At 43.6% G+C, this 72089-nt stretch overlaps 1 protein-coding gene across 1 annotated transcript; it reads left to right on the top strand.

Annotated features, from left to right (window-relative positions):
* The first annotated feature begins 28784 nt into the window (after positions 1-28784).
* On the top strand, positions 28785-31034 carry SOX17 (SRY-box transcription factor 17). The gene is made up of 2 exons (XM_068984054.1): positions 28785-29262; positions 29828-31034. Exons 1-2 carry the CDS (start codon positions 28956-28958, stop codon positions 30754-30756), a joined length of 1236 nt encoding a protein of 411 aa, XP_068840155.1. The 5' UTR covers positions 28785-28955; the 3' UTR covers positions 30757-31034.
* The last annotated feature ends 41055 nt before the right edge of the window (positions 31035-72089 follow it).

A 72089-nucleotide genomic window follows, 5' to 3' on the forward strand; every position in this document is an offset into this window, starting at 1 on the left:
TATTTAAAAGATATGTTTGGGGACTTTCCTGGTGGTCCAGTGGTTAGGACTCCACGCCTCCACTGCACGGAGCATGGATTTGATCCCTGACTGGGGAACTAAGATCTCGCATGCCATGTGGCAAGGCCAAAGAAAAAGAGAAAGGAAAAAAAAAGAGACATGTTTGAATGTTCACTAGATGGACCTGTGAATTATATTATTCTCCTTTTCAACTTCACTGAAGATCTTTCCAAAACAGTAAGACATTTTTTGGTGTATTGTTAAAAGTAAAACATAGTCTACACACAGAACTTTGGGGACTAGAATCCTTTTCCTCCTCCTCTACTTGCTCATGCCCCTCGTGAGCTCAGATTCCTAAATACCCCCTTTTCCCATCAGGATTTACTTTGTTGACTTGCTCAGTGGCAATCAAGTTGGTTTTCCTTTCAAAAACAGATCCAAAATCTTACACTATCATAATATCAAAATCAGAATGTACTTAAGGCCTAACTTCCTAGGCTGTGGACAAGAGACGGAGAACAGGTCCATCTTCCCGGGTATTTGAGATGAACAAGTCCACACACATGAATTCCTTAGAGCAGAGTTGGGCAGGACAGGACATCAGCACAAGTTTCGTGCTCACAGATCACATTAAAGGGCATTTATGAAGGGTGACATTGTCTACAGACTAATCTGAAAAAGCAGAGATGGTCCCAAGTTCCCAAGCCTTTGGGTTACCCTTTACTAGAGTTCTAGCAGTTTGGGACACAGCTCAGCAAGAGGTAGACCCTACTCCAGGATTTCCTGCTTATATCTGACTGTGTTCAGCAATCCCATGGAGGTCTCCCCCAACCTGGGTAGCCTTAGGACAAATCAGCAGAGAGGGAACACCCCCTGCTCACAGCGGGCCTCCTAGGCAACTGCCCCAACATCATCATTCCCTTGCAGGGGTCACACAGGCCCTCTGATGGGCTCCTTTCCCTGGGGGAGCATCAGGACAGTATCCCCCTACCCTCCTTGTCTCTCCACCTCCCTCTGACCTAGCTAGCCTCTGGCACCCACCACACTCCAGTGGCTTTATTTAGTGACCCCAGCCCTATCATCTCTTAGTGTTGGTGACCTCATTGGTTTCTGAGTGACCCTCCCTATCACCGCCAGTGCTGAAGTCTTACAGTTGATGCCTCTTGGACCTTTAGGCATTCCTCAGATTCACTCTGATTGTTCAGACAAGGTCTATTTTCACTCATCTCTTATCAAGCAGGCTGAATAGTGCAGTTTGGCAGGGTTGGGCTGGGGATTACCTCTGACTGCTTATTTTAGAGAAAGTGGATCACAAAGCAATGGAGACATCTGTCTTAGGGGGGTAAAAGCAGAGATTCCAGATTCCATCGCGCTCATGTGTACTCGGTTGAGTCAGACTCTTTGCAACCCCATGGACTCAAGTCCGCCAGGTTTCCTCTGTCCATGGGATTCTCCAGGCAAGAATACTGGAGTGGGTTGCCATGCCCTTCTCTAGGGGACCTTCCTGACCCAGGGATGGAACCTGCATCTCTTGTGTTTCCTGTATGGGCAGGTGAATTCTTTACCACTTGAGCTACCTGGGAAGCCTCCATACTACACTAGATCTTCGTCAAAAAGCCTAGAGGCAATATCAGATTTGATGTTCTCCAGTTTCTGACTCTTCGGAGAAGGAAATGGTAACCCACTCCAGTACTCTTGCCTGGAGAACCCCATGGACGGAGGAGCCTGGCAGGCTACAGTCCATGGGGTCGCTAAGAGTCGGACACGACTGAGCGACTTCACTTTCACTTTTCACTTTCATGCGTTGGAGAAGGAAATGGCAACCCACTCCAGTATTCTTGCCTGGAGAATCCCAGGGACAGAGGAGCCTGTTGGGCTGCTGTCTATGGGGTTGCACAGAGTCGGACACGACTGACGCGACTTAGCAGCAGCAGCAGCAGCAGTTCCTGACTCTTAGGGCCTTTTGAGAGACAAGAAAAGACTGGAGAGTCTACTGAGAACCTGCAGGACTGAATTTCCTTGTTGATAATTTTCATCAGCTCAAACATGCCACTGCTCTTCTGACACAATTTGCATTTTTAGAATGTGCCTTTACTTTTCTGTCTTGTGGTGTAGTTTTTTTTTTTAATATATAGGAGTGATTGTTTTAATATATGTCTTTAACCAGGTTATTTTATTTTGCTGAGATAAGTAATATTCAAAAAGAGGGAATCAGTTAGCATTATCTTAAAATACATATGAAATCTATTTCTATGTCTCAAGTGTCCCCAGCATTGATAACCCAACCAGCCCTCGGCAGTGGAGTGAGCTGAAGGAAGGAAGGAAGGAAGGCAGAAAGAAAGAAAGGAATGAAACCAAACTGCACCTTCAGAGAGCCTCTAGTGACATGTTAACCAGCCCCTGCGCCCAGACTCCTACCTCCTACCCCCAGGAGTGGCTTTGATGTGCAGCTATTCATTCTCTGGTTCCAGAATTTACCCTTGTGACCTGCGTTCCCTACCAAGGGTAGCTGTAGCTTTGACAAAACAGAATGGTGTGAAAATGTACCTTGTTTGATTAGATGCTTCCTTTGCAATCTGCCAAGGCTAGCATTGAGGTCAGTGTAAGTGCATCCAAGTACCCACACGGGGGCCACCATCACACCGACCACAGCCACGGGATGTGGCACCATTATGACCTGCTTTATTTATTGATCTTTTTTCAATTTTTATTTTTATAAGATTTTCATTACACAGGGAAGTAAAATGAGTATAAATCAAATAACACTGATATTAATTTGAATAAACTTCTTCTACCTATAGCAGCATAATCTTCCACTGCCCATTTTTCAATCAAATTTTATTTCATATTGGACTACGTTTGTTTGACAATGTTGTGTGAGTTTCAGGTGTACGGTTAAGTGGTTCCATTAAACGTATACATGTATCACTTCTTTTTCAAATTCTTTACCCATTTAGGTCATTACAGAGTACTGAGCAAAGTTCCCTGTGCTGTACAGTAGGTCCTTTTTGGTTATCTATTTTAGACATACGGGTATGTATATGGCAATTTCAAACTCCTAATTTATCCTCCACACCCACCTTTCCCCTTTCATAATCAAAATTTTGTTTTCTGTGTCTGTGAGTCTGTTTCTGTTTTGTAAATAAATTCATTTATATCATTTTTTAAAAAAAATTTCACATGTAAGTAATGTCATACAGTATCTATCTTTCTCTGACTTACTTCACTTAGTATCATAATCTCTAGGTCCATCCATGTTGCTGCAAATGGCATTATTTCATTCTTTTCATGGCTGAGTAATATTCCATTGCATATATGTACCACATCTTCTTTGTCCATTTCTCCACTGATGGACATTTAAATAGCTCTGCTATAAATATTGGGTGACTTGCTTTAAAGACAGGAGGCTCAAAATAAATAAAGACAGGGGAGGCTCAGAGAGATTTGCCCAACCTCACACACATAAATGGGCCAATATTTGAAATTAGACTATTAAACATCATATTTCATACATGACATTTTTTTCTGTCATTGGCTCCTTTCCCCCGAGTTTGTAATGAGCTATTTATTGCAATTGGAACCCACAGGAACTGAGCTGCTTCTTACACAGTCTTGGTGCAGGAATTATGGATGGAGAGATGGAAGCAGCCTCCCATTCTTCCTCCATTGCAGGTGCTGGCAGAGCCCACCTTGATCGGAGTAACACACCTTGGGGATCACAGAAACTGGTCCTCCATGTCCGTCAACCCTGCTTCCTCTGGTCCTCCACCTCCCACCTCTCCTGACAGTTCAGCTCTTCCTCAGATTTTCTCACTTATCCACATCTCTCTTCACCCAGCCCTTTTGATAAAATTAGCCAGATCTGACTCCTGCTGTGGGCACTCAAGAGAACCTGCATCTTTGGAATTCTTATAACATTCATGGCATCATGTGTGACACCAGCTGGTTTAATCCTCATGGCAAATCATTCCCTGATTTATAAATTACCCTCCCAAGGCATCAAATGGTGACTCTCTCAAAACCATGTAATGATTGAGTGGTAGCACGTATTCAAATCAATCATTCTTTATCCAAAATTCTGAAATGCAAGCAGCTCGAAAAACTCCTTACAAAACCTGGTTGCAGTTGATGTGTGCTTTCTTATAGTTGTTGCATTATTCAAAGTAAAATTCAAGTGGATGTGACCAAAAACCCATGCTTTGCCCCACTTGAAAGGGCTTTGAGGCTTCATTGTTTGTGATGGGCCCATTGACTGAGCCCAATGGCCAAACATCTTTTCATGAACATCAGTAGCTTCCAGGGACTGGGGGTGGCTGGGGCAATACAGTCTCTCTTACAAAACTTGCAAACCTTGGGCTAAGTCCTGTCAAATGCATAAACATTTAACAAGTAAATTTAAAAAGTCATTCTTTCTGATCTTTTAGGCCGAAAGAAGTCCTTAAGTCCTTCCTCTCTCTCCTGAAGGTGTATGTGTTCAGTTACTCCGTCGTGTCCAACTCTTTGTGACCCCATGAACTGTAGCCTGCCAGGTTCCTCTGTCCATGAGATTTCCCAGGCAAGAATAGTGGCGTGGGTTGCCATTTCCTCTTTCAGGGGATCTTCCCTACCGAGAAATTGAACCTGTATCTCTTGCATCTCCTGCACTGGCAGAAGGATTCTTTAGCACTGGATATTGGAGCAGCTAAAATCTGTAAACATGTCCCTGTGGAATCATTTTGAATGAAAGTGGTGTTCACTTATTGTCAGCTTGAATGTGACTATGAGGAAAAGAGTCCATTTTCTCCCAGTGGTTTTATATTCCCTATAGGGATGGTTTCTTTTCCAGTGGAAGACTTTATAGTTATTTATATTATAGACTATGGACAAATGAGGGAAATACTGACTAAATGTCTAGCGCCACCTATTGGTAGTCAAGTATACATAGACTTGGTGAATGACATTTCTGTTAAAAGGTAGAGGTGATTTTGACTCCTTTTTTCCCCAATGTGTATGTCCATATGCAAACTTGATGATACCCAATATATTTAAACATTGATGATAATAATAATCATTGAATATTTTAAAGTTATGGTTTGAATGATTCAGTTTCACAATTCCTTTAAAGCATCACATGAAGTGATGGTCTACTTTTAAATAGTAAAACAAAAAAGTAGGATTCTGAAATATAAGGAAGGAGCAATGACATGATAATTTTACATTAAAAAATGCTTGTCTTGAAATACAGATCCTGGGAGGGGGCTTCATGTTTGGGAACTCATGTACACCCGTGGTGGATTCGTGTCGATGTATGGCAAAACCAATACAGTATTGTAAACTAAAAAAAAGTAAAAAAAAAAAAAGAAAGAAATACAGATCCTTACCCACAACACAAAGCATCTTGATTATACTATTATTCTATTTCTTTTAAACCAGTCTTTGCCTTTCCCCCCACCACCGACATTTAAGTATTTGAAATAACAGTCATTTAAATTCAATTACTCATCTGTGCTAAGAATAAATGGGCCACAAATAGTGCCAAGACAACAGGATTTCCACATACAAAAGAATAAATGAAATTGAAATACTTCACACCATAAACAACAATAATCAACTCAAAATGGATTGAACACTTAAAAAATGTGGTCTATACACACAATAAAATATTATTCAACCTAAAAAGGGAGGAAATTCTAACAGATGCTACAACACACATAGACTTTGAGAACATTATGCAAAGTGATATAAGCAAGTCACAAAAGACAACTATTTTTAGGAGGTAGTCAAATTCATAGAACAGAAAGTAGAATGAGGGTGGTCAGAGGCTTGAGGGGATTTGGCTGTTGTTTGATTGCTATAGAATTTAGGCTTTGAAAGATGAGAAGAGTTCTGGATATTAGTTGCACGATTCTTACACTATTGAATTGTACACTTAACAGTTTTTAAATTATGCTATCTGTTTTTCATCAATTAAAAAATAAATGAAATCCTAAGAAATGGATCAAACATAAATTAAGGGCTAAAATTATAAAATTCATAAAATATAGGCATAAATGTTCATGATCTTGGATTAGGAAATAGTTTCTTAGATACAACACGAAAAAACACAAGAAACTGATAGATAGACAAAAATGGACTTCATCAAAATCAACAAATTTTGTGCTTCTAAGGACTCTATCAATAGTGAAATGACAAGCTGGGAGAAACATTTGCAAATCATACCTCTGATAAGGAACTGATGGTGGTGGTGGTGGTTTAGTTGCTAAGTTGTGTCTGACTCTTGCGATCTCATGGACTATAGCCAGGCTTCTCTGTCCATGAGGTTTCCCAGATAAGAATACTGGAGTGGGTTAACATTTCCTTCTCCAAATCCTTTTGGAGAAGTGAAGTGAAAGTCATTCAGTCATGTCCGACTCTTTGCGAGTCCATGGAATTCTCTAGGCCAGAATACTAGAGTGGGTAGTCTTTCCCTTCTCCAGGGAAGGAACTGGTATCTGAATATAAAAAGAATTTTTACAACTCAACAATAAAAAGACTGTCAACCTCAAAATGAGCTTAAGAGTCTGATTAGGACTCTTACTCCAAGGAAGATACATGAATCACCAATAAGCACATGATAAGATGCTCAATATCATTAGCCATTAGGGAAATTCAAGAGAGACCACATGGAGAGACTGGTTCATACCCATTAGGATGGCCATAATAAAAAAGACTGATACTATCAAGAACTGGTAAACATGTGGAGAAACTAGAAACCTCACACATTGCTGGTAGGATTTTTAAGATGGTTTTTGGAAAACAGTGCAGTAGTTCTTCAGATGGTTAAACATAATGTTACTGTGTGGTCTAGCAGTTCTGCCCCAAGAGAACGGAAAACATGAATCTGCACAAAAGCTTGTATACAAATGTTGAGAGTAGCATTATTCGTAACAGCTCCAAAGCAGAAACAACCCAAATGTCTATCAATGGATAGATGAAACATGGCGTATCTGGTCAATGGAATATTATTCAGCCAGAGAGAGGGATGAGATCCTGACACCTGCCTGACACCCACAGGGATGAGCCTGGAGAGCATCCAGCCATGGAAGTGAAGCCAGTCACAAAAGACCACACAGGCTGTTATTCCATGTCTGTGAAATGTCCAAAATAGGCAAAACTACAGAGACAGAAAATCCATTATCAATTTCCTGGGGTCCTTGAGGTTGTAGGCGGTGAGGAGGAGGAGTGACTGCAAAAAGTTTCTTTTCAGGGTGATGAACCTTTTAAAATTGTAGTTAAGGTTGCAGATATCAGTGAATATAGAGCCACTGAATCAAACACTTTTAAAGGGTGAATTACAGGATACATGAAACTTACCTCAAAAAGAGTTGCTATTTAAAAAAGAGCGAGTGGATGGGTCAATACTGGATTCTGCATTACTAAACATTGATTAAACTAGCTTAGAATGAGTAAGACTAGAAAGAGCAATTCTGAACATCTCTGAATGGTATTAAGGCATAGAAAACAAACAGTTGAGATTTAAGGAATGTGAGGCTTTTCAGTGATTCATAGTTTGAACTTTATTTTGTTATAGGGAATAATTCACACTAAAATTGAAAATAGGGACATTGTTCTTATCATTCTTTATCTCCCAGACTGTTCTTCACAACTAGCAATGGGAATGTGAAGCTTAAATCTAGAAATTGTCCCCCAGCTAAGACTAAAGCCCCTCTTCCTGGGATTGTCTTTTATATATGTTAAATTCCTAAATGCACAAGCTGTTATTTCCATTCAGAATGTTAAAAATACCCCTATGTAAATTCGTTTAAAAAGTTCGGATTTTCACAGCCTTAGAAGCTTAAAGAATCCCGAGGGCAAGTCTTCCCAAGCCTCTTAAAGGAGCCATCTGGGTGAGAATTTCCTCAACTGCTTGGTAAAAATGCAGATTCAAGAGTTACTTCCAAACTTCCACATCCCCAGGTGATTTTTATGCAGACTAGAATATGTAGCTTTAGTAATACTCTACTCCCCTAATGCATCAGAGATCTGGGACTTTTGAAATCTTGTTGCCATTTGGAGAAGTGCAGAATCCTAGAATGTGAAAACTGAGCAGCACCGTAGAGTCATCTGGTGCAACCCTCTCACTATGTGGAAGAAGACACTTGATGGTTAACCCCAAACCACACTGCTAGATAGATAGGGGTATGACAGAGACCAGGCAGACTGTGTTCTGACGTCAGAGCAATGTCCTGGATTGCCTGGGATGGAACTAAACTGCCTGGGCGCCAAGGAAGTCCATGCTCTGTCCATCCACTACTAGGAACCCTGAATCTTAGTTCTAAACATACATAGGGAACTCCAGAACAAAGAGGATGGAAATGGCATGAGAAAAAGGGAAGGATCCTCTGCAGAGACAATATTTTTAAATTTTCACTACCACAGCTTTTTTTTTTTTTTTAAAGCTTTCTTTCTCTCTCCCTCTTTTTTTTTTTTTTTAATCTTTTTGATGTGGACCATTTTTAAAGTCTATTTCTTACAACACTGCTTTGTTTTATGTTTTGGTTTTTTGGCCACGAGGCATGTGGAGTCTCGGCTCCCTGACCAGGGATTGAACCTGCACCCCCTGAATTGCAAGGCAAAGTCTTAACCACTGAACTGCCAGGGAAGCCCCTCTATCACAGCTTTTTTACATTCAAACAGCTTAATATTTAGTTTTTATAAAGCACTTCGTGCTGTCTCTTAAATATTGTGTGTGTATGTAAGTGAGAAACTCTGGGAGACAGTGAAGGACAGGGAAGCCTGGCATGCCGCAGTCAATGGGGTTGCAAAGAGTTGGACATGACTGAGTGACGGAACAACAAGTAAGAAAGCTTACTTCTGTGTTGCTGGAGTTGACTATTTCCCCTTTTCTAGTTGCACGCTAGCGGCTCCCTATGTAGAATTTTCTACAAGTTAAAGTTCTTCAACAAAACATTTTCCCAAGATGGCTCTCTCTCTCTCTCCCCCGCTCCTCCTTCTTTCCTTCCTTCTTCTGCCCTGGAAATTGGCCAGCAAGATTATTTATGGCTCCTGGTTCACATCACACCTTAATAATAAACAGGAGCAATTTCTCTTTGTTTTCCAATTTCAACAGCATGGTAGTTAAAAATTGGCTCCCATCAGAAAACTCTTTCTCCAGGTCTAATGTGCTGTGCTGTGTGTATACATGATTAACCAGTACAATACGTACAGCAAAGAAACCAGGTGAGAGATTTATTGATTCTGGCTGAAACAAATTGAAAGGTAACCTTGAACACTGTGTGAGTCCATAATGAGTTCTGCAAATCAGCCTGGGAGCCACTGTGGCCCATCCATTGAGTTGAAGCAAAGAAACTGTGTTTGATCTAACTTAAAGTGATCAGAGTGAAAAAAAGTAGGTCAAAATGATGACATTCTAAAAGTCAAAGATTTTTTTTTTGACTAAGAGAAATGCATTTATTTTAAATGGGATTAATGAATTTGGTAAAAGACGGTATTTTGTTAGCTATTTTGAAGGTCCTTCTACCAACAAATATTCCCAGTTGATCAGTGGGATGAATGACTGTCCCCAAATTCAGAGCCAATTCCAGGTAACTTTCAACGACTTGGCCCTTCTAGAAAATGTCCCTCCCTCTGATGAGTCAAAATTCAAACTGGGACTGTAAACTAGAATATAGAATTATTTAGTGCCATTCACATTATAGAACAAAATTCTGTTCTACTGACGATCATCCCATTAGGTTAAATGTTACCTGACTCTATTCAGAGGCTACATCTTCTGAAATTAAGTATAAACTTTTAAAAATCTGAATAGTCAGAACAGTATAGAGAGCAATAATTATTAAACCTTCCTCCACCAATTAACTTTCTGAAATCAGAAATGAAATGACTGTGTGTCTGTATAAGCATGTGATAGCAGATTTCTAACTCAATTTTCAAACTTAGATTTTTCACTGTTGATTTTTTTTTTGTTGGTTTGTTCTGTTTAAGAACCATAGGAAGAATATGCCTTTCCATGATCTTAAGTTTTATTCATAATGCTTTTCTGTTTATGTTAGGAATTAATAAGTTGTATAGAAAATAAAGAACTACATTTTTATGAGAAGAGGGAAAACTAGTTTGAAGTGGGTAAAGATAAAATGCCCACTTGGTTATTGAGAAATCTTGATTCTTTTTAAGGCTGCAATCCCTCTTTTCTTCCTGGCCAAAAATAGAAATGACTAAGTTCCCCAAAGTGTGCCATAAATAAAAGAATCAAAAGTGAGTTAAAGTTTTCATTGTGATTACAATATACTACTTGTTTGGATAGGAAAAAACCCCACAGATTTAAAAACTGAATAGTAAGTTCTTGGTTTGTTTACCAATAGAAGAACTCTTGCTTTCTCTTCTAACAAAAACAGATAGCTTACCACAATGAATCGTAGAAAAATATTTCTCTGAGGACAAATAAGATGTTTAGAAAGCAGCTGGTAAAGACTTTTGGTGTGGAAGAAGGATGCCGACCTTCCCCACACCTGGGACGTCCCTCCTCACAATGAAACCGCAGTGTTCTTGCACCCAGGAGGAACCTTCTAGAAATTGCCATATTAGGGTACGTTGCCAAGGACACTCAGGCTTTAATCTGAAAACTCTAGTTATAAAGAGCTTGATTTGTAGAGAAATAATTATTCTTTTTTTTCATTTTGAGTCCTCAGGCATTTAAGGAAATGCTTTCAGCCAGAATATGGTCATGAATCTTTTAAATCCATTTGTAAAATTATTTTGCTTCTTATGTAAAAAGTTGAAATATTGACTAGTGATAAAAATTTCTTCCTACACAAATGTTTTTCAAGCTCATTTAGCCCCGACCTTACTAAACATTAAGCACAATTTTTCTGAAATATTTCTTCAAGTCCCAAAATGAACAAGTGAGATTGAGAAAAATCACTAAGCAGCATGTATTAGGGAAGTGAAAGAAGGTTGTATGTTAAAATTATCTTCCATTCCTACAATTACAAATGTCATTTTAAAATCTTAATTTTATGTTGGAGGATAGTTGGTTTACAACGTTGTGTTAGGTGACTCAGTTATACATATACATATATCCATTCTTTTCTAGATTCTTTTCCCATGTAGGTTTTTACAGAGTATTGAGTAGAGTTCCCTGTGCTATACAGAAGGTCCTTGTTGATTATTTTATATAGAGAGAAGTCTGACATTGACAGATTGATTAACTGAAGGCAAACTTATCTTTTTTCTCTTTTAAATATTCATCAGTATTCCTACCACAAAACTTAATTGTCACTTAACCTTAGTAAGACTGAGAGAGAGAAGGTGAAAATTCACTTTATCCATTCCAGGCAGGAAGCTGGGAGGAGGGTAGACATTTAGGATTCTGAATGAGATTTGCAGAATGCTTTAAGAAAGCTCCAAAGTAACTATGAATTCAAGTCTAAAGTAAGACATAAAATAGTAGATAAAGTTTAAAAGCAAACTTGTCAGATGATAATATCATCCTATGACTAATCACAAATCAATTAGTTTATGTGCTAGAGTCTTTTTCTATTAACTACCCTGGAAGAGACAGTAATCTACTTAGTGCCAAGTGAAAATGTGCCTGGTAGGGGAGGGGAGAGGGGGGAATTCTGTATCAATCGATGTCATCTAACGTGATGCATTGTCCAACCAGTGTTCAATTTCAAATAAAACATAATATTGGAGTCTTCTCCAGATAGTCTCTAATTTATAATTTTTCAAATAAGAGTTTCACGAAAATATAATATTCTAAAATTTGCCCATTTAAAGTGTATAATCCAGTGGGTTTTAGTAAATTCAGTTGTGCAGTGATCACCACAATCAAGTTTATAATATTTTCATCACCCCTCAAAGAAACCCCGGGCCTTTTAGTTATCACTCCCTGCCTCCGGCTCCTTTGAGCCCTGTACCCCCAGCACCCCTAAGCAACTGATAATCTCTTTTCTGTCTGTGGATTTGCCTATTCCGGGTATGTCATATAAATGGAATCACCTAGTATGTGATCTCTTGTGACTGGTTTCTTCTCTCAGTGTAATGTATTTTCAAGGTTTAATGTCTAATCAAAAAGCCAACTTTCATTTGGGAAGAATGTCAAACTAAGAGAAGAGTTACTAAAGATAAAAACTGTACACAAAAGGGGGAAGGTGGTGGGGGAGAAATGGATTGGGAGTTTAGGGTTATCAGATGCAAACTATTATGTATGGAAAGGATAAACAACAAGGTACCAGTGTATAGCACAGGGAACTATATTCAATATCCTGTGATAAACTGTAGTGAAAAAGAATACGAAAAAGAACATTATGTGAAACTGAATCACTTTGCTGTAGAGTATAAATTAGCATAACATTGTATATCAACTATACTTCAATAAAACATATTTTTAAAAATTTGTACAAACTGCATATATCATTTTTCTAAGATATATTGCTAATCAGATGTCTAAAGGCTTTCAATGTCTTTGTTACTGCGGCAAAAAAATGTTTAAAATTATATTTATTTAATGAATGCTTATAAGGAACTTGGATTGCCTTTTTGAATCTTCTTAAAATGACTTAAAACCCAAGGGCTAACTCAGTGGTAGACACATATTTAAAACAGGCCAACTGATTTTTTTATGTGCCCAGCAGTACATGAGATTGTAAGACTCTAGAAACTGAAATGAACTGAAAAGAATACACAAAAAACAGGATTTCAGGAGGCCAAGAAGATACCAAGTTCTTTCCCATCTTTCTTATTAAATCAGACTCATAATCAATAAGCATTTATTAAGTACTTTACCTTGTGTCCAAAAGTGATAGAAAGTGATATACAGAGAAATAGGACAAGTAGTCAATTGTAACAAAAATAACCGACTGCAATATATTATAGCCTAAACTCTGTAAGCAAAATAATGAAAAATAGCTATAATTAATGTGCATAAATAAGGCACAAACAATTCTTTCTGGGAGGAAGCCACTCCAAAAATCTCAGAAGGGGTTATACCTCCAGAAAGCTTTGAGAGGTTTTTTTCCTATTGGTCAAACATCTTAAAGATGTTCTAGGTTATGTCTTTTTTATGGAAAAACTGATAAAATTAAGAGGTTTCTTTCCTCTGAAATGTTATTTTTTTATGAATAATCAGGGAGCTAGGACCCCAAGGAAGCTTTTTTAGTTTGTGTTTTAGAAAAAATAGTACTTGGGTACCCTAAATTTAAACTGGAATACATTATAACTTTCTTCTATGTTGCAACAATTTTATTGCACATCATTAACAATTTACTACTTCTAATATGTTAAAGCAGTGTTTTCCAGCCCTGGAAATGGCCCCACTAGGATGCTTGTAATACAAATCTGTGACTCTCTCCAGGTGGAACAGAATCTCTGCTGTCAGAAGTCTGGGAAACTTTGGAGCATGTTCCCCCAGGAGTTCATGATGATAAGCTAAATTTAGAATTCTGTTACCATATTTGTTATCAAAGCTTAGTTTATGGACATAGAAAGTGTCACTGCAAAAATATTGAATGAAAAGCATGTTGCCCTCAGTCTTCAAGACAGGCTGAAGTGCTATAGTAATCTAAGGGGACTGGAAGCCTTTAGGCAGTGGAAGAATCATCAGTGGCTAATAGGAAGATGGTAGAATGGTGTTTTTGCCTGTGTGAAGCCATGTTAGCATAGTGGAATTGTAGAAAAAGCATAAATTGTGGAATCAAGTGATCCAGTCCTTCCTAGATTTGTGACTCTGGGTGAGTCAATTCATCTCTCTGAATGTCATCATCTTTCAGTAAAAAATTTAAAAAAAAATTAAAAGAAGTTTATAATAGCCAGGACACGGAAGCAACGTACATGTCCATCAATGGAGGAATGGATAAAGAAGGTAATGGTACATATATATGATGGAATATTACTCAGCCATAAAAAAGAATGACATAATGCCATTTGCAACAACATGGTTGGACACAGAGATTGTTATACTGAATGAAGAAGTCAGAGAAAGATAAATATTATATGATATCACTTCTATGTGGAATCTAAAAAAAAAATGGTACAAATGAACCTATTTACAAAACAGAAAAACACAATAGTAAAGAAACTTACAGTTACTGAGGGGGAAAGGAAGGGGAGGGGTAAATTGGGAGATTGGGATTGACATATACACACTATTATATATAAAATAGATAACTAATAAGAACCTACTGTATAGAACAGGGAACTCTATTCAATACTCTGTAATGACCTTATGGGAAAGGAATCTAAAAAAGAGTGAATACGTGTATATGTATAACTGATTCATTTTGCTATACACCTGAAATTAACACAATATTGTAAATGAACTATACTCCAATAAAAATTAATTTAAAAAAGAAAGAAGTAAGAACATCTAACTAGTAGGGTTATTTTAAAGATTAAATTGAAGTATGTATATAAAATACTTTTGAAGTAATGTATAAACATTAATTACATTTTGTAAAACAGTGAATCAGTTTTCCATATTCATGTCCTTTAAGAAACAATATCAACTTTTTTTTAAAGGAACCAACATACCACTGTAAATTTATTATGCAAATCCATTATATCTGAAAATAAATCCACAAAAGAAAAAATTTTTCTTTTTGGTGTACTACTCCAGGTTGTGGCAGTTTTTATATTGTCACAATTTTAGGTCTTCTCCTTACAGAAAGTTCTTGCTCTAAAAGACTTGAAGATATTTGCAAATGCCTGGTTTAGAGAATACCTACAGATATATGAAATAGTAAAGTAAGAGAGTTTGAAGATCATTTGAATTCAAGAAAGCTATTTATGAAAATATTTAAAACTGAGGGAATACGACTAGACAGTTTGAGTACCTTTGAGAGTCCAGTTAATTGTAATTTAGAATGGAAAGAATCTTAGAAACAGTGTCTGCCTGGATAACACAAATTCACATCAATTAATGATTTAAAATCCTCTCTCTGAACAAAGGCCTTAGTATGGTGATAATATACAAATGGTAGCAAACAAGTCAATATTTTATTATATGTAAATAAGTTCCACAGATGGAAACTTGCAGTCACAGCCCTTTGTTGATGGTGATGGGGACAAAAGGAAGATGGAAAAGGAAGGGATTTGTGGCAGCCAGAATTTCAAGGGAACTCATCAAGTTAGAAGGCGGAATGAGTTGGGGGATGGGATGAGCAGAACTTGGCCAAAAAGCCTGATCCCATTAAAAGACAAAGGGTCCCCACAAGTCAGGGAGTTAGCCCTGGCTACCTAGAGGAGCAGCACACTGTTGCTCCGGTGTTGTCACAGCCACAAACACTTTAGGTGATGGACTGCATTCTCTAGCTTTGGCTTCGGGGTCCAGATCCCCTAGACTGATTATGTGAAACTTCAGTTTCCCCACCGCTAAAACAAACACAAATGTATATATATATATATATATGTATATATATATATATATATATATATATACACACACATACATTTTTCCTTTCATACACACTTCTGTTTTTATTACACATACATAATTGTTTACAAGACATACAATAATTGTATATAATAAATTGTGTGCAATATAGTGTTTATATTTTATATAATCATTTCTATATTTTATATAAAATATAGAAATTATATTGAATCACCAATATTATATCCCATATATTAGATACATGCTGCCTAGGAGTAGTTACAGCTAACAATATAGCTTTAACTATTTGGCAGCAGAAGAAAGAATTCACTTCGATGACATAGAAGCAGATCACTGAAGGGTTAGTGAACCTGAGCGATCCGTCTGCCCGCTCTCTCCTCTTCGCCCCCACCTCGCTGGCCAGGCGCCCCCTCCCGCCCCAACATGAGCCCCCCAGCAGCGAAGCTGAATGCGTTCAGAGAGCCCCCACCCCTACCCCACTCAGAGCCACTGCCCAGACCCAGCTGTCAAGGTAAACAACCCCAGTGTTTAACAGTGAATAATGTCAATAAACCACTTATTGTTGAGTTGATGCTTATCTGTGACAGTTCTCATCTAATATCACTCATAATATCCATTAGTATATCCTTTTTAAAAATTAAATAAGGAAATAGGGATCTAAAACTGCAACGTGAGGAGAGGACTGCAGGTTTAAGGCCAGCCTTCCGTCGAGGGCAAGGGGCTGAGGTCTGACCCCCCCGGGTCTGGGGTGGGATTCCGGGATGCGGTTGCGGTGGGAACAGCCCTCGAACCAGGGGGCTGAGGTCTGCGGCGGGATACGGAAAGCAGCTCGGAGCTTTGGGAGCAATTGAGAGCAGGTTGATGTCTGTGGATCCTCCTAATAAAAAGTGTGAGCTCGTGTGAATATTTTGCTTGACTTCGTTATTTTATTTTTCTAGGTTTTTTTCTTTTTCTTTTCCTTTTTTTTTTTTTTTTGGATTTTAAAAGTGTCAGTGGGTGACAGATTTGGAATAAAGGGGAAACCTGATCCTTCTGTGCGGCTACTTTCAGAAGGTCCGTTCCGGACCACCCTTCATTCTCATCAGCTTTTCAAGCCCGGAGGAGTCATTTTCCCTCCAGAAATAGTGACCCGGGCGAGGAGGGAGCGGGTGGGGCTGGGCTCGGGTCTTCAGATCTCCAGGCTGTTTGCGGTGGGCGGTGGGATCTCGCTAAGTCCACCCGCAGGTGGTTGGGCCGACATGCCTTCCTCCAGCTCCTGGCTCCAGGTGAGCGCTGCGGTCCCACCTCCTCGGCAAACACCTTCAAAGAGCCCGCTGCAGATACCAAGATGGCCTTCTCCAAACACAGCGAGATTGTGGAGGGGGGCTAGGTGAAAATCATATTCTTGATCACAAACAAACACAATTAACTGGCAACTGGATTAAGATACCTAATCAGCCCAAATTATTTAGAGGCTCTTGTAACCATCACCCTTCTTTTGAAAGTGCTTAGTTACTCTGGGAGATAATACTCTGTTAATGAAATACGTGTCCAGAGGGGGCATTCCTCTTCTTAAAGTGACAGGATGAGGCTTTAGCTAGGAGCGATACAAGCTCTCAGGGAAAAGGGTGTTTTCAAGAAAAATGAATGACTGTGCAAAAGACCAACCAGTAGTCAAAGCCTCTGCAGCTTTGGCAGGGGGAAATCCTCTGATGAGCTGTCTTGGGCTGTGTTTCATTCATTCAACAAATCTTGTTGATGTATCCCTGGGTTCAGGGATAGGGCAGTGCACAGCACCCATAGTATCTCAGGGAGTTAGCATTTTAATGGGGAAAGAGAGACAATAAACCGATTTAAAAACGTGATGACTGCCAGGAACAGGTACTTTAGGAAATTATAAACCAAGTGGGAGAAGTGAGTCTGACAAGTTTGTGGGGGCAGTGGCAGACATTGACTATTTTAGGTAGGATGGTCTCCTGGAATTGGTGTCTTTGGAGGAGGGGGCTAACCATAGCAGAATCTGGGGGACCTTGGTTCCACACAGATGGAAGAGATTGTAGGCTTCAAGGAGGAAGGAACTTGGCATGTTTTAGAAGCAGCCAGAGGCCAGTTGGAATATAGCGAAGGAGGCAGAGAGCAGTGACAGAGGGGTAGACAGAAAGGAGAGAGCCCCTGAATGTGAGGTGTATGTGGCTGTACAATGCACTTGCATCGGAAATGTTCACTAGTAAAATGTACCCAACTCAAAGGCTAAGTGGAGGTGTTGGAAAGTATTTACTGATTTTCTTCATAAATATACTATTATAATTCGTTTGTTACATACAATAAGTATTGGCAAAATCAAATTAGCAGAGGTCCTTGAACTACTGAAGACTTAACCTGCTCTTAAGAATTAAAGCTTCAGTATGAACGACCACCCTAAAACTGAACTGGTATATTAGATATGTTTGGTGAGTCTCACTACATATAATGCCCAAACCAGTTAATACATACCCATATGATTAAATATTTGTTCAAGCATTCATGCTTCTAGTCTTTGCTTAACTAGAGCCTGCCTTTTCTAGCCCTGGGATGTTTTATCATCACACTTTCTGTAGAAAGGACACAGTAACATTTTCCTCCTTTAGCTTTGGAAAAAGAGGAAAGATGAGTCAAGGAGAGAGATCCTTGTTAGGTGTCCATGGCTGTCCATTGCAGCTGAACTTGGACTCGCTCACCTTCAGGGTTGTCCTGAGCTCTGCAAGGAGAAACAGCCATGGAAGGCGGGGGGGAGGGGCTGAGCCTCATCTGAAGGCTCAGGGGATTGGTCTTCATGTTAACATGGTTCCACAGAACTCTCTCTCTGAAGATGAAAATGACTCATGGGAATTCAGTCATGCATAGAAGCAGTGTAAATTAGATTGGCCAACCTCTGAACTTGGGGCAAGTCATGAAATCTAACTTGGTATGCATTATTTTCTTCATTTAAGATCATGGAGAGTAATGTGTGTGTGGGTGTGGCTGACAAGAGGGGAGAGGCTGCGTACTTACGAAGTATTTCCTCAAAACTGCCACAAATTCTGTGAACGCTTCTGAAAAGATATTGTTTAATTCTTACTGCCCTTTCTTATCATTTTTAGTAAAAAAGCCTATTAGGTCAAGCCAATTTCTAGTTTTTGTTCTGGCCATGACTGAAAAGAAACATTTTTTTGGATTTTGAGATCAAACTTATAGTCTCAAAACTGTGTGTGACCCCACTCCAAACAGACAAAAATAATCCCTTGTAATTTTGTTTTTAATTGAATCCTGAGGAATTTGCCACCAAGGAAAGGCAGTAAAGAAGGAACTTTTGTTATTGTAGTTTCTGGTCACATTTTATGCTTAAAATAATTGAAAAGTGGCTTCCCTGGTGGTTCAGCAGTAAAGAGCCTGCCTGCCAATGCAGGAAACTCAGGAGACTTGGGCTCAATCCCTGGGTCAGGAAGACCCCCTGGAGGAGGAAACGGCAATCCACTCCAAGGTTCTTGCCTTGGAAATCCCGTGGACAGAGGAGCCTGGCTGGCTACAGTCCACGGGGTCGCAGAGAGTCAGACATGACTGAGCACACACACACAATTTAAAGATAAATTTAAGCAAGTAATTATTATGTTTTTGCCTTGCTTTTGAACATGGAAAAAGTGGAGCGCTGCAGGAGACCTGCAGAGGTGCTGGCCTGGAAGTCAAGAGCAGGCAGGTGGGGTGGCCGGGATTACAGCAAGCAAATGGCAGGTATATTAGGGTAGTGGGAGCCAGGTTCTTTACATTCAGAAAAGGCATTTAGAAATACAGAGAGGCAGCAGGCTAGCAAGAACCCTCATATGTTGGATCAGAATTGGAGGAATCTTCAAGTAACTCAGAGTTTTAATAATTTGGGGAGGAAGATAAAAATAGCTACAGATATATGCAAGATGCACACACATATATATATACTGCTGAGAGTATCTAGAAATGATGATAGCCCAGTACTCATGAGAACCCAGATTCTCGTTTCAAACACCCTCTTTCATTAAAAGATGCTCTCAACTCACGCAGAAATGACTGAATCAGGGTTAAGTCAGGAAAATACAAGATGAACCTGGAATTTCTTTCTTTCTTTCTTTCTTTTTTTTTTACTTTTTGAACGCCTCATGTGGCTTGTGGGATCTTAGTTACCCAGATCAAGGATCAAACCCACTCCCCTTGCACTGGAAGCATGGACTGCCAGGGATGTCCCAAGCCTGGAATATTTTGTTATGCTAAAGTATAAAGAAATAGTCAAAGAATGATTAGGACAAATCAAAAGGATACAGGAGCTAGCTTAAAAGGTGACCCACATGCCAAATCGGTGACAGGCTGAGCATTCAAACAAATAATATTAATTAAGGACAATAAAGCACTGAGCGAAGAAGGAACCTATGGCCTATGCTAATATAAAGGAAAGGAAAACTTTCTTACAGCAGAAGAAACACATAAATACAGAGGAATGATGGGAATTCAAAACCACCCTTTGTCACCCATCTTAGCAGATGCTAAGGCAGGTGGGTGAAGGCTTGATGAGGATATTGGTATAACATAGGGCACAGTTCCCCCTACAGAAAATACTTATCCATTGCATTGGGGGAAAATGATGATTTGAAGCTAGAGAAACTGGGCAGACACCAGCTAGTCAGGTGGTCAAGGTTAACTCAGCAGTATGATGAGGCTTCAGACAGCCTCCCTTGTCATGCTCTGGGAGGGGCACATCACCGTCTCTGTAGTTTTCCTGCCAGGAACGCAGGAGCCCAGACCAGACAGACTGCGTGTGAGACCCTTATGGAATAAAAGACCTGCACTCTTGAAAACCATAAAGAACTATTAGAAAAGATGGAAGTCTAAAGAGACATGGTACCTAGGGGCAATGTGTGATCCTGGATAGAATGTTGGACCAAAAGAAAGAGACTTTGTTTGTAAAATGTGAATTGGGCAAGCAGCTTAGGTAGGAATGCTATTTCCAAATAACCAATTTGTTGGCTATTTGATGGCTGGTTATATGGGAGAATGTTCTCTTGAGTATTTAGACTGAGTGAGACATTATGTCTCAGCCTGCTCTCAGGTGGTTCAGAAAAAAGGCTAATCGCACACATTCAGACATACACACATAGGTATTAATATATAACATGCTATATAGATGTAGTACGTATTTAGGTAGTATCTACAATGTATCGGTATATGTCAGTATGCTCTATGATAAATATGACTACATATTTATATTGTTATATCCATTTAATTACTTTTTTAAAAAGAGAGCAAGAGAGACAGCAAATGTAGGGAAATTTTTGTTGTTGTTTTAAATCGAGATGAAGCCAAAAGAGGTAAAATGCTAAGAAATTGGAGAGTCTTCTTTATCTATTCTTGCAACTTTTCTGTAAGTTTGAGGTTATTTTAAAATAAGTGATTTAAAAAGAATGCTGTGTACCAGAATAGCTGTATGAGTAACAAGTGCATTCATATATTAGCATTTAATATATGTTATTTCCTATATAAGCCATTCCCCTGTGTCCAAGCTCTCACTGGGGTAATTTTACAGAACCTGAAGAGTAAGGGTGGGTTATGCAGTTCTTTTCAGCCCTAGGACTCCCTGTATATGTCAGGTGAGTTCCAAGGAAGTGTTACATATTAATAATAAGAAAGTGTAAAAAAAAGAACCAGGTGTCTGTTTGTCTCCAAATTTCAGTTTTAAATTAGCCACTGGGGAGAAAGAAGAAAAAAAAAAGTAACCACTGAAATAATCGATATTTACTAAAATAATGGCTGTTCAGTAAATCCAGAGCCTTAGTTCACAAAAACAGAACCTGGTTTGTCCTGGACGAAAGGTGGGACCTGTTGTGCAGTAACTTTTAAAACATTTTTGCTTTCAGAACAGCAGCATTCCATTATTACCCAAAGCAGTACAGTCTTCTTTACAATCTCTATTTCCATTTTATCTCAATTTGCTAGTTTTCTTTAATGTACAAAAAACCTTCTCTGAATGTCCATAGACCCATACATCTGCAGACACATGAGCCCTGTTTCACTGAGCACTCTTATTCTGCAAAACTGAGTGATCATTTGTTCTCTTTTTTACCTGGAACAGTGGGTAAGAGATTGGATATTTTCTCCTTTCTTATCTGAGAACACTGAAAATGAGGCAGTTTGAAGTGACTCGCAATTACCTGGCAGAAAGTTACTGAACAATAAAGACAAGAATTTGGGATCTTTTCATACTGAAAGAGCTAGGCAGGGCATGTACATTCATGGGTCTTTTTTCCTTTAAACATATGAGTCCTGGGCATAGTTCTCAAAATTAAACTTCTCTCTGTGCCTTTAGGAGAAGAATTCAACCCAGGTTAAATGCTCACTGCAAGGTGCCTTTGAATTTCAAAGATCTTTTAGTGGAGTACTGAATGTTTTACAATTCTGTGTATTTTTTTTTTCCTGGCCAGTCTTAATAGAGTTTTAGAAGACTGACATGCATAAAACACTCTTTACCACCAAAGTAAAAATGTTGACATTTCAAATGTAATTAGAAAATGCACAATAGTTAATACACCTCTAGAAAAGCTTTTGCCAGCATAACAAATAATTTTGATTAAAACATGATAATGTTAGTTATTACTCATTATCACAGATGTTACAATATTTTTTTCCTTGAAAACATTTGTTTTAGCTGCTACAATGTACATACATTCAGTATCATGGTCACCTTTTCTTATATATTCTCCCAGTATGTCTTCATGTGCACACATTCATTAATTTAAATTTTATTTTATTATGAAATACCTGTGTAACACTTACTATGTGTTAGGTCATACTCTAAGCCGTTAGTGAACAATTAGCTCATTTAATCCACATAAAATTCTCTGAGACCATTACTATAATTCTTCATTTTACAGAGTTGGTACAGAAAGATTCAGCAATATGTCCAAGGATGCACAGCTGGTGAGCTGCAGAACTAGGGTTCAATCCCAAGGAGTTTGACTCCTAAACCTGTGGTTGTAACCAATATACCATGCTGTAATGTGCCTTAGATTTACTGGTACTGGGGGAATTATTGGTTGATTAAATGAACAGATGATTCTCCCGTCTCTTAGACTGGTTTGAAAACAAGGAAATCACCTAATTGCTCCATGCTGTAATTTCCCACTTCATAAAACAGAGTTGATAATATTTGCCATCCATTTCTCTCCCAAACAACAGTATACATGAAGAGAATTTACCTAGCTGCTACATGTATGTTTTGCTCCAAAGGTTTGGTCAGCTATAGGTGTAGAGGAGGCCAGCAGCTTAGACTTTAAACATGTGACAATGCCACACAACTCGATATAGTTAACTATGTCTCTTTCAGTCTGAATGAAGTACAAGAGCAGAGCTTCAGAGAGCTCAACTTCTTTATATCTGAACTTTATCCCCGTATAACTTTGAACTGTTTTCATTTTTTCAGCTGAATTAGAATTTGTTTGTATAAAATGATACTCAAAATATATGAGATGTCATCTCGGGCTTTGATTATGTGATCTAATAAAATACCTAATTACAAATCTTCTAAATGAAAATGTTTTCTTGTTACAGCTCTGCAGCTATGATATTTAAAAAACAAAACAAAATGATCCTGCGATCGTGATCTGATTAGGAACTACACTGGAAGTTTCTGTGCTAAAGTCCTTAACCCATGCCTTCCTACGTTCTGGTTTTATTGAGTTTCTACAAATCCCATAAGGTCTATTCACTGGCACAGACAGGGCATGGAAAGAAACTCAAGACCCACCACTGTTAACAGCAAGGGCAAATAGCTGGTCTGAGAATCCTTGCTCAATCTCCTTCTCTGTTGCCCTGCCTCCCTCCAGGGCTCTCCTGACACTCAAATGAGTTAACCTACAAGAAACTGCTTTGTAAACTGTAATCTATGACTACAAAGAAATTAACACCAAAGGTTTGGGTTTTGAAAAGTCCCCAAAAGACAGAAATCTATGTATGCATATATCCACATGCAAAATTTTCCAAGTACATTCTTAGCCTGGACTTACATGCTGAGTGGGTTCAGAAAAGCCAGAGGACTGGACCTCAGAAAAGGTGAGATTTCAGGTGTTTAGTGCCTGGAGATTGAACCTCTGGCAAAGGAGAGGGTGAGAGAGGATATTGCAGGCCTGAAGTCTGATGACTGTGTGTCTACACAGATGTGTCTCAGATGCAAACAGAGGTTTACAGGGATAATTCTTAGTGCCTTGCCTCCAAAGAAGATGACTCCACAATCTAATCAAGAACAACTGTGGCAGTCTGGATGGCAGGGGATTTTGGGGGAGAACGGATACATGTGTATGTATGGCTGAGTCCCTTTGCTGTCCACCTGAAACTATCATAATATTGTTAACTGGTTGTACTCCAATACAAAATAAAAAGATTTTTTAAAAAAACAATTATTATAGTATCCCTGAGCATTTACTACAAACCAATGGACTGTGTATGCAAGAGGGATATAAACAGGCTGTTGAGGTGAGGGATAAACTGGGAGACTGGGATTGATGTATGCATACACCATATATGAAATAGATAGCTAAGGACCTATGGTATAGCATAGGGAACTCAACTCAATACTTTGCAGTGACCTATATGGGTAAAGAATCTTCTAAGAAAATGGATATATGTATAACTGATTCACTTTGCTCTACATCTGAAACTAGCACAGCATTGTAAATCAACTATATTCCAGTTAAAAAAAAAATAAAGAGGCCATTAAAGAGTGCTGATAAAGCTGTTGGCAAGGTCTAGAAATGGGCAAAGAAGAAAATTCATGTAACCGAGGTCAACCGAACACTGACTGCAGAGGAATCCAACAGGACTCAGGTTCTCTGCTGTTTAGAAACACTGGAGCTGACTCTGGCTCCATTTCCAAATCTGATAGGCTTGTGGTTGTGGTTCAAGTTGCACGGGAGGGTGGGTAATGAGTGTGTCAGGAGTGGCCTGTCCTATAGCCTATTCACTTTGATCATTCCCATGATCACAGGATGCACACCTTGCCCTAACCAACCACCTGGCAAAATCCAGCCCTGCTGACTAGGGAAGCTTGGCAAGCCAGTTTACAGGGTAAAAGGCCACCGATTGCAGGACCTCTACTAGAGAAAAAAAAAAAAAAAAAATTCAGAGCGCTTGGCCTAGAGGTGTCAGCATCACCTTTCCATGCCAGGAACAAGTAATTGAGGTAGAGAGGGCCTAGATTCTACCTGGGCTGCACGCGAATCAATCAGAGGGGAAGACTAATGGTACCGCACTGGGCATTTCTAAGATGCAGGGGCCTTGTCTGCTCCCCTCTGGGGGAAGAGGGGGGCGATGTGCAGGTGTCTGCTCCCGGGGGACGTCCTGCTGCTGCTAAGCCTGTCTGCTCAGCTGACGACACAGCTCCACCAGGAAAGCCCGGGCCTTTCCTGGGTGCAAGGAAAGTGGGACTGGGGTGTCAGCAGAAGTGGGCGCACAGGAACGGCTACTGAGATTGCAGTTAGAGCTCAGAGAGGCCAGAGATAAAGTGGGTGGTGAGCAGACTAGTGTGCGGCCGTAATCCGTCCTCGGGATGAGCTGGTGCCTTGCCTTCACCCCTGATGCCTCCCCCTGCGGAGTCTGAGGTTCTCCAAGCCGGGGAGTAAGGGGAAGCTGTCAGCACTCCCACCCGGGGACCCAAGCTGGGGCGGGAGGCGGAGGGGGGAATACAAGAAACACCCCCCGCGGACCAGTTTCTGAGCAGGGAAACGGACCGGGAACAGCGCATTTCCTGCTTCTCCTGTGCAAACCCCGGGCGCGGCCGAGCGGGAACTGGGTGACGGCCCGGGAGTCGCCGGCTGCTGGGGCGGGGTTCGGGGAGACCTCGAGGGGTCCGCGGACCAGGCGGGATGCTGGGGCGGGATGCTGGCGGAGGGCGTGGGAGCAGAACTCAAGTCTCCTGTCCTGGTGCGGAGCGAGGGTCCCCAAAGCCCTCTCGGCCCCGCGGGAGAGGCGGGCGCCCCAAAGGCAGGGTAGAGCGCCAGGTGAGAGGTAGCGGGGCTCTGACCCTCGGGGGCCTCGCGGTGGGAGCTGGCGGCCGTGATCTCCTGGGCCCTCCTTCTTCCCCACCCCTCCCATCTCACCCGCGACTCTGAACCTCGCTTCGCGGACCCGCTGGGGACCCGCCGGGGGACCGGGAATACCCGCGAGCGATACGCAGAGCCGGCGCGCGGCCCTACCTGGGCAGTGCGGAGCCCCAGGCGCGCTCCGTGCGGCGCGCCGCCTTCCGCTCGGCTCCCGGAGGCCGCCGCGGGCACGCGACTTATAAACGCGAAGACCTGATTGTTGTTCTTTGTTCCGGGGATACCATTGTCTGTCGGTTCCCGGTGCCCGCGGCGTGCCCCCCCTTTCCCTCCGCCCTCGAGCCGAGCGGGGCTGCCCGGGTGCCCACGGCCTTCCCCGGAGGCCGAAGCGTCCTTCGTCCGGCTCCCGCTTCCCGAGCATCGAAACACAAAAGCCTGCAGGAAACCAGGGCCGGTGCCTGGTCACGCAGGGGTCCGAACCCCTGCTCACCACCTACCCGGATTCTTCGCTGCGCCCGCCGGCCACGGGCCCGGCGGGGTAACGGGCATGGCTTCGCACCGCGCTAGTCGCGTCCTTGCCCAGACTTTCCAGCCTTGGGCCCAGCCTGGGGACTGGGCATGGATTAGCAGCCAGAAGTCAGAGGTCCCAGTCCCCGCGCGCTCCGGCCACGCGGGCGGGTGGACACGGCTCCTCCTCGCCAATTTGTGTGCCCCCCTCCCCCCGCGTAAATCTCTCGTGATGAGAAAAGCAAGGCTAGCAGGAAGCCACTCCGGATGTTTGCTGCTTTTCATGTGGCATTTGTGGCTGGCTCTGATAACATCCAGAACTCGACTTCCAACGCCGCGTTTAGTTAAGAGACTGAAATAGAAGAGTCCACACACACCTCGTGGACGGTCTGCGGCGCCGCCACCCCCCACCCCAACACGCTCCCCTCAAATCTATGACAAAGGCAGGATCAGAAGCCTGGATGAAACACAGGTAACCGCCTGCAGGAGGGACTCGTCTTGGAAAGGCACCACAATTCCTCTCTTGTAAATATAAGTAAATCGTTACTTTATAACTCCAAGGGAGAGTGTTACAATAAGTAGGGGGTAGGGGGGACACCAAAATCTGAAGCTACATCTCCATCCTATGCATCCTGCGCTCTCACCTAATTTCTCAATATCTTAAAAAACAAAGAAAAAAAGCAGAAGTTAGACTCCAAGAACAAGTGCAGGTAATAACAAGAAACTCCCATCAGTTTCTCGACCTTCTTGGCACCTCTTCCTGTAATCAGGTGGCCAAGAGGCACCCAAGGATGAATAAAATGTACAGGGTAAACCTGTGCATATATATTTTTTGAATTCACACCTGGATTGCATTTCCTGTACCCTATGTTATTTTTTTTTATGGAATTCATCAAATAGATTCATCTAGAGAGATAAATGTAGTCTGGAACAGGCATTATTTTTGTTTGGTTTTTCCATCGATATTTTAAGAAAACTCCTATTAGTTCACAAAACTTTTGCCCTAACAGAAAATCCTGCTTTGAGACCTTTGGAAAATATTTATTACTTTGCAACAAAGTTAGATGTGATTGCCAAGAAAACATAAAGGAACAAGGCCCTACAGGTTTAATTTGTTCTCTCTATTCCTATAGTTTCCTTACTTAGATGATAACCAGTTGCAATGCAATTATGCTTAATTTTCAAGCCCATATTTTTCTCTTACGGAAAAATAAGCTCTTAAAGGAAAAGTGCATAATCAGTTAAATGTGTTTAAGATTATCAGTTGTTTCAAAACCATCTATTAAAAATAACACTTCTCTATTATTTCCTTAAGCAGATTAACTTTTTTTCTTGTCTGAATCTCAGAGACCCAGGAACCAGAACCACTTTTTGGCCACTGAAGGTGGGGGTGGGGGGCAGCCAACGTCACAGATCCTCAAGGAATTAAGTTGGCTTAAAACAAGTGTGCAGAAGTTCTTCGGAGAAATAGCAAACTCAGAGAAACTAAAGGCCAATTGCTTTCAAAGGCTTTTTCTTTGTTTTTATGAATGCCCCCAGTAAGCAGTCTTGATAGACTACTTGTCAAGCAATGCCACACTGCAAGCTTCAGGCCTTACCTCCCAGATCCCGGATGTAAGCCCTAGTTTCCATCATCTCTTCACAGTAAACAAAACAAATCTGTTGTGGAGATTGATAAAAGTTGTCTATTTATGCAGGAGCGGCTGTGGTCACTGCTTTAGCAAACAACACAACACGTAAACAAATACACAAATACAACAGCTTGGGTTAGTGGTTAATAGCACCAAGTCTAAGGGCAGACTTCTAGAGGTGAATTCCACTCCCCAGTGCTGTGCTAGTGGGCAAGGTCCTTAACGTCGCTGGGCCTCAGCTTCCTCTCCTGTAAGACAGAATGGGCTCTACCTCACAGTTATAAGGATAAACTTGTTGGCTGATGTTTGGTGCGCTGTATGTAAATTTGACAGAAGGGTTTATTTACAAACCCACAAAAAACTCCTCTCGAATTTAAACAGAAGTTTAAATCTTAAAAGTTTTCATTCCAGTCTTGAGAAACACTGAAGAACCCACCCCCTCCCAACACCTTAAACTGATTCCAAGGGCCACAAGTATTTTGTTCCTCAAAGGTTGCTTTATTTCCTCCATTCGACAGGCGTTTAGATAAATATCGCTATCTTTACCACATTTAAGAAATCAAAACTAAATCTTCCTTTTTTTCCTGAACACATAGGAGGACATTTTGTTAAGTTTTTTAAACATTTCCTGTACACATTTTCAAGGGTGGGTTAGTCTCTTTGGATAAAGCTTTAAAAAAAAAATTCTTCAGGATTTGTAATCTTGTTTTCGAAAGTAGAATTTACCTCGGACATAGCATTTAGAATATAATACAGGTACGTCGAGTCCTTGGGGAGAGAGTATTTTCCAGTTTGGAGACGATGTCCGTGGGACTCTGGGAAGAAGGCGAGCCCCCCACTGCTGAAACCTCCTCAGGTCCAGGTTGAATGGGTGCTTCCTGCTTCGATCCGGACTGCGGTGGCCAAGTATTTCTAGGCAGCAGGGTGATCAGCACCCTAGAAGGTTGATCAGGGGGTCCCTCTTGGAGGGTGGGAGCCGCCGACGCGGCGCCAAAGCCCGGCTCTAACCCGTTTTCTCAGGGGCAGGTGTCGCCCTGGGCGCGGGGCCGGGGAGGGGGGAAGGGCGGGCGTGGGTTTGAGCTGAAACTTGGGACCTGGGCTGCGGGCTGGGCGTGGGCCTAACGTCGCCGGCCGGCCCGCCCCCGCCGCTCCATTGGCCGGGTCTGTGCAGAAAAGGCCCGCGGCCGGGGGGCGCCCGCAGTGGCACTGGGCTGGCGGGGGCGCGGGTTGCGCCAGGGTCTGCGATCGATCTCTGCCAGGGACGCGGGCGGCTGGGTCCGGCCGGAGGACGCGAGCGGCCCGCCGGGCATCTCCTTTCTCGCTCCCCACCCCCTTCCCCCGGCAGGGGGAGGCGGCGTGTTCGGCGGAGGGTTGCGGGGCGCGGTGCCGGGCTGGAGCGCCATGAGCAGCCCGGATGCGGGGTACGCCAGTGACGAGCAGAGCCAGCCCCGGAGCGCGCTGCCCGCCGTGATGGCCGGCCTGGGCCCCTGTCCCTGGGCCGAGTCGCTGAGTCCTCTCGGGGACATGAAGATGAAGGGCGAGGCGGCGGCGAGCGGCGGGGCGCCGGCCGGGCCGGCGGGCCGAGCGAAGGGCGAGTCTCGCATCCGGCGGCCGATGAACGCCTTCATGGTGTGGGCGAAGGACGAGCGCAAGCGCCTGGCGCAGCAGAACCCAGATCTGCACAACGCCGAGTTGAGCAAGATGCTGGGTGAGTCCGCGCCGGGGCCCAGGCCCGGCGAACCTTGAGGCTTAGAGGGTGCGGACCTTGCGCCCGAGGCTGCGGGTGCGCGGCCCCCACGTCCCTCCCTGGGGACCCTGTTTCTTCCTGCTGCCCGCTCTCCTAGTCTCCAAGCGGCTTAGGGCCTTGGCCCCCGGGTTCACCGTCGGCCGCGGCTCCGGGGAGGCGGCTCCCCGTGCATCCCAACGGCGGCGAGGGCACCCTGGCGCGGGGCTGGGTGGGTCGTCCGTTCCCCCGACTCCTGCCTGGCCAGTTCCTCGAACGAGCGCGAGTGGTGAGCGGGAAGCCGCTTCCAGGAGCGACAGAAAGGCGGCGGGGGGAGGGATGGGGGGAATGTCTTGGAGGGCCCGAGATCTCTTCTCTTCCCCCAGTGCCCAGCCTCCAGAGCCCCAACCTTCAACCTTTCCCTTAATCCCTTCCCCCGCCCCGGGAGTGGCACCAGCCGAGGTCGCAGGGAGGCGGTAGTGCCGGGTTGGGCCTGGGAGCCGGGGCTCAGACGCTAAACCCGCGGCCCGGTCCACCCCGCGTCCCGCAGGCAAGTCGTGGAAGGCGCTAACGCTGGCGGAGAAGCGGCCGTTCGTGGAGGAGGCCGAGCGGCTGCGCGTCCAGCACATGCAGGACCATCCCAACTACAAGTACCGGCCGCGGCGGCGCAAGCAGGTGAAGCGGCTGAAGCGGGTGGAGGGCGGCTTCCTGCATGGCCTGGCCGAGCCGCCGGCGGCCGCGCTGGGCCCCGAGGGCGGCCGCGTGGCCATGGACGGCCTGGGCCTGCCCTTCCCGGAGCAGGGCTTCCCCGCGGGCCCGCCGCTGCTGCCCCCGCACCTGGGAGGCCACTACCGCGACTGCCCGGGCCTGGGCGCGCCCCAGCTCGACGGCTACCCTCTGCCCACGCCCGACACGTCCCCGCTGGACGGCGTGGAACCCGACCCGGCCTTCTTTGCCGCGCCGCTGCCCGCGGACTGTCCGGCCCCTGGGCCCTACAGCTACGCCCCGGCCGCGGACTACGCTGGGCCCCCGGAGCCACCGGGCGCGGGGCCCCTGCACCCGCGGCTGGGCCCGGAGACTGCGGGCCCCGCGATGCCGGGCCTCCTTGCGCCCCCCAGCGCCCTGCACATGTACTACGGCCCCGTGGGCTCCCCGGCGGCGGCGGCAGCAGGAGGCGGGGGACGCGGCTTCCAGATGCCGCCGCAGCCGCCCCCGCCCGGCCCGGGGCAGCCGTCGCCCCCGCCAGAGGCGCTGCACTGCCGGGACAGCGCAGAACCGGGCGCTCCGGCCGAGCTACTCGGGGAGGTGGAGCGCACAGAGTTCGAACAGTACCTGCATTTCGTGTGCAAGCCGGAGATGGGGCTCCCCTACCCAGGACACGACGCCGGCGTGACCCTGCCCGACGGCCATGGGGCCCTGTCCTCGGTGGTGTCTGATGCCAGCTCCGCGGTGTATTACTGCAACTATCCGGACGTGTGAGCCGTCTCCGCCCGCCGGGCCTGCAGCCAAAAGCGCGCACAGTGTTACACACCTCCCCAAGGATCGAGGGACACTCAGCCTCGGGTCGCATTGTGTTGTTTTTAAGTTGCCTTGGCGTATAATTTATGGTAATTTATTTTGTCTGCCACTTGAACATTTGAGGGGGGTGGGGAATAAAACGGGGGAGGTGGTGTCTGAAGATCGGTTCAGACCCTTGTTTCTCACAGTGGCCCTTGTCAAAACCCCATTTCCAAGTGCAAGTTCACAAGTTCAAGTTCACCAGTGGGTCCGGGAACAACTCGCTCCGTTTTTCAAAGCTTTATTGATCAACGAAATTTTTATCCTGGGTGTTTTTTTTTTCAATCTTTAAAAATAAAATAAAATCTGGAATTCTAACGCCTCTGTCACAAAGGCTAGTTTTTGAGATCCCTGTTAAAGTAACTATAACACTAAACATACAGTCACAGTGAATTTCTCATTCTCTTGTAATAGTAGACCTGAATGACTTTAAGGGGAAGCCCTCAAAGAAACATTTGGGCATCCCTAGTTGATTTGCTAGGGGAAAGGAAACTCACAGAATGAGCCTAACATGCATTTCAGGTGACCCTAGTCTCTACATAGTAATGGTTAATCATAATTCTCTTAACTATTTTCAGTTTTGTTATATCACTTTCAGACTCAGGAGAGTATCCAGGTAACTTTGGTTGAATCTTGAGACCTGCATAAAAAGGCTTTTGGATATATTTTTTTCTTTTCTGCATTTCACCATGAGTCGTTAAAACTCCCTCTCAATACTGAAATCCCCAGTTATCACAGGTCTACACCTTGGAAAGCAGTGTTGCTGGGTTAAAACTAATTGGAAAGAGTCATAGGAACTAATCAAAATAAAATGTGCATTGTGACCTCAACTGTTAGTGAAGCTTAGCGCCTGTCATTTCAGTGGGATATTTTGCTATAAGTTGCATATGGGGCCTGCTGCAGTTCCTGATAACTGCAGTTCTTAGCTTGGGAGGAATCCAAGGAGGATACGTAGGCAGCATGTTTGCAAATGCATCTACAGCTGCAGTCCTGGGGCATCACTGTCCTGCCCTATCAGGGAAGAAACTGAGTCACAGGTCTTGAAGCTGATCAGCCTTGCTGTGTTTGTGGCCCTTCCCATCACACTTAGTAGATGAGACGTAAATGGATGGGTACAGATGATTCACAATGGGCATTTCCTGTACCAGGTGTTTCATCAATGCTTGTACTGATTTGAGCCTGATGAAGCCTGGGAGTTTAGGTGCAATTTTTCCCATTTTGCAAGTGACACATGGAGGCACAGATCCCTTACTTGCTCTGTACATGGTGAAAGCCTGGTGTTGCAAGTTCTGACAATATATTTGTTCACATTTGTTTTTCCTTTGTGCACAGTATATCCTTGGGCACTGGGAGAACTTGCATTCTGGTTGTGAGAATCTACCATTGTCTATACTGATAAATGCTATAAAGAAAAGGAAGGGGTAGGAAGGCAGCTTAAAGCATTTATCTTGAGGGTTGTCTGAACTGAGATGGTCGGCCGGCTGGATTCTCTGGAGAAATAGGGCATGTCTTTTTTTTTTTTTTCTTTAAGAGTTCCTAGATGTTAGGAATGTTCAAGATAAAAATTTCAGTGAGGAAAATAAGTATTTTGTTAGGCATAACAGTTTACCTTAAACATTTGATGTGCACACCTTCACTTCAGTGTTCTAGCTATCCACTTTATTTGCCTCTAGTACCCTACACTATTCTTTCTTCCTCTGATCCCAGACAGGTTCTGTTTCCTGCATTCTTGGTGGATAAAGTGAGCAGAGGTACCTGCTGAGGGTCAAGGCCGGGTCATCGGTTCAGACCCCACCAGGCATTTTTAGGGCACACGGAGAGTCAGTTCTACCTTTTGCTGCTGCCTCTCAAAAAAAATTAAGAAGATGTGGACTTCCCTGGTGGTCCAGCGGTTAAGATTCTGCTTCCACTGCAGGGGGCACAGGTATCCCTGGTAGGAGAATTCTGCATGCTGTTGTGGTATGGCCAATAATAATAATAATAATAATAATAAATAGGGAAAAGAGGAAAGGAGAAAAGAAAGTGTTCCAAAGAAGCAAAAATCCCATGAAGTCATGTTCTTAACTACTCACCAGGGAAAGGTCAAATAATGAGAGGGAAAATAAGAATTAAAACGGTTCAGCATTTCTAATGCCTTTAACTCCAAATGGAGGGAAATTAGTTCTCACAATAACTCTTAGGGGCAGAAGCTCTTGCCTATTCCTTGTCTGTCCTCAAGTGGACTCAGAGGGAGTGACCTCAGGTGCCAGCTAGTGACTGCTTTTTGTTTTACTTTGAAAAATACCTAAATGATCTAATTATACCCCACCCCACCCTCACATCTATACTTCTGAGATACTTTAGAAGTTGGTCAGGAGGTAGAAATCAGGATTGCTGTCCTGAGCTCCAGGCACCTTGGTCATGCTTATTTGAATTCGTCTAAGACTATAGTCTACGAAAGCGAGGAATGGCCTCCCCGGACGCAGGCACACACGCACATGTGGAATATTTTAGACGTAGTTTTAGGCACGACTTCTCCTAACTCCTCCAGAGGCTATAGGAATATGAAAACCTCAGATTTAGAAGCCCTGATGATCAAGCTTTGTTGGGAAGCATAGGGCCCAAGCATTGAAGCAATAAGGCAGTTATTTTCCCTTTATTTGAGAAAACAGGGACATCTCAATAACTCTCCTATTACTGAGTTTTGAATCAAGAAGCAGGAGAGCAGTACATCTCAAAGCAAAATTCGATGCCCTACCCAGGTGAAGATGTGGGGTTCTTCCTTTGTGCGGTGTGGTGGGCGTGGCTTTGCTCCCTACCTTGGGTGCTTACATCCTTGTATCAACCCCTCCCGCTTGTAATCTGGGTTGGACTTGCTACTCTAACCCAATAGAATGCAGCCCAAGCAAGGCTGTGCCAGCTCCAAGAACCAGCCCTCCGCCAAGGCTTGGCAGTCATTCTTGTGCTCCTGAGTGACTGTGTAGAAAGGCTGGTTATCAAGGTGGTGAAACCACGTGCAGAGGCTGTGTGGAGAGGAGAGGCCGCGTGGCTGACTCCCATCTCTGGCCTCCAACCTGCCAAATGGAATGCAAGAGAGGTGGAAGAACAATGTCAGAATGAGCTCGATCAATTCACAGGTAGGAAAGATTAAAAAAAAAAGAAGAAGAAAAAAAAAAGATGGTGGTTGTAAACTATGAAGTACTGGGGACCTTGGTTACTTAGCAACAGATTATCCAGCAGTGTTTTGTCCTTAAATGACCCTTTCTTATTTTGAAGTGTAAGAATGTGGGTCCTCATGGAAAAATCAGGAAGAATTTTGGGTCCTGTCAAAGACACCAATGCAATTTTAAAGTGAAGGGCAGAATGTAGAATTTGACTTGGGTTAGAGGTCTTTGGTGTCACATGTTCAGAGTCCTCTTTCCTTAAACGATTCAGATGAAGTGACTGTAAGGACCAGCTCATGACTGTTTTTTTTTTTTTTGATTGGAGTATAATTGCTTTATAATATTGCGCTAATTTCTGCTGTACAATGAAGTGAATCAATTATATATATGCATATATCGCCTCCCTCTTAAGCCTCCCTGCCACTCACCCCATCCCACCCCTCTAGGTCATCACAGAGCACTGAGCTGAACTTCCTGTGCTTTACAGTGGCTTCCCACTAGTTATCTGTTTTACACATGGTAGTGTATATATACATGTCATGAATTTGTCTCAATTTTAATGGTTTTATTTGGGGACAAATACATAAAGGACACACTGCTTCCCCTGCTCCTTCTTGCCTTGTCTTTACCTTGGAAGTATTTTAGAATTATGCCAAGAGGTAGGAATCCAACCATTTCATGGGCTGAGGTACCCAGACTGGAAGCCAGCAGAGTCTACACACCTTTGAGAGACTCAGAAAAGAAGAGAATATTTTCTTTTCCACTGAGACACTGCCTTCATCTCTATTAAAGCTGCAAGGGCAGGTCTGATGAATTACAAATAAATGTGTAAGCTCCTTATGCAAGCAACTGTGAGACAGTATCCCAATGAAGCTATTTCTTTCACTTACTGTTCTTATGTCAGAAGATGATTGTACCTTTAATCTGAATTACACTGCAAAAGACTTCAGATTTTTATATAAATTTGTGCTGATGTCAAGAAAAGCACATATAAACAAAAGAATTTAAGAGAAAATGGAATAGGTGCTACTAACCAAAATATATCATTGTGGTCTAACTTTCTTAAGTGTCCCATTTCATTTTGTTTCTATTTTTATTAATTTTGTTTTGTTTTCTTCCTTGTTACTTTCCCCCCCCCCTGCGTTGGGCACACATCATGCAGGATCTTTCATTGCAGGGAGCCTTCGCTCCATTGCATGTGGGATCTGATTTCCCCACTCAGGGATCTAACTTGCCTATCCTGCATTGAAAGGCAGATTCTTAACCATTGGCTCCTCAGGGAAGTACCCATTTTGTTTTTAATACTCAGAACTGCCTTGGTCACAAAATAGATGTTCAACACTGCCTTCCTCCTCCTATTCTCCTTTGATTATTTTTGACAGCACTGGCTCGGGGAGAGAGATTTCACATATATTATTTCAGCATTGATTTATTCTTCCTGCTTACAAGGTGCTTCCTTCTGAATCCTGAGTATTCATCTGAGAAAAAGTGGTTTTAGTGTCCCTGCTCATCCTTGTCTGGAATAGGATGAGGCATGTCTTGCTCCTTCTTCAACATGATCAACCTGAGACTCACAGAACCTTCCTTGAGGTTCCCTGATCTATCAGCTGCATCCCCTTAATTTTTCACTGTAACACCTTCCTCAACCTTCCCTCCAGCGAGGAAGCTCTGTGCCTTCTCCTGAATCATTAGGCAGCTTCCTGTAAATCAGTTTGCACTGTGTGCCTCACACAAACGCTAAACCCTCACCACTGGCAATTCTCCCAGCTTTATTCAAAATTCTGGATATTAAAAGTTCTCAGTGTGGTACAAAATAGTATTTATATCATAAAACAGTACTTCTTAGAAAAATATAAAATTTCTTAGCATTGACAGCAAGTGTTAAATAAGCTATTGCTACAATAGTAATAACGTACTTTAAAGTAAACATTCTCTGCAGCTTAGGCCCAAACAGTTTGATTAAATAAAATAAGAAACTTTTCATCGTATTCTTACTGAAGACAATTAGCTTCGAGGGTCTTCTTTCCACTTGAGCCAAAGTCTCAAACACTTTGTCAGAGTCCAATCCATAAATCCCCAAACTGATGTTGCTCAGAAGGATGGTTTGTGAAATTCCACTCTGTGTGATTTGGATGAGGGTCAACATGCCGCAGCAGCCGTGCTGTGGACCCAGATTCCTCCAGGGTTATGGTCAGCGCCCTCTCACGTACTTGACCTCTTGTAAGGCAAGGAAAAGTGGTTAGCAGTATTCTGGTTTGTCTGATTCCTGGGAGGTTTCAAGGAGCACTGGGGCACAACGACCGTGTGTTCACTTTGTGTCTCCTAACTGCACACCTTCTAAGTGACTGAGTGACTGGCTTGTACTCGGTACCTCCCTCAGGTTTCCATTGGACATTCCTGAAGGAATGGGAGTTCCTGTTTGGCCTCTCTTCTATTTGAGACAGTCGCCAGTGGCTAGAAATCCTTTCTGCTGAATACGTGTCACGACTGCAAGCCTAGCAACACAGAGCATAAGCTTTTGGAGCAGAGCAGAGAATGGCTGAATAAGCGGAAGTGTTTCGAAAGGAGAAAACTCTTAGGCTTTGAGTCAGAAGTCCTCTCTGGCTTAGCATCGTAGCTTTGTGAGTTTGGTAAAGGCACTAACCTTTCCTGGTCTGCTCATCTGTAAAAAAGTAGGGAGGACAATACAAGCCCTATCTGTCTCCCTTACTGGCTTGTAGGGACGAATTAGATGGTGTTTAAAGGATTGTTTCTGCACCACAGGAATCGCTTCCTCTTTTCTCTCCTCTTCTCAACCTTTTGATTCCATGTGTCTTCATCTTTCCCAGTAGACTCGAGGGATTTGATTTCGTTATTTCGTTGGGAAAGAGAAACAGCAGTAACTCCCCTCCCCTGGTGCTTTGTCTGGTGGATTGAGATTTCCCAGCCTCACAAGCTTGCCCGTGTGAGCTGGGAATCCAGATTGTGTGTTTCAGTCTGAGCTTTGGGCAGCTCAGCCTCTCTGGTTTTAAAATGGAAATGATTGTCACTTGAAGAAGAACTTCACATAGAATGCCTCAATTCATATCAACTCTCATTTTGTATGAAAATCTCAAGGTCTTTATAAAAGGGACAGTTCACCAGGACACACTGCTCAGTGCGAAGACTGCTGGTATTCACCTTTTAGTCAGCACTTTTCCCCACCAGTCATAGTTTCTCAAGTCCTGAACTACATGGCCATGCCATTTATTTTTTTAAGGACATAAAAGAGTTGAAATTCTTGAGGATGAGTAAATAGAGTGAAATGAAGAAAGAAAATCTGGCTTCCAGGCATTCCAAGCAACTCCAGCAGGTTTAAGTTATGTTAGAACTACAAAGAAGGGATTCTGAGCCACTCAAGCCCTTGGAAGTTATTTCTTCCAGGGTAGTGGTTGGATGCGGTGAAGACAAGAAAACTCTGACCCAACCACGAAATGAAGGGACAGTTTTAGAGTTGTTCCCTATGTACTGGGTTCTGCTAATTTTTGTATGTGTATGTTTTCTACTAAATATATTCTTTTTAAATTTTTATTTGTAATTGGAGGATAATTACAATATCGTGTTGGTTTCTGCCATACATCAGCATGAATCAGCCATAGGAATACATATGTCTGACTCTTGCAATTCCAGCGACTGTAGCCCTCCAGGCCTCTCTCTCCATGGGATTTTCCAGGCAAGGATACTGGAGCAGGTTGCCATTTCCTTCTCCAGTACATAGGTCTGGATTCTGCTTATTTTAACAAATCTGTTTGGGTGTCTGAAAAAAAAGACTTCAGATTGTAGACAGACACACATACGAAAAATATTAAACTGAAATGGGAGATTACAGAAGGGAGAAATAAAATAGAAATTCAAGTTTGCAATTTCAGTAAAGAGGTTGTGGGTGTGGAAAGTGTACAGCTTTTTAAATTCATTAAAATGATTTTAAAATTTGTCCTATTTAATTCATCTTTTTAATTTTATGTATTGGTTATAAGAAATGATTCTTGCCTGACAACCATTACTTCATGTCAGCTTTCAGAAAAATGCAGGCATCCAAAAACTAGTCAGCTCCCCTGTCTCCCCTTTTGGTCCTATGGGTCTTTACCTACATTAGTAACTGGTCCTCTGGCGATTAATTTTTTAATGTGCCCGAGAGGCTAGTTCCACGTCCTTCAGTGTTAGACACTGACTTCCAAGCTCGTCGTCCCGGGCCTGCATTCACCGAACAACCTTATTTCCATTTGTTCTACTGAGTATCTTTGCTTCTGGGTAAACCCCTCCCTCCATTTTGTTGTTGTTTTGTTTGTTTCATTCCAAAGGCAGGAAGTCCTCTCTCCCCCCTGCGAAGTAAGAATATCAGTGCCCCCTATTTTTCCCTGCGGCTCTTCTCTGTCCGGCGAAAGGGGATGTTTGGGGATAAATTTTCCGTGTGTGAGGTGAGGGGAGGGAGCAGACGGAATAGTGATGGTGATGCATGTGTTATACGCAAAGGCATCTGTGTTCACAGCATTTCAATCAATTCCAGTCAGTCGGGAGAGACTGCTTCCCACCGTGGTTGTGATTTTAGATCCAGTCCCTTCTTCCTCCCAGTAGGAAGGAGAAGTAGTGTCGCTGAAGTTTTGCACAAAGAAAATGAAAATCATGTTCGGGGCGAAGCCTGCCCTCGACAGTCAGTTTCCACGCCCACCCCCACCCTCCGCCACGCGCGGGCCCAGGTCCCGGGAGGCGGCGGAGAGTCCTTCCCGCGCTGTCGTCTCCGGGCGCAGAAGGCACTGGAACCCAGGGCGCCGCGCTCCGCTTGCGGGGAACCGCGCTCAAGCTGCTCCCAATTCAGGGGCATTTCAACCAGACCCTGAAGTGACTCAACCTAGAAGGTAAAAGCTCTTAGCTTTGGTGCGGGTCAAGGAGGGTACAGCCCCCTGGTGACCCGGACGGAAAGACCGCAACGTCGTGCTCTTGCTTCGAGGCGTTTCGCTCGCTCCGGTGGCTCTGCGCCTTCGGGCGGGCTGCTTGGAGCCGGTGTGCGCGACCCGGAGCGAATCGGCCTCGAAGGGTTTCCCTTCCGAATCTTACAGGAGGGGGTCCGCCGCGCGGGGACCTCAGAAGTCCCAACGGGACATCCGGGTCTGACTCTCCCCCGAGGAGGGGAGACGATTGGGGTCTGTGCCTGTAACTTTCTGCCGAGAGAGATCAACCCAGACTGTACGCCGCGCCGTGGGGAGCGGGTGGCCGTGTTCGCGGTGCTCTGGCCCGGGTTCTCGGCCGCTCGGGTGCGGCCAGCGCCGGGAGCAGGGCTCTCGAAGGGTCAGGAGGTCTGTGCAGGAACGACCCCAGGGCCGGGAGGAGTCCGCAGCGTCCCTGAGCCGGTGCGGTCGCCGACTGAGCCTTGGGCTGAAACTGGGGCCGGGGCCGGGCTGGGGGCTCGGGCATCTCCTCCTCCTGTTCCCCACCCCTTCCCTCTGGCCGGGCGAGGCGGCGTGTCCTGCGAGGGGTTGCGGGGCGCGGGGCCGAGCTGGATGGCCTAGAGCAGCCCGAAGGCGGGGTACGCCAGTGACTTCCGAGCCAGCCCCGGAGCGCGCAGCGCGCCGGCACCGCCGGGCTGGGCCCCGTGGGGGTGTGAAACTGAAGACAAGGCGGCAGCGAGAGGCAGGGCGCCGGCCGGGACTGCGGGCCGACTGAGGGCGAATCTCCACCTGGCGCCTTCGAGGAGCAGCGCCTGCGGCCCGCAGGACGCCCGGGCCGGCAGGACGCGGTGCTGCGCCGGACTCCCTCCCGGAGAACCCAGGAGGGAGAAAGGGGTGGGGGCGTCTGCCGGGCTGGATGCGGTGGGGTGGAGGGGACGCTGGCTTGGGGAAGTCTGCGTGCGTTTACCCCTGAGAACTCGCTCCTACCTGGAGCCTTACCAGCAGGAAAGCAGTGATCAGGCAGGTGCAAAATCGTCTTGGGAGCAGAAGATGAAATCAGGTTCAAGACAAACTGTTCACCGTCTCCAGGGTCTTCGGAATGTTTCTAAAGATGTCCTCTAATCAGGCAAGTTTCTGTAGAAAAGAAAACTCGAGTGCTTTTTTCTTTAAGTTTTTAAAAAAGAGCTGTTTCCTTCTCTATTTCTCAGGTAGAAACTGAGAGATTTACGGCAGACAAAACTGCTGGTCATTAATAAAGCTGGAAATGAATTAAGGGCACTTTTCGGAAAACGTGCAGAACTTTAGAATTTCGAGTGATATAGACAGCTCATCTTGAGCTGTTTTTTTTTTGATGCTGAAGTTGGTGTTAGAAAGGCGGGAGCCATGGCCTCTGGCTGTGAGGAGTTCAAGCTCCTTTTACTTTCAGTCTTTCCGACTTGGGGGAGAGTTAGTGCTTTTTTTTTTTTTAAGGAAAAAAAATGGCCAGGCTTTATTTTCATCTTACCAATGCAAAATCATTTGTGTTCTGCCTAAATAGCTTCATTAACACTTTTAACATTTCTTATTTTTTTGATAGTCATATAAGCAGAACATCAAGGGAAAAAGTAGTGGCCTCTACCTGTCCTGTAGGATTCTCCCCTCTTCCTGCCCTCACAGAGGAGATCCGGCCAGTTCAGGGTGGTATGGCGGTAGACTTCCTGGCCTCACAAATGGGATGTATTCTCCCTGTTATTCTGCAGCTTGCCTTTTCAGTTAAATATATATATATTATATAAATACATATATAATATATGAACATATGTATAAATCCATATATAACATATACATTGTTGCTGTTCAGCCATCCAGTCGTGTCTGACTCTTTGAAACCCCATGGACTACAGAATACCAGGCTTCTATGTCCCTCACCATCTCCCCAAATTTGCCCAGGTTCATGTCCATTGCATCGGTGATGCCATCCAGCTGTCTCATCTTCTGATGCCCTCTTCTCCTGCCTTCAATCTTTCCCAGCAGGAAACTTTTCCAGTGAGTCAGCTGTTTGCATCAGATAACCAAAATACCAGAGTTTCAGCCTCAGCATCAGTCCTTACGAGTATTCAGGGTTGATCTCCCTTAAGACTGAGTGGTTTGAACATATATGGTACATAAATACATATATAATGTATAAATACTTATATATAAACATATATATAATATATGAAATATATTTTTATATATGAAATATATAAATACATATGCAATATATAAATACACACACATTTGTGTGTGTGTGTGTGTGAGATTTGGCTTTCCTATGTTCCTACAGGCTGAACCTCTGTTTACCTGGTTGGTGGTCTTCCCCACTCTCCCCTAGGGTCAGACCCACTTGTCCCATCTCCAGTGCCACATAAGTTTGTATACTATTCCTTTCTTGCACAATTACAGTCCTAAGACTGTCTCCTACTCATGCAAAGACAGCCTGTGCACATGAACGGAGAGGCCCTGCATTTAAGCAGTAGGGGACCCCTGGGGGAGCGCCTTTCGCCCGAGAGGGAGTGGCTGGGACTGTGCGGGTTCTCTTCGGTCTGGGGTCTTGGGGACGCTGGCAGCAGGGCGGTGGGTAGAAAACCCCGCCGACTGTCCTCGCTCCAGGTCACCGTCCCATCGGTCTGCCTCACTGGGGCCGGGGTCGGGCTGCGGGGGAGTGGGGCTTCATGGGCACTTCTAGGATCCTAGTAACTCAGGACTGAGCGGCCACCCGAGTGACTCGTTCGGTCGCGGTGGGTGAAATCGGCCGCAGTACCCCTCGGGGGACCGAGTTCTGTCTGACAGATGGCTCATATTAAGCTCCGCGCCGTCTTCACTCTGATGGGGAAGATGTGGGGCACCCCTCTGCGGGCCACCCCTCTGCGGGCCTCCCGCCAGTGGGACTCAGGCCGGCGCTGCGAGATCCAATCTGGGAGCGACTCGGTCTCCAGGGAGGCGGGATGGGCGGTGCAGTGGGCTTCCTGGAGGAGGTGGCGCTGCGCTAGGGTCTTGCTGAACCCACGGGACAACCGGACCGACTCCCCCCGCCCCTGCCAGGGCCTGGACGCGACCCCGCTGTACGGATCCCGTCTGACCACGCCCAACAAGACCCCCACCCCCGGACCGCGTGGAGCCAGACCCGACCTTCTTCGCCGTGCCAATGCCCAGACACTGTGGGCCGTCGGGTCCCTGCATCCCTGGCTGGGTCTGGAGCCCCCCAGCGCACGAAACTCACCCCTCACTCCTCCGTCAGGGGACCGCGACGTCCCCCACCTGCCTGCTCGCCGTCACGATGCTGGCTTAGACCCGGCGCTCTGTCCTTGGAGGTCGGCTGAATTACAGCCCCCGGCCTATGAAACTTTGCTGTTTGTCCCCGAATGAGGTTATAATAAGAACAACGTTTAACACTGTTACCATCTCGGAAGACGCGATGCAGTGTCGTCGGCTTCAGTGAACCGCGGTAGAAAGCGCTTTCTTCCCCCTAGAAAGCTCTCTTACCCCAGCTGGTTTTAAACTTTTAACATTGACTGTGTATCTTTTGCATTTCAAGCCACTCTTTCTAGACTTCTTGGTTATGGACACCTGTAAATTTGTAAATAAAACTTTCAAAAAGTATCTGCATGTGGAGATTTTATATTCTTTGGCAAAATAATTTAATAAGTTGTATCTGTGTCACTCAGGGTCTTATTTAAAATGGTGAAAGAAGGGAGATTAAGGGGCAAAGAGAGTGCTTATATAGGGGGCTCTTCGGAGGGACCATTGGCTTCCTAAGCCAGGCAGTGGCTCAGAGCGTCACCCATCACTGGTGTGTGGAAGAGGGAGAGGCCTTACCAGATCCCAAGGTAGTGGTAGACTTAGGGATCCTGCTAGCCAGGCAGGACCTCTGGCTAGGGGACGAGGAGTGAAGCTGTGTCAGTCAGAGCCCATCAGGATGGGGCCAGAAAATAGACCCTGCAAGAAACTCTTGTCACCCTCCTGACTTTCTGAGACTGCTCTTCCTTGGCCAGACCTACCTACAGACCTAGAGGACAGGGGGGCATGGATGCTGCCCCAGGGAGGGGGGTGGGGACCGCGTCTCTTGTAGAAAAAGTCTAGGCTTTCCTGAAATTGGCTGGATGGGGGAAGCTCAGCACAGAACTCCAGACCAAAGTAGCTGCTGGGCTCTGTGTGTGACCTGTAAGGGATACCAGGAAGGACCCTCAGTTAGCTGCTGCTCTTCTCAGCCTCGGGATCCTTGGGTGGAGCAGGGGTGAAGCCACTGCTGCAGAGGCAGACTGGGCCACCACAGAACCTGCATTCCAAAAAAAAAAAAAAAACCTGCATTCCAGGTGACAGTACTGAGCCGGCAAGTCCAGGCTCCCAGGAGGAAGGAGGGCCAGGCTTCTGAACTCTTCAGGTGTGCGTGTACGGTTTAAAAGCCTTAGTGTTGGTGTCTTTGTTTAAAAGGCAGGGATTCCTAACAGATGCCCAGGGAGCAAGCAGGCTGTAGATTTAATGATGAATTCCTCCAGTTGTCAGATGTGGGGGTCCCAGGACAGCAGCATTTACCCTGCCTGAGAGGTGGTTAGCAATGCCAGGTTCCAGGCCAGGGCAGCATTTCTGTGTCCAATCCTGAGTTACAACAGTGCTTCTCAGACTCAGATTGTGTCTTGTTGTTTAGACGCTGAGTCCTGTCTGACTCTTCTTGAACCCATGGACTGCAGTACGCTGGGCTTCCCTGTCCTTCACTATCAGAGTGTGTCTGCCTCTTGCTTAATACAATGCAAATTCTGACTGAATAGGGCCCAGATGCTGCATTTCTAACAAATTCCCAGACGAGGCTGACACCCCACTCTTGCAGTGTCAGACCCTAGATCCCTTAGCCACACTGACTTCTTAGGGACCATTCATGACCTAACATATGCCGTGTTCAGGAACAAACACAGAGTCATTTCAGAAGAGCCACTGGACAGTTCTGGGTCATTTTTGCCCACCGGCCATGTGTGCCCTGCTCTTCCCCGCTCCCCCACCCTCCCAGCCCTCCCTTCCACTTCGCCATGGTGATCTCGCTTTCATCCAAAGTCCTGTGAATGCTCGACGTAGAACCATAGCTGTGACAGCCGTGGGAAGCCATGATGCTCACTGAGAGGATCATGTACTGTGCAGCTTGCTTTGTTAACCACTGGCTTATGGAAGGTAGAGGGACTCAGAAGATTTAGAAGGCTCTGAATTCTCAGATGTCGTACTACCGGAAATGCCTGGCTGTAACCTAGGAAGAAACAAGCAAATAAGAAATAGATTCGTGAAGTGTTAAACAAGAGCTAATTTGGGGTGAGACCAGTGGAAATGCCCAGTGGGTGTGGGCGTGACAGCAGAGCAGAGCTGCACCAGCTCAAGTTGGTGAGGCCCTCTCTTCCTCACCCTGGTGCAGCCCTGCTCTTGCTGTCACGCCCACACCCACTGGGCATTTCCACTGGTCTCACCCCAAATTAGCTCTTGTTTAACACTTCACGAATCTATTTCTTATTTGCTTGTTTCTTCCTAGGTTACAGCCAGGCATTTCCGGTAGTACGACATCTGAGAATTCAGAGCCTTCTAAATCTTCTGAGTCCCTCTACCTTCCATAAGCCAGTGGTTAACAAAGCAAGCTGCACAGTACATTCAGTCTTTGAGAAAGAAGATCTCCCTCTAAGAGATTCTGACCAAATGGTTTGGCCTAAAAATTCCTACTGAATAAAATATAACTCTCAACTTTGAGGTTGTGACTTTTTTAAGTTGACAGCTTGTTTCATACTAGATTACAGCCAGGTATTTCTGGTAGCACAACATCTGAGAATTTGGTACCTTCTAAATCTTCTAAGTGATTATCAAAGCAAGCTGCACAGTGTGATCTATCCTTTAGAAAGAAGACTGAGGCTTGATCTCCTTCTAAGAGATTTTGACCAAATGGGTTTGGCCTACCGATGGACAGAGGAGCCCTGCAGGCTACAGTCCATAGGGTCGCATGGAGTCAGACATAACTTAAGTAACTCAGCTCTTGCACATACACACCATCAGGGTGTTTCAAATTTTAAAAATCTCTTGAGGTGATTGTGATTGTGGCTGTTAAATAGATGAAAATATTGATATCAGAACTACCTAAGAGGTCAGCTGTTTGTATATTTATTTCATCAAATGTTTATTGAGCATCTATTAAATTCTAGGTATTATATTGTTTCCAAAGATAAACAAAGGCACAGTCTGTGTTCTCAAGGAACATAAGGTTTTTTTAACATGCGGGAAAGGCATGTAGACAAACAATGGTTAATGGTGGTCAGGGCAGTAAAGAATTGTTCTGGCAGAAAGCAGAGTGATGGATTCTGTGTGAAGCGGCCTGGATTAAAAATAATAATAGCTGATCTGGACTTCCCTGGTGGCTAGGACAGTAAAGAATCTGCCTGCAATGCAGGAGACCTTGGTTCAATCCCTGGGTCAGGAAGATCCCCTGGAGAAGGGAATGGCAACCCACTCTAGTATTCTTGCCTGGAGAATTCCATGGACAGAGGAGCCTGGAGGGCTACAGTCCATGGGGTTGCAGAGAGTTACAACTGAGCAAGAGTCAGACATGACTGAGAACTATTTCTTTCTTTCTTTTCTGAGCACTTCCTCTGGATAGGGAGGCCCCAGGGAAGCACTGTTGCTCACCTGAGGCCTTAAAAGAGGACAGAGCCAAGTGGGGAAGGTATTTCTGAGCCAAGGCTGGGAGGACGGTGACAGGGTGAGGAAACTAGGGGAGGTTACTCCTATTTTCTTCGTAAAATCAGGGTGAAGTCTCTCAGCTCCGGTGTACTCCATGTACTACGAAGGCCCAGAGGAGACAGTTTCGCAGACTGACTTCCCTCTTCAGGGTAATGTGCTCAGAGCTCCAGATTAGCATCTGAGAAGTGGGACTGGAGGAGGCTTTTGAAGCTGGGGTTTTAGAATCACCTCAAGAGATTTTAAAATTTGAAACATTCTGATGGCAGGCCAACGTGATTTGATCAGAATCTCCTAGGAGGAGGTCTTCTTTCTAAAGGATAGATCGCACTGTGCAGCTTGGTTTGATAATCACTGGCTTATGGATAATCCCTCAGAAGATTTAGAAGGTACAAGAGGGTCAGGGAGTGTTGGTCAGATTTCAGCTCAAAGATTTAATGAAGTTGGGTATGGAGGCAATGAGGTCTGGAGAGAGCTGTTAGGCTGGAGGCAGAAAAAAAGGAAAGACATTTTTTTAAAAGGGAAAAAAAAAAGAAAAAACTGAGGGAGAAGCCGGAATGCTAAGAGAATGCATCAGAGGGGACTTCCAAGATGACCTGGGTCAGGGTGCTGATAGTGAGCCAGGTGGGGCTGGGGTGGGGCTACTGGGGGTGGGGGAGGTGAAAGGGTGCAGCCAGGGGACATGGACCCGTGTGGTCCCTGGAGCCCCGCAGGGGCAGTAGAGGAGGGGGAGACGGTAATCCTCTCCGTGCAGATTTCAAGAACCTCTTGCCAGGGGGAGCGGATTTAATCAAATCATCCAGGATATGAGGAGGGAAGTTAGAACAGAAGGCCAGGAGCTGGCCATTGAAATGCAAAATGGAGCGATGGTGAAACAGGAAAATCCACTCATATTGGACCACAGGGAGGAAGAGGTAGCAGAAACTCCTAGTGATAAAGGAAGTTTTCCACATCTCTCTGGAAACCAAGAGATGGATGTTTTTAACTCAGGGGCATGAGATCCAGAGTTGGGACGTGTTGCTGACAGCAGCAGCAGCTCAAGGCTAAGCAAGCCCACGTCTCTTATCACCTTTGTAATCAGCGGTGGGGTTTACAGATAAGTGTGATTAGCAATGACCTGCTTCTAAGAATTTCCTGTTTGAAATAATTATTCTTGATCACTAAGGTGCTAAACTTGAAAAATCATTATTAACAAAACCTTTTTTTCTCCTTCCAACCAGCTCAATATTGATTCCTGAGCCAAAGCCTCAGGCTTTGGTTAGGGTTCTGCTCAGCCCAGATGGCCGGACTTCCCACATTTGGCCTCCAGGGAGACCCTCTTATTCCTAATATTGAGCAATGTTGACCAGGCTCCCTGACTGTCCGACAGGCACAGGGATGATGCCCTTTGTCAAGACGGGGCCTGCTGCCCTGAGGCCTGACTGCAGGTACAGAGCTGGTGGCTTCTGCAGAGTTGCCCAGGAGGGAGGAGAGCACACAGGGACCCGGAACCCTGGGTTCTCCCCAGTGTCTCCAAAAAGGCCACTCTGGAGACCCTAAGAGGCGCGCCCCTAGGAAGAGAGACAGCCGTCCAAGGACCTTCAAATTCAAAACCAGAGGCAAGCTCCACTCATGCCCTAACAGAAGCATCACCCAACCCCTGAACCCTGGCGGCCAGTACCAGGCCTCACCAGGGCTGCTCATGCCTTTCGGGAGAAAGGTTCAGGAGGTCAGTTCTTGGCTGTCCCCAGGCATTTTCTGCGGGGTGGCCAGCCTCTCCACCCCAAAACCCAGTGAGGTGTGAGGGAGCCTCAGGCCGCCAGCCTCGGGCGTTACTCATCCCGCTTGGCCCGGCTTGAAAGCATGAACAATCCCTTCCAGGCAGTCTCCGTTCTCACTTCCCTCTTCCCAGAGGGCCCCTCCTCGGGTCTGGTCTGACCCGTGGGGGTCAACATCCTCTCCAGCAGACCACCCCTCCTCCCCCGCCCACTTCCTCCCTGAGGCTGTGCTCCAGCCTGTTTTGCTTTTTTGATTCAGGAGTGCCCAGAGAAGGGTTTCCTCTGCTTGGCTGGTGATCATGTCAGACATTCTGGGTTCAGGGTCTTGGGTTACTGGGGATTTAAAAGCAGAAAGATCGGGGAGCCGTGGGAAGAGACATTCTTGGAGGACAGAGAAGTCCACCTGGGAGGCAGGCAGAGGGTCCCCCAGGGGAGGAAACGGACAGAGGAGCTGCGGGGTGGGGGTGGGGGCTTGTGAGGGGCGCTGAGGACAGTCACCGGCAGGTCAGGGCAGAGACACAGAGAGAGGGCCACGTTGCAGCGGGGCTGCTGTCATCTGACCACTCAGAACGTCTGTTTCTTCTATACAGTGTGGGTCATAGCAACTACCCGTGGAGTCTTTGAAAGGGCTAGAGACATGTGTGGCATGCTAACAGAGTGACGCGGCCAGTAGGACCTCTGCATTCTCATGACCAGGTGTATCGTTGTGGGTTGGGCAGGGGGAGTGGGTGGCATCTGCACCTCACCCTGCCTGAGCCTGTAGTGACCAGGTAACTGACCAATCTCAGTTCACTGGGATGTAAACACAGAATGGTTTTGTTTCTTTCCAAGTATGGCTTCTGTGATGCTCTCCTAATTCTCCCTGACTTGCTCTTTAGTGAATTCTTGGGAAGAATTTATTACTTTCTAGTTACTTTCAGTTGTTAAAATCTAACCCGTTTTATTTATTTGGAAAAAGAAGAATGTGAAAGGTCAGTTCACCGTCAAGCCTCAGTCTTAGCTGAAATCTTATCCTTTCCATTCTCCTCCGGAGGGCGTCAGCAGGGACCTATCTCTCGGTCCTGGAGGAGGGTCTTGCTTGTCTCACAGATACGCCCTCCCCAAGGCCAGCACCTGCTGTGTGTGCTGGTGGTGGAGTGTGGGGCAAGGAGGGGAGGAGGACAAATGCCTTTTTACTTACCTGGCCACTGGTAGTTCTCTTTCTAATGCGCCTGTGGAAGTCATTCACCAGTTTTAAAGCCCCAGCGTGACAGGGCTTGGCTGTCTCGTGGCCACAGTGAGGGCCTTGAGGGGCCTCCACCCTGCCCCCTTCTCTGATGGGGGATGGACTGTGGCTGGATGCATCCACATCCACCCTCCTCTCAACCCCTGCCCTGGGCAGTGAGCCCACAGCTTCCTGGGAAGGTTGCTTCTTTGTGGTGCACCAACAAGAGGGCTGACGCCTGGCCACTTTGCATGGTGCCCTCCATCATGACTCAGATGGTAAAGAATCTGCCTGCAATGCAGGAGGTTCCATCCCTGGATCAGGAAGATTCCCTGGAAAAGGAAATGGCAACTCAGTCCAGTATTCTTGCCTGGGAAATCCCATGGACAGAGGACACTAAACAGTCCATGAGGTCACAGAGTCAGACACTACTGAACAATTAACACACAGACACACTTGGACCCAGGGAGACTCGTGTGTCTATGGAGGTCATGAGGTTACCCGGGGTCACTTCTGCCGTCCCCTGTCCCTGCCACTTCCTGCCACTTCACCTCTGTTCAGACAAGATCTCAAGTCTGATTCTAAGCTCACAATAAAATAGAGCAATTATAACAATATACTGTAATAAAAGTTATGTGAATGTAGTCTCTCTCTCTCAAAATATCTTGCTCTCCTATAGTCACCGTTCTTGTGATGATAAAATGTCTGTATGATGGGACAAGGGAAGGGAATGAGGTAGGTATTGTGACACCATATTGGCCACCGCTGACCTTCTGACAATGTGTGAGGAGGAGGAGCCTTGCTCCAGCTGATGTTGGATCTTCGATTGTGATGACGCGATGATTGGATGTCGGGAGCTGATGATGCTCATGGTTGGGCATCTGGGACAGGATGGAGCTGGATGACTTGGCGATTTCATCATGCTACTCAGAAGGGCACACAAGTTAAAACTTGGGAATTGCTTATTTCTAGAATTTTCCATTTAGTATTTTCAAACCTCAGTTGACCATGGGCAGCACAAACTGTAGAAAGCAAAACTATGGATAAGGATTGCTAATTTGCATCTTTTGTCTTTCTTTGTCAGTCTTGCTGGAAGTGTGTTAATCTTACTGATCTTTTCAAAGGACCAGCTCTTTGCTTCATTGATGTTCTTTATTGTTTTTCTGATTTCAGTTTCATTGATTTCTTATCCCACCCTCCACAATAAGGTATTCTTTTTCTCTGGCTTTAATGCTGCTTTCAAGAATTTTACTTTGTTTTCAATTAATTATGATGTGTCTTTGACCACATTTCTTTGAGTTTATCCTGTTTGGATTTGCTCAGGTGACTTTAATCTGTAGAATTATGTTTTTGACAAATTTGGAAGGTTTTGGTTATTATTTCTTCAAGTAAATTTTCAGCTCTGTTGTCTGTCTTTCTGGAACTCTTGATAGCTCCTATGTTAAGAGTCCCAAAGGTCACTGAAACTCCATTCATTGTATTTTTAAAATCTGTTTTCTCTGTTGTTCAGACTGAGTAATTTCTATTTTTCTCTCTTCCATCACTGATTCTTTCCTGTATCCCTTTTATTCTGTTGTTGACCCTTTTTTGTTTTGTCTTGTTATTTATCCTTGGTAGTGGATGTCCAAGGGATCTCTTTTGGGACTCTGTAAAGCTATGATGACCCAGAAATGGATAAGAGAGACGCCTAAGAGGGTAAATTGTACTTCCTGTTACTCACACACACATGGGGCATCAAACAGGTTTTAATTTAATTGAAGGAAGTGAAATAAATAAACAATAGTTGAATTCCAAGTGTTTAGCATTTGTTTATGTTGATTACCATGAATTGGTAAGAGACATTACTTTGCTGACAAAGGTCCATACAGTTAAAACTATAGTTTTTCCAGCAGTCACGTATGAACGTGAGAGTTGGACTGTAAAGAAGGCTGAGTGCCGAAGAATTGATGCTTTCGAATTGTGGTGCTAGAGAAGGCTCTGAAGAGTCCCTTGGACAGCAAGGCAATCAAACCAGTGCATCCTAAAGGAAATCAACTCTGAATATTCATTGGAAGGACTGATGCAGAAGATGAAGCTCTAATACTTTGGCCACCTGATGCAAAGAGCCAACTCATTGGAAAAGACCCAGATGCTGGGAAAGATTGAAGGCAGGAGGAAAAGGGAGCAACAGAAGATGAGATAGTTGGATGGCATCACTGACTTAATGGACATGAGCAAACTCTGGGAGATAGTGAATGACAGGGAAGCCTGGCATGCTGCAGTCCATGGGGTTGCAAAGAGCCGGACACGACTTAGTGACTGAGCAACAACCCCCACCATGAGTTGAGGTCAGACTATAGAAGGTTTTGAAAATCAGGCAGATGTGTTTGAATTTTAATTCTGTAGGCAAGCAGAATCATTAAATGTTTGTGAAAGGACATGTGAAATATCCCATGGGCAGCTATATGCTAGGTGCATAGTATGCTCACAGGGTACAAAACTTGTAATGTGTACAGAAGCCTGTGGGGTCAAGCAGATAAGCCAACCAGCCTGTCTGGAGTGGAGGAGAAGTTATAAACCATCAGGAAAGAAAAAGCCCTGAGTGACGCTTCTTAAAAAGAGGTTTCCCACAAGGAGTTAAAAACAATTCCAAGATCTGAACTTATTTCCACTCTCTTTCTTATCAGAGTAAATGCATTTCAGTGGATATTTCTTGGAGTTATCAAGGGAATAGGTTTATTGTTCATGCAGAGGGTGGCAGCACCATTTACCAGGGAGAACGTATTTAAGAGTCTTGGGCTCTTTCCAAGGCATTGTAAAAGTACTTTACAGTGTCAGATTTACTTTAAAGCTCCTTGTTATTGCAGTTGAGAAACAAAATGTATCCTGCACACATCCTATTCAAAACAGAGATTTTCTCCTCTGTTGAACATAGATAAAGAATGCAGGAATATGCATTTCATAGTGTGAGTTCACCTTGATATTAGATGAAAATTGGACCTGGGGCTTTCACGACCAGGTTCATGGTAGAAGGGGGCAAAAATCAAACTTCATTTGGAAATGTGATTTGGTTATGTCTTCAGTAGTCTAATGAGAGTGGCAGTCAGTTCTTAAGAAAATAAAATGAAAGAAAATCCATGTCTCTCCTCCACCACTTCTCTCCCTCCTCCATCCCCTTCTTCTTTAGAAATGCTGCCTGTGAAAGTATTTATGTGCAGCATCATGACACTTCTTAGACACGTAGAAACTGTTTTCCCTTAGAAGAAACCTGTTCACTCCCCAGGCTACACTTCCCTGTCTGATATAGAGACTAGTGTCTGCCTTTGGGAGCAGCTCGGTGCCATGGGGAACCCCGTGGGCAGCACAATTTTTTTTTTTCTTTTCTCAGCTCGCAGCAGACTGACCTCAGTAGTTGCAGTGCTTGGGCTTGGTTGCTGCTAGTCATGTGAGATCTTCCCAACCCAGGGATTGAACCTGGGCCTCTTATGTCTCCTGCACTGGCAGGTGGGTTCTTTACCACTAGCGCCACCTGGCAAGCTCATAGAAGAGTACTGGAATGAAAAACATACTAAAAGCTGCTGCTGCTTGCCAAGTTTTATAAACAGTGAGAGAACCTAGAAGAAAATTTCCAAGTTTCTTGTTCAGCCTTTCTGGTTCTGAATCTTCAGCTCACTCATGAGAAGTGGCCCCTCCTGAGCCCTGCCTAGGGAGGGCAGCTGGGGTAAGAGTGTCAATCAGCAGACCTTTGAGCTTCACTCAACTCTCAGACATTTTGCCTCTGGGTCCTTAGAACCACACTGGGCATTGTGTCTGCTGTGTCTAACTAGACACAGTCATTGAAAGGCAGTGAGATAACAAGAGAGAAATCTGGTAATCTTGTTTTGAGAGCAAGAGATTAGGAGATTCTTAGTTGTTTCTAGACTTGGCTGCTTATTCACAATACCTGATGAGCTTGCTAAAGAAAATACAACTTTTATTTTTTAAATTTTACTGGAGTGTAACTGATGGACAATGATAAAAATATATAGATGCTGGAGATGTACCCTCTTCCTGCTCTTTCCACCTCAAATCCCAAGCTCCTAAGTCAGGTACATGTATGTGTAGGGGTGTGTGTACATGTATGTGTGTGCACACATGTGCATGCATTTGTGCTAGTGGTATACAACAATCCTTCATTAATATTACTGTTAAACTGTCATTACTAGTATCTTTTTACAGTTCTGGGAGCAGACTGAGCCCAGCTTGGCAGGTCCTGCTCTGGGTCTCCTATGTGGGGCTGAAGGAAGTGGCTGATGCTGGAGCTGTCCTGGGGGCTTCCTTTCTTGCACGTCTGGACTGTGGCTCAGGACACCTACACTCGACTTCTCCTGGTGGCCGGCAAGGAACCTAAAATTTTTACAAGTGCCCCCCTCCTCCACCTTTCCCCTCAGGGTGACTCTTGATGAGGTAGGCAGTGATTTATGATTACTTTTAGGAGCTACTGGACTCCTCCTGCACTCTGTAAAGTCTCTCTATCCTTTACTCCTGCCAACGCAGGAGACTTGGGTTTGATCCCTGGATTGGGAAGATCCCCTGGAGAAAGAAATGGTGACCCACTCCAGTACTCTTGCCTGGGAAATCTCATGGACACAGGAGCCTGGTAGACTGCAGTCTATGGGATCACAAAGAGTTGGACACGCTAAACTACCGGACAAGCATGCATTTTTTAGCCCCTTGTTGTTGCTCAGTCAACCAGTTGTGTCTGACTCTTTACAACTCCACAGACTGCAGCATGCCAGGCCTCCCTGTCCCTCACCATTTCCCTGAATGTGCCCAAGTTCGTGTTCATTGCATCGGTGATGCCATCCAGCCATCTCATCTTCTGATGCCCTCTTCTCCTTCTGGTCTCAATCTTTTCCAGCATAAGGGACTTTTCCAATGAGTCGTCTGTTCACATCAGATGACCAAAATACTGGAGCTTCAGCTTTAGCATCAGCCCTTCCAGTGAATATTCAGGGTTGATCTCCCTTAAGATTGATTGGTTTGATCTCCTTGTTTTCCAGGGGACTTTCAGGAGTCTTCTCCAGCACCACAGTTTGAAGCTATCATCAATTTTTTGGCATTCTACCTTCTTTACAGTCCAACTCTCACAACTGTACATGACCACTGGGAAGACCATAGCCTTGACTATACGGACCTTGGTTGGCAGAGTAATGTCTCTGCTTTTCAGCACTCTGTCTAGGTTTGTCAGTGCTTTCCTGCCAAGAAGCAATCATCTTCTGATTTTATGGCTACAGTCAGTGTCCATGGTGATCTTGGAGCCCAAGAAGAGGAAATCTGTCACTACTTCCACCTTTTCCCCTTCTATTTGCCATGATCTTAGTTTCTAAAATTTAACTTAGTTTTTAGTCTTAAACTGGCTCTTTCACTCTCCTCCTTCACCCTCATCAAGAGGCTCTTTAGTTTCTCTTCGCTTTTAGTCCCTTAAAATTGTAAAATTCTAGAATTCAAGCCATCACTTTTCTTTTGACCTATAGATCATCTTCTAAGAGAACACAGGTGTTTCTCAAAGCAAACTGTCTTGTTAAGACAAAATTTCCAAATATAGGATTATCAGAAATCCTAATAAAAAACCGAGAATGCTGCCCACTGGAATCCTGTTTACTCAGTTGGACTTGCCTTTATTGAGTCATCCCCATGACAGACACTCTCCTAGAAAAGGGTGTAGTCTTGTATTCATTTTATGGCTGCCAACAAAAGTTACACGTTATCCAGAGAAGTAGCTGAACAGATGGCTGAAGCTGAAGCTCCAACACTTTGGCCACCTGATTCGAAGAGCTAAATCATTGGAAAAGATCCTGATGCTGGGAAAGATTGAGGGCAAGAGGAGAAGGGGGTGACAGAAGATGAGTTGGTTGGATGGCATCACCAACTCAATGAACATGAATAAGAGCAAACTCTGGGAGATGGTGAAGGACACTGAAGCCTGGTGTGCTGCAGTCTGTGGGGTCACAAAGAGTCAGACACAACTGAGCAACTGAACAACAACAACAAAGGGTACATGTTATCCAGACAAGCAGGACATTGCAGCCAGGTCTGTGTTTCCTGGGGACTCACACTCCTCCTGCTGCCTGTGGGACTGTAAATGTGGGACAGGAGAGGAAATGAGAGCCTTTACGGAGGGTAGAATTTCCTGTGAGGCTACCTGCTGGGTCTGGCTCTGGATTGCCTCATATATTGGGCCAGGACTGGAGGCAGCCATGAAAGCGTCAAGTCCCAGGGATGTTCTACTTTCCAGCATTGCAGAGTGGGGTCCATATGACCAGTGCACTGGCAAGCTTGGGTCACCCACCGCAGACATCTCCTTCCCTGTAACATGATGCTACCTGATTTTAACATTTGGGTCCAGTTGATATCTTCACTAAACTTCCCAGGTGGCTTATTGGTAAGCCACCACTTCCTCCTGCCCCCCGGTAATACAGAAGATGAGAGTTTGAGCCCTGGGTGGGGAAGATCCCTTGGAGGAGGAAATGGCAACTGACTCCATTATTCTTGCCTGGAAAACCCTATGGACAGAGAAGCCCGGTGTGCTACAGTCCATGGGGTTGAAAAGAGTTGAACACAACTGAGTGACTGAGCATGTACGTATGGCATCTTCACTGGGTATTCATTTTGGGACCTTTCTAGAAATCACTGCTAACTTGTCCCTTAGTAACGTATATGGCAAAATCTGGCTTTTCTTTGAACCAGATTTTGGTCATTTCTAGCATTAAAAGGAAAATGTAGTTAACACATAGGAGTCAGTTGTTACTGCTCATCTCATTAATCTACAAACGTAAGTTGATAGTAGATGTCATCACGTTTTAAAAAAAGATGGACAACCCCCACATTGATTCTTACTGAAATGAGTTTTTAAAAAGAGAAACTAGAAGCCTCCTCATATTAAATGAAGATTGACCAATTTAATAATTTAAGCAAGATTGAATGATGAATAACAATATTGTAATATTTTGTGTAAACAAACCACCACTGTGTTTTCTAATGATTCTTATTTTCTAATTTAGAATTGCCACTGTATCTACGAATTCTCACTCTCTGGTGTAGAATGAGAACATTTTATGGGTTTCTGTAAGTCTGTTTAAAGCAGAAGGAAATGTATAATAGACTTTTTCCTTGAACACTCTCCTTCTGGGCAGGAAGTGGATAATGTCAACCAAGAAAGGGATCCTTGAAGGGAGGAAAACCTGCCAGTGTGACAAACATCTCCCTCCGCCTTGCTGTGCTTTCTTCTTTAATATTTCTTACTTAAAACTCAACAGACGATCATCAGCCCTTTGATATCAGGGAGAAAGGGGTCAGACCACGGCTTAAAGTGATTAGAGGGGACAAGGCAGCCTAAACCCATCTTACTGTGATAAGAACTTCTGGAGTGTTTTCCTTTCAAAACAAAAGCAAGTCCCATCTACAGGAGTGAAGGTTAGATAACAGCCAAGCTCTGGGGCTCACTCGTTGGATGTCTGTAAGTCAGTTTCATCTGAATTTCTCCATCTTTATAATACCAACATTGAAATCTCTCTTGTGCTAACTTGAGATAATTTATTGAAAAATGTCTTAAATTCTCAAAAAGTACTATCCACGTTTAAGACAGTGGTACTCAAACCATCCTGATAAAAATGCATTTCTGTTTTATCTGGTAACAATATGCATATTTGCAAATCATTCTATATAAGTTCGGGTCACTGAAAGCAGTGCCATATGGGAGGAGACGTTTGAGTATTTAGTTTGCATTTCTGCACATTCTTAATTTTCATAAGTTTCTTTTCTTTTGTTGTTAAAAATATAACTCTTCTGGGACTTCCCTGGCTGTCCAGTGGTTAAGACTTTGCCACCCAATGCAGGGAATAGGAGTTCGATACCTGGTCAGGGAACTAAGATCCCACATGCCTTGGGGCAAAAAAAAACCAAACAAACCCATAACATAAAACAGACTCAGTATTGTAACGAATTCAATAAAGACTTTAAAAATGGTCCACATAAAAAATATTTAAAAAAACCCAACTATTCACTAAGTAAATAATTATTGATTACTTATAATGTAAAGGGCTCTGTTATACAATTCGTTGTGGGACACATAAAAGTGATAAAACACTATTTTTGTCTTCCCAGAACTGTGCATATTATCTGGAACCTTCCATTTTGAATCATTAAACTTATCTGCAGATGACATAGGTGTCTTTCTTGAAATCATTCATTGTGTGGTGAACAGAATTGATCATCACTAGGATGTCTACAGATTTGCAACGTAACAGCTTTCATCAGATAATGTGTTTCTTAGAAAGGAAGTTCAAAAGAACCAATTCTGTTAGATTGCTGACCTTGACCTCCTGTGGCCAAAAATCCTGTTTCCCTGTGTTTTGAAAGGAAACACGTTTTGAGCAAAGCTCCCAATCCCAGATTCAGTGGTTTTCCTTAAAGAGAGACAACAATGGAATTCTGGGAGAGACCTGAGCGAAGCGGATCCATCTGATCCCTCTCCGGAGAGAGCAGTGTTTGTTTACTCTGCTCGGAGAGCTATATTTCTATGCATGTTCTATTATTAGAGTCCTTTGAAGTAGAAAAGTCATATGTCATGGACCTCCTTGGGATTAAATACGCTGAGGCTGTTTATCTGATGTGTACGTAAAGTACATAGGAAAGGAGAAACACCTGTTTGTTGAAAACGGACTCTGAGGAATTAGGGAGCAAATGTTTGTAAGTTTTGATTCTCTGCATAGTGTCACACTTGTTTATCTTACATCACAGGCTGCTTTGCACACAGATGGTTTTAAAGGGGAATAAAAGCCAAGAAATGTAGATAGAGAGTTATGTGGTATCTAGAAATTGTGTTGGACTGGAAGGTAACCCAGGGGTAATTCCTGCCCTGATTATGTATGTTGTGAACTTCTGATGAGAGAAACCATAAGAAGTTGCTTTTGGAACATAGCTATTAACAAACCAAAACATTTCTTATTTCTTTGTTTTGATCATCACTTATTTATTTTTAAAGCTCTTGTAAAAATTAAAAACAGGAAAGCTTGAAATATTTTCTAATTGTTTTAGTCTTATCACAATATATCTTAAATAAGTAATTTTTATTTGGCTGTGCTGGGTCCTTGCGGCTTGCGGGGTTTTCAGTCGTGGCTTATGTGATCCAGTTCCCTGACCAGGGATTGAACCTGGACCCCCTGCACTGGGAGCGTGGAGTCTTAGCCACTGGACCACCAATGAAGTCCCTATCTTAAACTTTTTTACACATAAATTTGTATCTCATTTTTAAAGGGCCTATGTACTATTCGCCTGTGTGAAAGTAAAAATCCATGTCCTTTATTGATAGATATTTGAATTATTTGGTTAAACTACAAAAAAAGTCAAAGCCACAGGGAGCACTTGTGTTACATATACTTTTATTCATTCTCAAACATCTCTTACTGAAAGTAAAGTGCATGAAAAGAGAGGAAAGATGATATTTGTTCAAGATGATATTCTATTGAAGATGTGGGCTAATATTGTTTATAGTTATGGAATAAAACTTTGTATCAGGTAATGAGAGAGCCAACTGTAAGGGTAAGTGCATTTCCGAATTGGTGAAGACAATCCGTCTTGACTTCTGTCTTTAGGAAGATGGTTTTGAGAGTCTCTTCCCTGTTCCTCTTGCTAACTAAAAGGACTGGACATTTTATATAACATTAATTTTAGAAGACTCTGAAAGATGAAAAACAGAAACTAGACTGGCTGGGGACCTTGGGACCTAGGCTTTAGTTTTTCTCATGTATCCTAGATCAGGCATTAAGGAAACTGGCAACCTGGAAACACAAATGGACCCAAACTAAAAAAGCCTCAGGAAAAGTCTGCCATCTCTACACAAAGGACCAAGAAAAAGGAGCCCTAACAAGAAAACTTTTAGAGAATATCTGCTCTACTGCAGCCAAACACCCCAGAAAAAACTGGTCTTATCTCTCCCCCTGCAGCTCCCCATCACCTCCATTGCCTTAACAGCAAAAACCTGGACTTCCATCCTTGCCCTGCTATAACAAGGTGCCCTCACCCACCAGTGGGGCTTTAATGAGGGCTGAGTGGGGAGCGGGAATGTCTACATGGACCCCCATCCCCCTGTAATGTCAGTGGAGACAGCGTGGAGTGACTGGACTCACACCTCCTCTGTGGTTGGACAGGTGTCAGAGGAAGTCACAGAGTCAGGGCTCTCACTACTGCTACGTTTAAAGAGGCTGCTCTCCACATGCGAATGCAGATCATGGGGGGAGCAGTTATGAAGAGCCTTCCCCCCAGCATCAAAAGAAGACAAATAGAAAACTCTGTATTAATGAGTAGCACTTTCCTTCCTCCACCAGAACGGTTTCAGAAGAGATCTTCCAAAGCATAAGATTTAAATGAGATCCATTCTATAAAATAATACCCCCTATGTCCAAAGTTCAACTGACTATTGCTCATTATAGCAAGGATCAGGAAAATCTCAACTAGAATAAAAACAAGGCTGCCAAGGATAGCCAAAGATGAGATGTTACACATATTAGATTTATCTAACAAAATTTCTAAAGCATCCGTAATATAATACATTTCGGTAAGCAATTACAAAGATACTTGAAATAAATGGGGAAAAAAAGAGAAAGTCTCAGCAAAGAAATACGAACTCTCAGAAAAGAAAGAGAAAATATAAGAGAACCAAATGTGAATTTTGAAACTGAGAAACATAATAATCAAACAATGAGAAAAACGACCAACTAACCAAATAAACCAAAATCCAACTGAATGGATGGGCTCAACAGCAGAATGGGGAATACGGGTGAAGGAATGTATAAATCTGAAGAGGGAATGATAGAAACTGTTTAATCTTAATAGCAAAATGCTAAAAAATGAATAGTGCTTCAGTGGCATGTGGATCTGTCATAAAAATCTAATATTCATGTCATCAAAGTCCCAAAGGGAGAGGAGAAACCAGGTGGGGTTGAAGACAATGAAATAATAGCTGAAAAGCCCCCAAATTTGGCAAGGGACATAAACCTACAAGTAGAGGGGCTGAGAAATCCGCAAACAAGATAAAGTGAAATATTTCTGTGCCAAGACGGATCGTAGTCAAACTTCTGAAAATTAAAGAAAGAAAACTTGAAACCAGGCAGAGAGAAAGGCTGTACTACCTATAGGGGAAAAAGCAAGCCAAATGAATTCCTCATGAGAAATAATGGAGGCCGAAAAGGAGTATCAGCATTCTCAAGAGCTGAGAGAAAAGAACTCCTAACCCAGAATCCTACCTCCAGGGAAAATATTCTTTAGGAATGAAGAGAAGAATACAGAAAAAACCACTGTGCCCCAGACTGGAGAGACAGGCATATGAATACAGCGTGTTCTGGCTTCTTGGAGCAGAGACTTCAGTACTGGGGAGAGAAGTGCTGATATGTAATTGACAAATTGCAAGAGGCTCCAGGTGATCATTCTGAGGGTCAAAAACTCCAAGGACACCCACAATTCTGTGAGATTTACCTTTAGGAGCTTGATTCCTATGGTACCAGAGAAAAATCCTCTCATGCTTCCAGCAAGGAAAGAGGAAGAGGAACCATTCTGAAACAGAGCAAAGCTTTCTGATTTCTTTCTTTCTTTCTGTAGATGATATGATAATATTATTAAGGATCCGAAAAATTCAACAGAAATTGTTAAACTATTGAGAGAATAAGTTGGCTATATGTAAGACAAAATACAGAATAAATATTACTTTCCTTTTTATTAATATTGAATAATTAGAAACTGAAATGAGAAAAATCATATTCAAGATACTATCAAAATTAGTCTGTAAAACACCTGAGTATTTAATAAAAGAATTATATATTTTTATTAAAGAAATAAAATAGGACTAAAATAAATAGACATATCATAATTTCTAAGAGCATGCAGATGCTGTTTCTCCTCAAATCAATGTACAATTATAACACAAATCTGACTAATAATCTGAGGAATTATTCTGGGCAATAAATTGATTCTAATTTATGTGGAAGAATAAGTTTCAAAAAGAAGAATTGTGAGGAGGAACTTGCTAAGATTTTAAAATACACTTGTAATTATTTAAATGAAAAGAGGCAATCATACAAAAGCAGATAAATACATTACATTCCAGCTAAAGCAGGAACAGACACGTTTGTACAGGTGGGCTTAATATTATGATAATGAAAGGATTTTGAAGAAAATAAAGTCACTCCCACACTGCACACCTGTAAAAGTTTTAGGGACTTCCCTGGTGGCCCAGTGGTTATGACTCTGCACTCTTCAGTGGAGGGGGCCCAGTTCGATCCCAGGTCAGGGAACTAGATGCTGCACGATGCAGCTAAAGATCCCAAGACCTGGTGTAGTACCTGCCCCCCCCTCCAAAAAAAGGGTATAGTATGAATTGAGCCTCTAAATGTAGAAGAAAAATTTATACTGTATTGTTACGTTAAGGTAAGTGTGTTTAGTATCAAAAACATCTTAGGGTTACAGTAGCCTAATGCTCTACTGTTAATATAGGAGAGCATCTTGATTGTACAGAGAGTCTGAGTTTGAAATTCTTCAGGGTACCCCTTCCAGGTGATAATTCAGCTATTGAGGTTGAGGCTGCTCCATCTTCTAAGCAATTTGAAATATGTGGTTTTCAGCTATGCTACTGAAGGAGAAGAGAGAGCTGGAGGGTCGAACAGGGTGCCCATGGTCAGGGATCACAATGACAAAGAAATGAGTTGCTTCTGCCCACTTCTTATTGGCTAGAACTAGTCATATACCAAGAACCTAATTCTAAAATGTGCTGAAGCCCATGGAAATGTAGTCGATATGAAATATGTCCATCCAAAAATATAGATACATATATTAAAACCTCGGGGCTGGGAGAACATTTCTTTTGACTGTCTGGAAAAGAAAAGGCAATAAAAGGAAAAATCAACTTGACTCCAAACAAGTTTTAAGGCATTAAGCAGTGAAAGATGCCAAAAACAAGCTCAAAAGGCAAGCAACAGATTGAGAGAAGATATTTGCCACACATGTAGATGGCAACATGTTAAAATTCCTGCTGTGCAGTTTCTATAAAGAAAAAATGACAAACCAGTTAGAGAAGATAGCAAAGGATATTAAAAATTAAAAAATGCAGAAGGTCGGACACATATGTACAAAGAAGTACACTGTGGTATTGTTAGCAATGGCATAAAAATGAAATAATTTAATTTTCAGTTGGAATCTGACTGAATTGCCTATGGTGTGTCTATATATTAGAATACCATGTGGTCATTAAAGGAGAACAGAGTTGATCTCTATGTTGATATGAACAGCCCTTGATAAATAAGGAGAAAAAAAGAGATCTAGTCACTATGGGAAATATGATTATAATTTGAGGAAAATTAAATTTAATTGAAAATGTTAATAATATAGATGATTGATTAATATAGATAACTAGATAATAATGCAATGTGTATTAGTCACTCAGTCGTGTCTGACCTTTGTGGCCCTATGGACTCTAGCCCACCAGACTACTCTGTCCATGGAATTCTCCAGGCAAGAATATTGGAGTGGGTTGCCATCCCCTTCTCCAGGGGATCTTCCTGACTGGATCTCCTCCACTGAAGGCAGATTCTTTACTGCTTGAAGCACCAGGGAAGCCCAATAATACAATATAAAATGACAAAAGCATATGATAAAAATATGAGCCAAACTGTTAACTTTTTTTCTGAAAAGCAAAAGAGAGGACATTCCCTCTAATTCATATAGTTTTCTAAGTGGTAGCTGATTTTTTGAGTCTTTCTGCATTGTTTAAATAAAACTCCATCAGTAATATTCATTCATTCATTTATTCCTCCACTCATGTACCTGTTCATCCATCTATCCCTATACCCATCACTCCATACATTTGTTTTATGGTAGCCAAGCAACAGGTCATAAGGACCAATTCTTAAACATTGTGTTTGCCGTGAGTATTGCAGTTAACACTGGGTTGAGCTCAGCCTGGAATAAGGAGGATGCCCAAATGTTGTTTCCTCTTTCTTGACCATTGATTTAAAAACAATCCAAGAAAACAAGAAGAGTCTGGCCCTGGTCTTCTTGAGCGCACCATCTGGAATGGCTTCCCTCCTCTCTAACCTTTGTCTGCCCTGTGGATGACACATTGGTAGGGAACATCCTTTATAGTAGGAAATGGAGGTCAATAAAATTTGCACCACGCTTTCCAATTTAGTATCATCCCAGTCAGGACATCCCAAAATAAAGTGTGTTTCAAAAATAGATCTAGGAGAAGAAAAAGCCAGGATTGAAAACAAACAATTAATCCTCTTCTGTCACTGATTCTGTGAGAAAACCAGATTAAAAAAAAAAATCGGTTTCTTGTTCAGGTGCATTGATTTTGCTTGTTGGAAAAAAAGCTTAAGAACAAAAATAGTGCAGCGAGTTAAGCGTTGTAAACCATCCTATAGAAGAAAACAGGAAGTTGTTTAACGGAATAGAGTAACTGACCTCAGAACCTGAGACGTAAATGGCCCCTTTGTATCTGCAGAGTGTTGTACTGATTCTTTATTGATCAAAGTTGAATTGTACACCATGTGTTCTTTTGTGGCCACCGGTCGGTTTATCAACAAAGTGAAGAGGTGGGGCATCCACAGTGTGGAATGATAAGGCATTCCAGCTGTTACACCGGAGAGGGAAACTCATCTGTCTCTATTCCAATATGTGTACTTCCACATACATATATTTTTGTGAGTGCATGCATGTGTGCATGAGATTTTGTACTCTATAGATCTTTTTTATAAATTGAAGTATAGTTGATTTACAACGCTGTGTTAGTCTCAGGTGTACAACAAAGTGATTCAGTTATTTATATATATACATTTATATATAATATATATTATTTATATATAAGTAAATATATTTTATATATTTTTATTATCTATATATGCACACGCTTCCCTGGTAGCTCAGCTGGTAAAGAATCCACTTGCGGTACAGGAGACCCCTGTTAGATTCCTGGGTCGGGAAGATCCCCTGGAGAAGAGATAGGCTATCCATTCCAGTATTTATGGGCTTCCCTGGTGGATCAGACAGTAAAGAATCTGCCTGCAATGAGAGAGACCTGGGTTTGATTCCCTGGGTTGGGAAGATCCCCTGGAGGAGGGTATGGCAACCCACTCCAGCATGCTTGCCTGGAGAATCCCCATGGACAGAGGAGCCTGGAGGGCTACAGTCCATGGGGTTGCAAAGAGTCGAACATGATTGAGTGACTAAGCACAACACAGCACACACATATATATAATATACACATATATGTGTGCTCAGTTGCTCGGTTGTGTCTGACTCTGTGACCCCATGGACTGTAACCCACAAGTTTCCTCTGTCCCTGAAATTTTTCAGGCAAGAATACTGGAGTGGGTTGCCATTTCCTACTCTAGGAGATCTTCCTGACCCAGGGCTTGAACTGTGTTACTTATGTCTCCTGCATTGGCGGGCATGTTCCTTTCCACCAGCACCACCTGGGCAGCCTGTATGCATACATATATATGTAATATATAGATACACTTTTACAGATTCTTTTCCCTTATAGGTTATTACAAAATACTGAGTGTAGTTTCCTGTGCTGTTAGTTCGAGGACTGTTAGTCTCGTTGTTTATCTATTTTACATACAGTAGTGTGTATATGTTAATCCTAAACTCTTAATTTATCCCTCCCTTCCCTTTCCCATTTGGTAACCATAAGTTTGTTTCCTAGTCTGTGGGTCTATTTCTGTTTTGTAAATAAGTTCAATAGTACCTTAAAAAAAAAAAAGATTCCACATGTAAGTGGTATCTTATGGTTTTTGTCTTTTTCTCTCTGACTTACTTCACTTGGTATAAACATCTCTAGCCCATCCATATTGCTGCAAACAGCATTACTTCATTCTTTTTTACGGCTGAGTAATATTCTATTGTGTGTGTGTATATATGTACACACACACACACACACACACACACACACACGTAGATACCACATTTTCTTTATCCATTCCCCTGTCAGTGGACATTTAGTTTGCTTTCATGTCTTGACTATTGTAAATAGTGCGGCAGTGAACACTGGGGTGTATTGTCCTGTAGGGTTCTTTAATTGATTTTATGTGAAATTGGACAGACATCCCAAACCAACTTGAATTTTTTTCCTTGTTATAATCTTTAAAAGAATAGCTTCATTTTAGAAATAAATGTTTTTTTTCCTATTTTTCAGACTATTGGGGAATATTTGTTCAAAGAATACAGCCTTGAAAGGGAGAGAAATATTTCTTCCTAATATTCCATACAGTTGGTTCTTCTTATAGTGCTAATGTGGGAAAATATCCACCTAGAGCAGTTTCCTGTCCAAGAGCTTGTCTCGATGCCAAGAAAAACTGTCACTCTTAAACATTCTCCCTGTGTAACAAAGAGAATTGGATTATCTTAAGTCCATACCCTGAAAATGCAGGCAAAATTTCTCCTTATATGAAGCAAAGGTGAGTCTCCGGGAAGTAGGTAGGAGAGGTTTTATTTTTATTCCTTTTCCAGGAGAAGAAAGGAATACTCCATGAGATTTTGTAACTCATTCAAGATAGCGCTGGTCAGTAGCAAAGCTGATCTCAAACCAGATAACACCAGTCCTCAAACTCTGGCCAAATGCGCTCTTGATGTATGATCCAAAAAGCTTATTTATAAGATCTGCTGACCTCTGTCCTCTGTGATCTTAGTTGTTTGGAGACTCAGCCTGAGCTCACATAAACTGCAGGACAGTGATTCCAGGACTGAGGAGGCAGGATCCTTGGAAGAGAAGAGGCTGTTTTGTTTTGTTAGTTGTTGTTTCCTGGGGTCGACCCCTGTCATCACTTTCAAATACACAGAGGCTATTTCCTCTAAGCTGGTCCCTGAGAAGGACCTTTTTTTCTTTCCACCCTGTTTCTCGGGGGCTGTAGGCAGAGACTCTACTGGAGGGGAAAGGGAGCGAGCATCCCAGAGGACCTGCCCTGTCCAAGGAGAGAAAGCCGAGCAGATGGCAGCTGACACGTAGAGGGCACTTTGGAGGAACCCTGGCCCTGAGCAGGCTTCCTGAGCCGCGATCTGGGGTCCCTCCCTTGCAGAGCAGCCCAGAGGAGTCTGATGAGTTGGCCGAGAACCAGTGGGCTGGTCGCCAAAGGGCAGTAAATCAAAGTGAAAAAGAGGTGATACTTTAAAAGCAAACAACACTTTTGTTTGTTTGTTTTAAAGAGCAGAGAAATAAGTTTTTCTAATGGTCAAAGGGTAGGAGATATAAAACAACACTGCCATGGAATAATTCAAAGTGATTTGTTTGTAAAAGTCCTTTTCCGTAATGAGCATGCGCTAGGATTATGAAACAAGATTCTCAACATTTCTCTAGACGAGGATGTGATTTTTACCTGGAAACTGGTGATCCAGTGTTCATGAGGTTTTTCCCGCATTAAAATAAACAGAATACTATAGTTCATAATGTCCACACAGGTGTTAAAATCTCTGTGTAAAATTGCTAGAGTCAAAAATCTTTCTTTTTTAATCTTCATTCAAGTTCTGTTTCTTCTGTCCTTGATGAGTTTTCTTCACTTGGACACTCAAACTTGGAAAAATGTTTCTAAATTCTCACCTCCTGCCATCAGCTGAGGATGGATTTGCAACCAGAAGAAGACGCTAGGGGAAATTAGAACTGGGTCTCAAGAAACAAGATCTCAGGACTGTGGATCTGGGGGTGTGATTCCACAGAACCAAGGTGACACCTAGGTATTCACTTGTTTATTGTGATTGTTCTTTTAATAGATTTTACATATAAGTAGAAAATGTTTCCAGAATATAAAAAATATGTATAAAGAATAATATCATGAATACTCAGACACTCATCACCTTGATTAAGAAATAAGTCAACTCTAATTATAAGGGAAAGATTTATTGTGTTTTTCAGTCACTAAGTCATGTCTGACTATCTGTGACCTCCTTGTCTCTCACTTTTCCTCCAAGGAACAAAGGTCTTTTAATTTCATGGCTGCAGTCACCATCTGCAGTGATTTTGGAGCCCAAAACAATAAAGTCTGCCACTGTTTCCACTATTTCCCCATCTATTTGCCATGAAGTGATGGGACCAGATGCCATGATCTTAGTTTTCTGAATGTTGAGCTTTAAGCCAACTTTTTCACTCTCCTCTTTCATTTTCATCAAGAGGCTCTTTAGTCCTTCTTCACTTTCTGCCGTAAGGGTGGTGTCATCTGCATATCTGAGGTTATTAATATCTCTCCTGGCAATCTTGATTCCAACTTGTGCTTCATGCAGCCTGGCATTTCGCCTGATTTACTCTGCATGAAAGTTAGATAAGCAGGGTGACAATATACAACCTTGACATACTCCTTTTCCTATTAGGAACCAGTCTGTTGTTCCATGTCCAGTTCTAACTGTTGCTTCTTGACCTGCATACAGATTTCTCAGGAGCCAGGCAAGGTGTTCTGGTATTCCCATCTCTTGAAGAATTTTCCAGTTTGTTGTGTCAAATGCTTTAGCGTAGTCAATAAAGCAGAAGTAGATTTTTTTCTGGAATTCTCTTGCTTTTTCAATGATCCCTCAGATGTTGGCAATTTGATCTGTAATTCCTCTGATTTTTCTAAATCCAACTTGAGCATGTGGAAGTTCATGGTTAACATACTGTTGAAGACTGGCTTGGAGAATTTTGAGCATTACTTTGCTAGGATGTGAGATAAGTACAATTGTGTGATAGTTTGAACATTCTTTGGCATTGCCTTTCTTTGGGATTGGAATGAAAACTGATCTTTTCCAGTCCTTTGATCACTGCTGAGTTTTCCAAATTTGCTGGCATATTGAGTGCAGCACTTTCACAGCATCATCTTTTAGGATTTGAAATTTAGGAGTTGGAATTTCATCACCTCCACTAGACTTGTTTGTAATGATGCTTCCTAAGGCCCACTTGACTTCTCACTCCAAGATGTCTGGCTGTAGGTGAGTGATCACACCATCGTGGTTATCTGGGTCATGAAGATCTTTTTTGTATAGTTCTTCTGTGTATTCTTGCCACCACTTATTAATATCTTTTGCTTTTGTTAGGTCCATACCATTTCTGTCCTTTATTGTGCCCATCTTTGCATGAAATGTTCCCTTGGTATCTCTCATGTTTCTGAAGAGATCTCTAGTCCTTCACATTCTATTCTCATTCTATTCTTCCAAGAATCCTTGGAAGAAAAATTATGACCAACCTAGACAGCATATTAAAAAGCCGAGACATTACTTTGCTGACTAAGGTCCATCTAGTCAATGCTATGGTTTTTCCAGTGGTCATGTATGGATGTGAGAGTTGGACTATAAAGAAAGCTGAGTGCTGAAGAACTGATGCTTTTGAACTGTGGTGTTGGAGAAGACTCTTGAGAGTGCCTTGGACTGCAAGGAGATCCAACCAGTCCATCCTAAAGGAAATCAGTCCTGAATATTCACTGGAAGGGCTGATGCTGAAGGCGAAGCTCCAATACTTTGGCCACCTGATGTGAAGAACTGACTCATTTGAAAAGACCTTGATCCTGGGAAAGATTGAAGGCAGGAGAAAATGAGGACAACAGAGGATGAGATGGTTGGATGGCATCACAGACTCAATGGACATGAGTTTGAGTAAGCTCTGGGAGTTGGTGATGGACAGGGATGTCTGGCGTCCTGCAGTCCATGGGGTCGCAAAGAACTGGACATGACTTCCGACACAGGATACAGCATGCTTGGGGGCTGGTGCACGGTGATGACCCAGAGAGATGTTATGGGGAGGGAGGTGGGAGGCGAGTTCATGTTTGGGAATGCATGTACACCCGTGGTGGATTCATGTCAATGGCAAAACCAATACAGTATTGTAAAGTAAAATAAAGTAAAAATAAAAATTAAAAAAAAATAAAAATAAAATAAAGATCTGGAAACAACAACAACAACAAAAAGAACTGGACATGACTGAGTGACTGAACTGAACTGTCTCTTGCTATCCCCAGGAGTTTGCCCAAATTCATGTTCATTGAGTCAGTGATGATGCTATCCAAGCAAGGGAAAGATGCAAAGTCATCAAAGCATAAATTGAAAACAATATACGATAGAGTGAAAAGAACAGTAACTTTATTGTTCCTTAAAATTCACTATGAATCAAGGTAAATTGGAAGTGGTCAAATAGGAGATGGCAAGAATGAACATTGATATTTTAGTAATCAGTGAACTAAAATGAACTGGAATGGGCGAATTTAATTCAGATGACCATTATATCTATTATTGTGGGCAAAAATCCCTTAGAAGAAATGGAGTAGGCCTCTTATTCAACAAAAGAGTCTGAAATGCAGTACTTGCATGCAATCTCAAAAACGACAAAACGATCTCTGTTCATTTCCAAGGCAAACCGTTCAAAATTATAGTAATCCAAGTCTATGCCCCAGCTACTAATGCTGAAGAAGCTGCAGTTGAATGGTTCTATGAAGACCTACAAGACCTTAAGAACTGACACCAAAAGAAGATGTCCTTTTCATCATAGGGAACTGGAATGCAGATGTAGGAAGTCAAGAGATACATGGAGTAACAGGCAAGTTTGGCTTCGGAATACAAAATGAAGGGCAAAGGCTAACAGAGTTTTGCCAGGAGAACACACTGGTCATAGCAAACACCTTCTTCCAACAACTCAAGAGACGACTCTATACATGGACATGGTGAATACTGAAATCAGATTGATTATATTCTTTGCAGCTGAAGATGGAGAAGCTCTATGCAGTCAGCAAAAACAAGATGAGGAGCTCACTGTGGCTCAGATCATGAACTCCTTATTGCAAAATTCAGGCTCAAATTGAAGAAAGTAGGGAAAACCATTAGATCATTCAGGTATGACCTAAATCAAATCCCTTACAAATATACAGTGGAAGTGACAAATAGATTCAAGGGATTAGATCTGTAGATAGAATGCCTGAAGAACTATGGATGGAGGTTCATAAAATTGTACAGGAGGCAGTGATCAAAACCATCCCCAAGAAGAAGAAATGCATGCAAAAAAGCAAAATGGCTGTCTGACAAGGCCTTACAAATAGCTGAGAAAAGAGGAGAAGCAAAAGGCAAAGGAGAAGAGGAAAGATATATCCTTCTGAATGCAGAGTTCCAAAAAATAGCAAGGAGAGATAAGAAAGCCTTCCTAAGTGATCACTGCAAAGAAATAAAGGAAAACAACAGAATGGGAAAGACTAGAGATCTCTTCAGAAACATTAGAGATACCAAGGGAACATTTCATGCAAAGATGGGCACAATAAAGGACAGAAATGGTATGGACCTAACAGAAGCAAAAGATATTAAGAAGAGATGGCAAGAATACACAGAAGAACTATACAAAAAAGATCTTCATGACCCAGATAACCACGATGGTGTGATCACTCACCTACAGCCAGACATCCTGGAGTGAGAAGTCAAGTGGGCCTTAGGAAGCGTCACTATGAACAAAGCTAGTGGAGGTGATGAAATTCCATCTGAGCTATTTCAAATCCTGAAAGATGATGCTGTGAAAGTGCTGCACTCAGTATGCCAGCAAATTTGGAAAACTCAGCAGTGGCCACAGGACTGGAAAAGGTCAGTTTTCATTTCAATCTCAAAGAAAGGCAATGCCAAAGAACGCACAAACTACCGCACAATTGTACTTATCTCACATCCTAGCAAAGCAATGCTCAAAATTGCAAAGTAATGCTCAAATTAATGCTCAGAATTGCAAAGTAATGCTCAAAGTTCTCCAAGCTAGGCTTCAACAGTATATAAACTGAGAACTTCCAGATTTTCAAGTTGGATTTAGAAAAGGCAGAGGAACCAGAGATCCAATTGCCAACATCCTTTGGATCATCGAAAAAGTAAGAGAATTCCACAAAAATATCGACTTCTGCTTCACTGACTACGCTAAAGCCTTTGACTGTGCAAATCATAACAAACTGGAAAATTCTTCAAGAGATGGGAATACCAGACCACCTTACCTGACTCCTGAGAAATCTGTATGTAGTTCAAGAAGCAACAGTTAGAACCAGACATGGAACAGCAACTGGTTCCGTTTTGGGAAAGGAGTATGTTAAGGCTGTATACTGTCACCCTGCTTATTTAACTTCATACAAAGTACATCATGCAAAATGCTGGGCTGGATGAAACACAAGCTGGAATTATGATTGCCGGGAGAAATGTCAATAACCTCAGATGTGCAGATGACACCACCCTTATGGCAGAAAGTGAAGAGAGACTAAATAGCCTCTTGATGAAGGTGAAAGAGGATAGTGAAAAGCTGGCTTAAAACTCAACATACAGAAAACTAAGATCATGGCATCTGGTCCCATCACTTCATGGCAAATAGATGGGGAAACAATGGAAATAGTGAGAGACTTTATTTTCTTGAATTCCAAAATCACTGCAGATGGTGACTGCAGCCATGAAATTAAAAGATGCTTGCTCCTTGGAAGAAAAGCTATGACCAACCTAGACAGCATATTAAAAAGCAGAGACATTACTTTATCAACAAAGGTCCATCTAGACAAAGCTATGGTTTTTCCAGTAGTCATGTATGGATGTGAGAGTTGGACCATAGAGAAAGCTGAGTGCCAAAGAACTCAGCTTTTGAACTGTGGTGTTGGAGAAGACTCTTGAGAGTTGCTTGGACTGCAAGGAGATCCAACCAGTCAATCCTCAAGGAAATCAGTCCTAAATATTCATTGGAAGGACTGATGCTGAAGCTGAAGCTCCAATATTTTGGCTACCCGATGCAAAGACCTGATTCATCGGAAAAGACCTTGATCCTGGGAAAGATTGAAGGCAGGAGGAGACAGGGAGGACAGAAGATGAGATGGTTGGATGGCATCACTGACTCGATAGACATGAGTTTGAGCAAGCTCCGGGAGTTGGTGATAGACAGGGAGACCTGGCGTGCTGCAGTCCATGGAGTTGCAAAGAGCTGGACACAACTGAATGACTGAATTGAATTGAACTAACTAAAACTCACTAGCAACATTTATTGAGCTCCTGTTTGTGCCAGACACAGATGTTTCAGAGATGAAGGATACCCTTGCTGATCCAGATATGATGGGAGACTCATACGAATGAAGGAAAAATATCACAACGTAATAAAGTCCAGGAAGGGCTCTGGCAGGTACGTGTTCTGAGAACTAAGGGACCACAGGGAAAGAGACTCTTACTGAGAGCAAAGATGGGGATGGGGCTGAGTGGTCAGTAAAGGTGGCTAAGGAGAGTGATTCTGGAGCTGAGTCTGGATGGGGAGAGTTGAGCCTGTACCCAGGAGGAAAGTTGTGCCTGGTGGGGAAGCAGCCCCTGTAGGTTCTGAGGTTCCTGGGAGCACTTGCTGGTATGCAGAGCAACTTCCGGGACCAAGGTGGGCAGGAGTGGGCTCTGCTAAGAGCTGCACTTTTCAGGAGGGGCTTCAGACCATCCCAGCTGCATGCTAGTGCACACCCTCTGTTCAGGGATAAGGTGAGGTTCTTACTTGGGAGTGTGCAAGGAGGGCTTCACTGCTTCTGTGAACCCTTTG

The sequence above is a fragment of the Capricornis sumatraensis genome, chromosome 11 (assembly GCF_032405125.1).
Source record: "Capricornis sumatraensis isolate serow.1 chromosome 11, serow.2, whole genome shotgun sequence".
Taxonomy (NCBI): domain Eukaryota; kingdom Metazoa; phylum Chordata; class Mammalia; order Artiodactyla; family Bovidae; genus Capricornis; species Capricornis sumatraensis.

Coding starts and splice junctions, on each gene's coding strand:
- SOX17 (XM_068984054.1), top strand. CDS start 28,956: ATGAGCAGCCCGGATGCGGGGTACGCCAGTGACGAGCAGAGCCAGCCC. Junction 29,263..29,827: donor CGAGTTGAGCAAGATGCTGG/GTGAGTCCGCGC, acceptor CGCGTCCCGCAG/GCAAGTCGTGGAAGGCGCTA.